The sequence below is a fragment of the Pezoporus flaviventris genome, unplaced genomic scaffold (assembly GCF_033815535.1).
Source record: "Pezoporus flaviventris isolate CSIRO_AGI_PZ_B2104156 unplaced genomic scaffold, CSIRO_AGI_Pfla_v1 ptg000007l, whole genome shotgun sequence".
NCBI lineage: Eukaryota > Metazoa > Chordata > Aves > Psittaciformes > Psittacidae > Pezoporus > Pezoporus flaviventris.
Window position 1 is genome coordinate 36,381,452 of NW_026892555.1, and position 55,351 is coordinate 36,436,802.

Here is a 55,351-nt window from a genome sequence, read left to right on the forward strand (position 1 = left end):
TGTGACAGTTAAGCAGCTGAATTAGTGTATGCTGTCTTTAAAAAAGAGATTGCGGATCATGATTTCATCTCCCAGATACTTTGATTTTATTTCCTTTGTTATCCAGTGCGTTATTTTTAGTGGGCTCCGTTATCTGGGAGCATGAGGTAAGACAGAAGCTTTCCACACTGGCAAGCTCTTCTCCAGATATATACTAATGTGAAGTATTAGTCTATTTCATAACTGTGTGTTAAGTATTTGGCTTAAACAAGCATGTAGTCACATATCACAGTAGGCCGGGTCCACAACAATGATTAGCTGTTGATAGATCTTCTCTCATTAGTTCTTGTGAAAGACAGTCTTAAAAAAACAACCCCCACCTTTATTCCTTACACTAGCTGTGTGAAACCATCTTTGTCCATGAGCCTGTTTTTTAAATCTGAATTTTGCTTGTATTTTGTGTAAAATGAATGGCTTTGCTGTCTTTCCTCCTAATCACATTGAGCAGCGTTGCTTGTCATACCTGCATGTTTGAAACTCAGCTCTGCCATCATCTTGACTGCAGCCTGGAGGTTAGGGTAACACCCAAATGCTGTGCTAGACAAGACTCCCACTGGCTATAGTTTATATAGCTGGGGTGCTTCATACCCACATCATAGTACTTTTAAGACCATATTTTTCACAGTTCATCAGCAAACTATATAACATATAGGAAAATGAACAAGTTTCTAATTTAAAAAAAGCAATTTCTGTATGCAGCTTTAGAGCATACATTCCTTCAGATGCAACCCTCTTACAGTACGTTGTAGAAAACAGTGGCCTGTTAGCACTCCATTTCAAGCAACTTCATGTGCCAGACCAGACAAAGCATGGAACTTTTGTACAGACAGTGCTGATACCATACTGTTTGTCCAGATATTCTTAGGTGTAGCTTATGCGACTTGTACTCTAGCAGACCTGCTTACATGTTTCATTTCTGTTTCAAGATATGGCTTTGATGAGCTGTAGGTAAATACGCAGAAAGCTAGCATTTAGGCTGCTAAGTCTCACATAGTAACCTGCTTGCCTGAGAATATGCACTAAATGCTATTCTTTATAATTTTGCTGGTGTTTAAGAAAAATTTTCATGAACTGGATTCCGTAATTATTTTGAAGACAAACTATGTGATTCCCACTTGACATCAGATTTAAGAGTATCTTTAGTTAAAATGAAGTTTACTATATAGAATCATATAATCAACAACGTTGGAAAAGACCTTTAAGTTCATCAAGTCCAGCTGTTACCCCAGCACTGAGGCCACCACTAACCCATGTCACTGAGGGCCTCTTCTACACGGTGTATCAAAGAGACATTGATGTGCATTTGCTGAGAAAGTCACCTATTCCATAAATTTCCTTTGACACTTATTCTGGAAAAAAAGGATTAAATAGATTATGGAAAGGATACACGATTCTACCACCTTATTAATATTTTCTGTTCACCCTGGTGGAGAATACCTGTAAATCTTTCTGAGTTCATGTTCTGCTTGTGACTGCAGCATTTTGACTCCTATGCTTATTAATTATTTCATTAGATAAATATTTTTATATATATAAGACATTACTGGGGGATCTATTACGGATCACCTGATCAAAGAGAACTCTGTGGATGAAGCGCTCTATAGACAGATAGGAGCAGCCTCATGTGCGCAGGCCCTTGTCCTCATGAGGGACTTCAATCGTCCTGATATCTGTTGGAGCGATAGTACAGCCCGGCACAGGCAATCCAGGAGGTTCCTTGATTGTGTGGAAGACAACTTCCTCCTGCAAGTAACAGAGGAGCTGACAAGGAGAGGTGCCATGCTTGACCTCGTGCTCACCAACAGGGAAGGGCTCATTGGAAATGTGATGCTCCCGGGCAGCCTTGGATGCAGCAATCACGAGATGCTCGAATTTGAGATCCTCAGGACAGTGAGAAGAGTGTGCAGAAGCTCACTGCCCTGGACTTTAAGAGAGCAGACTTGGGCTTCTTCAGGAACCTGCTTAGTAAGGTCCCATGGGATATAGCCCTAGAGGACAGGGGGGGCCAAGACTGTTGGTTGATATTCAAGGATCACCTGCTACAAGCTCAGGACTGTTGCATCCCAACTAGAAGGAAGTGCAGCAGGAGGGCCAGGAGACCTCTTTGGATGGATAAGGAGTTGCTGAGGGAACTTCGAGGGAAAAAAGAGGCTTATAAAAGGTGGAAGCAAGGACAGGTGGCCTTGGAAGAATACAGGGATGTGGCCTGGGAAGCTAGGGACCAGGTTAGGAGAGCTAAGGCCCAGTTAGAATTAAACTTGGCTAGGGATGTAGAAGGTAACAGGAAGGGATTCTCTAAGTATGTTGTGAAGAAAAGACAGACTAGGGACAACATAGGCCCCCTCTGGAAGCTATCAGGAGAACTGGCTACCCTGGATTTGGAGAAGGCTGAGGTTCTTAATGACTTCTTTGCCTCGGTCTTTGCTGGCAAAGGCTCTGACCACACCACCCAAGTCTTGGAAGGTAGATGCAGGGACTGTGAGAATAAAGACCTTGGGCCCACTGTAGGAGAGGATCTGGTTCGAGACCATCTTAAGAACCTGAACGTGCACAAGTCCGTGGGACCTGATGAAATCCATCCGCGGGTCCTGAAGGAGCTGGCAAATGAAGTTCCTAAGCCACTGGCCATTGTATTTGAAAAACCATGGCAGTCAGGTGAAGTTTCTGACAACTGGAAAAAGGGAAATATAACCCCCATTTTCAAGAAGGAGAAAATGGATGACCCGGGGAACTACAGACCAGCCAGTCTCACCTCTGTGCCTGGCAAAATCTTGGAGCAGATTCTCCTGGAAGGCATGCTAAGGCACATGAAAAACAACAAGGTGCTTGGTGACAGCCAGCATGGCTTCACTAAGGGGAAATCCTGCCTGACCAATTTGGTGGCCTTCTATGATGGGGCTACAGAACTGATGGACAGGGGTAGAGCAGCTGATGTCATCTACCTGGACTTGTGCAAAATGTTTGACACTGTCCCACACGACATCCTTGTCTCTAAATTGGAGAGACATCAATTTGATGGATGGAGCACTCGGTGGATAAAGAACTGGCTGGATGGCAACACGCAAAGAGTTGTGGTCAATGGCTCAATGTCCAGCTGGAGACCAGTAATGAGTGGTGTCCCTCAGGGATCGGTGTTGGGACCGGTCTTGTTTAACATCTTAGTTGCTGACATGGACAGTGGGATTGAGTGCGCCCTCAGCAAGTTTGCTGATGACACCAAGCTGTGTGGTTTGGTTGATACGCTGGAGGGAAGGAATGCCATCCAGAGGGACCTTGACAAGCTTGTGAGGTGGGCTGATGCCAACCTCATGATGTTTAATCATGGCAAGTGCAAGGTCAGAGCAATCCCAGGCACAGCTACTGGTTTGGGCAAAGAAGAGATTCAGAGCAGCCCTGTGGAGAAGGACTTGGGGGTGCTGGTTGATGAGAAAATGAACATGAGCCTGCTTTAGTGTGCACTTGCAGCCCAGAAGGCCAACCGTATCCTGGGCTGCATCTAAAGGAGCGTGACCAGCAGGTCGAAGGAGGTGATCCTGCCCCTCTACTCTGCCCTCGTGAGACCTCACTTGGAGTATCGTGTGCAATTCTGGTGTCCTCAACATAAAAAGGACATGGAACTGTTGGAACAAGTCCAGAGGAGGGCCATGAGGATGATCAGGGGACTGGAGCACCTCCTGTATGAAGACAGGCTGAGAAAGTTGGGGCTTTTCAGCCTGGAGAAGAGAAGGCTGCGTGGAGACCTCATAGCAGCCTTCCAGTATCTGAAGGGGGGCCTACAAGGATGCTGGGGAGGGACTTTTCATTAGTACTGTAGTGATAGGACAAGGGGTAATGGGTTCAACCTTAAACAGGGAAAGTTTAGGTTGGATATAAGGAGGAAATTCTTTCCTGTTAGGGTGGTGAGGCACTGGAATGGGTTTGCCCAGGGTGGTTGTGAATGCTCCATCCCTGGCAGTGTTCAAGGCTGGGTTGAGCGGAGCCTTGGGTGAGATGGTTTAGTGTGAGGTGTCCCTGCCCATGGCAGGGGGGTTGGAACTTGATGATCTTAAGGTCCTTTCCAACCCTAACTATTCTATGATTATTAAATACATGACATCTCAGTCTTTCACTGGTTTTCATTTAAAAGCAGAAATGGAATTTTTCTTTACTTTGGGGAATTCTGATCATTAAAGGACATCTCTCTTCTAATGTTTTGGGCTTTATCAGTTGGGAAGAGAATGTTCTATGCCGATGTTCAATAAGAGCCAAATTTTGTAAATGGAACAGCTTGGCAGACTAGTATTTTTTCACCTTTATTAATTAAGCATTTTTCAGAGCTGTTGTGACTTGGTATTAACAAGCAATCAAATAGCAGCATCTAAAGAGGAGACACTGACAGCTGCTATTCCTACCTTTCAAAAGCTAAAATATTTTGCTAATTATTTATTTATTTGTGTGTGTGGCTCTTTTAAATAGAACCACTAGGTGGTGCTTGAAATAAGCTACCCCGGTGTGACTCGCTCTGGGTTGCCAGGCCCATCTCAGAAATCTAGGGACAACTGGAAATTATCGTGGCTGTGAAATATTAAGCCATAATTTATAGTCAAACCTCCAGCAGGAATATTCTTGGTAACAGGAGTAAGACTGCTATCGAAGTGCTTGGTTTCCTCCTTTTCCAAAATTAATTTTTCTGTTTCGGAAGCAAAAGTAGGTGTTCACCATTATGGAGATACATTGCTCTCCATTATAAATTTCAATGTTTCTGAGCTCTGATAATCACAAAATAGATCATTTTCCACTAGCATTTTTGGCATTTGAAGAAAAAGCTTATGTCCAGACTCACAGTATTTTGGATACATAGTTCTTTAAACATATTAAATATGAAGGTTGGCATTACCTGGATGCTTCTGCACTCCTGAGAGAAGTTGAACTCCCAATAAGAAATGAAGAAGGGCTTGAGATGTTACTGCACATGACTGGGGGAATGGGCAGGAAGGCACATGTGGCCAGTTATGCAGGTATAAATTATGGACACTGTGCTAAAATCCTCATGGCAGCTTGTTTTCTCATGTTATTCTTTAGACATTTGCTGTGCTATTACTCTTCCTAATGTAAACTAACTTCTTCAGAGCTTTAAAAAGTACAGCCGCTATAAGACTTCTTGATCAGCTATGCACTGGTACGTTGCCTGGTAATTGCCTTGCCTTTCAGTCTGATGGTAAAAGCTTCTGGTGTAATTACTTGTTCCTAACATTATTTCTCTGTCAAAGAGGACGTGAGTCCTGCCAAACACCTGCCCAGTGCCCCGGTTAGGAGCTCCAGAGCCCCTCTGGTGCCAGGAGAAGCTGTGACCCTTTCAGCCCTTGAGCCACTCCAATTTCCTCTCTGTCTTCTTCTCTTGAAGGTGAAATTCTGCTCATCCTGGCTTTACTCAGCATGTAGCTTTAAGGGAAGTGCCCCTCAGAAGGCATTTCTCTGTTCTTTGCAGACCTGAGGAGGACAAAATCGGGTCCAACACATATGGCGAGCAGGGGATAGATGGAAAGGAAGGAGAAAATATAACGAAGTTGTTCCTATCCTTTTTGCTTGCTTACAACAGCAGGGAGGTGGCTGAGGACAGCTGCCTGGGCTGTGGTGGCGCAGTGCTAACACACAGCCCGTGCAAGTCTTGCCTGAGAAGAAGGGTAATACTGGGTAATAATAAGAGGTAATACTCAGGGCTGGGCAGGTATCAGAGGTGCTACACTAGCAGCTATTGAGGATTAGGAAATTGAAAGTAACCACAGCCGGAACAGTTTAAGAGCTACAAGACAAATTTAGAGTAAGATAGGCTTCTGTTATTCATAGAAAAAATGTTTAAAATTACTGTTGAGGCAGGATATATAGGAAAAGCATGTGTGAACTGCTAGTGGAAAAAACTCTAGATAATTAGTCTGTTATAAAAGTCTCTAAAGGGTGCGTATGTGAACCCAGAGAATTCAGACCTAGTTATTGATAAATTCACTACCATCAATGTAATATGTCATTTAGGTGTAATGAAAAGTCTGGTTTGATCATGGCCAAAGCACAAAGGGCGGGAAGCAGAAGGAAGTATATAAACTAAGGTGATGTACATGAGAAGCTAATCCGTCACCCCTAGTATGCCTACAACGCGTCAGGTATTTTTCATGTTTAAAATGTAGTCTATGAAGAAACAGCTTATGGATATTGATCTCACAGAATAAAAGAAGGATTTGGGTCACTGGAAAGCTATAGAGAAGAAATTAATCATAAACTCAGCATTTTGTACAAAGAGGATTTATAGGACATGGAAAAAATAAGCTTAATTATCTGCAATGCATCTTGGAATAATGCTCTTACCAGTAATCTGAAATATGCAGATTAGAAAATGTTAGTCCAACCTGTATATAATATGAAGTTAATAGTTCAGAGGCTTCCTCCTTTGCTTTTTCTTTGTTATTGTAGTTCTGAAACGGATTCACAAGATTTATATATATAATATTTTCTTTCTTCAGTTTGTTGTTGCTGGTAAAGTTTAACACCAGTTTTAGTTCTGTATCCAAGTATCCTCATTTTTCACTATGTATCCTGCCAAAAATTAAATTCTTCTAAACCACAGTTATGTTTGGATTGATCAGGTTACTTGATTTTATTGTTTAATTGGCACATTATTTATTAAGTTTGCAGAGTTTTTTAACAACCTAATTCTTATCTTACCACTTCTGATTCATTTTCCTGAGAGGAGACTGATGAAATCTTTGTTCATGGCAACGTGAGTCTGCCCCATAGGCAGGGCCAGAACTGTATGCGGTCATCTCAGAAGAGAGCCAAGAAAGAAGCCCTTAGCATCCTGAGTCCTCAGAGTAAGGCAGAGAGCTGCTCCTTGTACAGGCTCAGGTTAGAGCAGATCCAGATGCAGAATGAACATACTCTGATCTCTGTGCTTTAACATCACAGTGTTATCAGCTGTAATGTAATTTGAAGAGAGAGATTCACGTTCAAGAGCTAAAAAAGCACCAAATAGATCTTACTTCCCTTGATAGGACCCAAGATAGGAAAAGGAAAGAGTTAATTTCTATTTCACCAGCTTAAGGTTATGTAAATTTTCACTTGTTTAAACAAGTGGTTTAGTTAAATTTCTTGTAAAAAGAACTAAAAGCAGTAATTAAGTTTCAGGTTCAAAAGAAGAAAATACATCTTTTTAACTATTTAATGCTAAGGTAGGACAAGTGATGTTTTCTTCAGTTAATTTGTAAATTTTCCAGTGCAAGCTAACTAGAAAAATGCTTAGGTTAAGTAAGGAATTTTTTCCTTGCCATATTCTGAAATTGCTGTTGGTTTTATTCAGGGCAGATTCATTCTTGGTGTAACCCCACACAACTGAGCGATGTCAGTATTTTAGAAACATTTTCTGGGTCGATATGTAAAACAGATAAAGGAAAGTTTAGAGAGAAGTTAGTCTGAGGACAGAACTGCAGAAATATACCTTGACTGAAAGCCAGGCTGACACAGCCTTTGCAAAAGGCAAGAAAAGCGCTGTGCTTTGCAGGCTTTTTGAAAGCTAGTGAAATAGCTTTTAAAAAGGTGAAGATGTGCTAAAAGTTTACTTTCTGTAGTTTCTCAACAGGTCTTCTCACAGAATGAAGATAATTAAAGAGGACGAATAATCACAGAGTTGGCTATGAATTAAACATTGAATATGTAAGAAAACAAACGAGCAAACAGAAAGCTGGAGAGAATGTCGTTTTCTCCAAATAGGAGGAGGTTAGTAACAGGCTATCCCAGGGATCTGTTTTAAGAAGAAATTATTTTTGTTTGGAAGCAAAACCTTTTCCCCACTTAGTCTAAAAATAGGCTAATATGAGATAGAAATAACTCTTAGAAATCAAAGATGAGATACCTTGGCCCTTTGCAGCAAAACGGAGTTGACTAACAACTATTCTGAGATACAGTATGTGGTCTGTTTTGTGGTTGTATTTTCTTCTCAGGTACATATCAGGTACCTTTTATTTCTACGCAATCGGTCATACTTTTTTTTCAGGATTGTCACATCCACTTCTCACCTCCAAAACATTTATCACTGGCAACTAAAATATTAGTATGTCTTACTGGCTTCCTCTCATTGATGATTAGCCAAAGGTCTCCCCCTTGTAGCCCAACTTTTCTTTGCCTCCTCTTTGGTGCTGTGGTGGGTGTCATCTCTCTGCCTGTCATTTTGGCTATACTTGGCCATCTCTCAGGCCCCTCTCTATCTTCATCCCAAGATCATACCTCTTTTTTTACTAATTCCCTCTGCGTAATGTGTCAAGGATAGAATTCTCTTTGTCTACTCACAAAACTGAAGTTCTCGTTCCTGTTATGGTTTTCTCATTGAGCCCGTTCTCTGGTCTTGTCAAATTCAGTCTTGCCTTGCTCACGCCTACCCATGAGGCTACTATAAATATGTATTTTTATGCACATCTGAAAATATTAGCTCTCTGTGTGCATCCTTATACTCTATTTCTCTTGTCACATCAAACCTTCAATGCTTATCCTGAAATCAAAGCCCTTTTTACTGTTGCCATCTAACCTATGGCACCAGCTTTTCGTTAGCAGTGAGCTCAGTTAGGTGCAGCCCCCCTTTTGCCCTCGGTGGTAGGAAAAGCTCCACAAAAGGAGTCTTCTTCCAATCCCTCATTGAAGCTCTTTTGTGGGACATTTACAGGCTTCACAAGACCCAGGTTGCAGATATGCAATAATTTAGGCTGACTGTTTTGGCCAGTATGGTGTCACTGTTCTTTTATCATCTAACTCTTGCCTTTTTGTGTCTTTTTTTATATGTAGATGCAGGCTGCCTGAGGCCAGGGACCAACTTGATTGGTGTCTGCAAAGACCTTAGGAGAATAGGGTAATGCAGTAACATCAACCATAGCACTAATACCATCAATGCATACATTATACTATTTATTTTACATATTTTTTAAGGAATCACGGACATCTTTTGGGGTTAACCACACATGAAAACTACCTTCTCAGTCCTTCTGTGCTCATGACTTTCATTTAATTTCACTGATACAATAACAAGTTCCCTTGCCTGGAGAGCTGCAAGGACATTGCAGGGAAGGACTATTTAATTGTCTAAGGATGGCTCTGTCCCCTGCTTCACCTTCATGCACTAAATCAAAGGAAAATGTTGACAGAAGATAGAAATGTCTCTAATATCCTTCATTCCAGGGTGCTATTATAGACACTCCAAATGTGAGTAGTATAGGATTAGTATAGGCGATATTGACACCATCATCATTCTTTTTAGCTGAATTAACTTTAAAAAATAGTCAAGAAAATCCAGAATAAAATTACCTAATTCATTTATTAACTCAGCTGAGTCAGTGAGTATCCAGTGATTGCCAACATGGATTAAAGTTTATATGTCATTCAAGAACTCAAATATTGTTTCACTTGGAAGGCAGTGGTCTAAGTAAACAGGATTTCCCTGAAGGTAGCAAGGAATGATGATGCAATGTGGTTATTTATTAGCTTTGGTTTTACTGTCAGGGAGATGGGCAAATATATAATGCTTAGAATTTAAATGGGTCAAACTATTTGCACTGCTTAGTCTTTGCCCAACTTTATAAGTTCCTAGTGATAAGCTTCTCAATAAACATAATTTTCAGAGGTCCTTTATCCTCCTTTGGTATTGTGCCAGTTTAAGCACTTCTGAAAATCAAGCCATTCATTTAGGTTTTGCAGTAAAACTACTCAGAACCATTTCTTTGCGGAAGATAGTACTCATTTAAACTCAAGGCTTTCACAGAAATCTACCAATTTGGATTGATTTTTTTTTTCCTGAATATCCCATGTTGACTGTCTAATCACTGCAAGAGCGATATCTAAATATACACCTGACATTTTAAATCCAAATCCAAATATTTTGACATGGTATGTTCTCACAGGTTTTGGTTTTTACAGTATAAAATGAAAGCAAATTTTGTAATCTTGAAATGCAGTAAATGGATGGTTGTCTCTGGACAGATTTATTTACATCCCTAGTTTAAATTGGTTATTTGAAAAACATATAAAAAAGCTCTTGTTCTCGGTTTTGGGCTTTTTTTTTGTTTTTTTTTTTTTGGTAAAAATTTAATTTAATTAGTTGTCTTCTTAAAAAGCAACTTTACCCATTAAAAAAAATACTGGGTGAGCTGTTGGACCCACTGATGGAATCTACTTTCCGTTTGACTAGGACACACATCTATACCTGCAGTCACTCTGCCCACGTTCCTCTACAATACTCCTTGCAAATAATTATTAGCAAGAATTTGCTCACAGGTCTTGACAGCATCAGTATACCTTATCAACCATGGCATATGGCTTTCTGATACACACCCTGCGTGTAGAAGTAATGTAAGCCAAATGAAGACTTGCCTTGATTGTGTCTTTTCAATATTTCACTGGTCTTCTCTAACATGTATATGTTTTAACTGGCCATAGAAAGCGGGAGAGATCTCATCATTTTATTTTTTTTTTCCTGAATCAATGTAAAAACCTGTTAGAATATTGCTTGACTGTTTGATATCAATCTAAGGCTTTGTTTTCCTGATGATATTTTACCATTAAGACAATGCATGTGAATAAGGCATCTGATGTTGTAATTTTAAATTTTTCAAGGTTTTCAGGCATTATCATTGCTTTAAATAAATCATTACAATTGTTTTATAAAATAATTGACTAAATCAGTGCCAAAACTACTACCATCTATCACTTTAAGTACAGCAAATGGGATTAAGGCTACTCAAATTATACAGAAAATCCTATTAAAGTCATTTAGGTTAGACTTCTAATGTTACTTAGGTACCTAATTCTCCTTTTATCCAACTTAAGATGAGGTGCATAAATAAATTTGCCACTCTGGGTCTTAGGAGCTTTTGAAAATCCTACTCACCCATGTATGATATACAGCTCTGCAGAAACTTTTGCAGAAAGTGTTGCAGGAATCAGACTTACAGATCTGATTTCCCAAGGAAATAAATGTGATCACATTGCCTGCCCATCTGTCTGTCCATCAGTCAGTCTCTGACCTCAATGTCTCTCCTCTTCATAACTTTTAACCTGACAGCTAATGTTGGCTACATTTGACAGAAAGGAAAAGGCCCAAAGGTATTAAGTCATTACAAAGTATAATGATTGGAGAAAGGGCAGAGCTGACCTTCTGCCTCCCCTTGAGAACTACAGCATGAGCCCAGCTGTCCTCACTTCCCTCTTGTCCAGTCAGGATCATGGGTTGACACATGTGCTGGCCAGAGCCAGCACAGCACCACCGTCTGCCAGAGGGTCTCCCTCATCTTCAGGAACAAACCACTCAAGGCAGTTGGCACTGCTCTGCTGAGGATGGTGAGGATGGAGCTGGAAACACAGGTCCACTGGAAACTAGGCTGCATTGGTCTCATCATCTAAAAACAGTCACTTGCTAACTTCCAATAGCCAACAGTGAAATAGTAGCTTCAAAAATGCTCGTGAAAAACATGTTTCCTATGAAATGGCATCAAAAGAGTTTATTTAGAACTAGTTCTCTGGATCGCCACAATTTTGCTACCTTGCAAAGGGCAAAAAATTTTGATGTGTCCCAGTGGCAGCAGCTGTACTGAACACTGGTGCTTACCCTGTAGAAGGTTCTTCAGTCTAGATTGGCTCTGTGACATGCCACCAGCAGGAGATGCACTGTTATCTAGTCTTGGTCATACTGGATAGTATTTGTCACCCCCAAGGTTTATCTCATCTTGATCCAGCAGGACAGGTACCATGTCAGGAGGAAGGAATGGAAATCTCTCCATAGGCTGTGGCTCTAACTTGACTTCTCACACTCAGGCTCCTTTTTAAATAAAATACTGATGACCAGGCCCATGAAGCTTTATGTCATCAAGGCAATGGACAACATTATTACATGCTCAATAGAAGTACATTATGACTGTGTTGTGTATCTCTTACTGTTTTACAATATAATATATTGGATTCTCTCCTATTTAGAAGCAGAATGACAGCTGCATAAATTCATCAGGAGAGATGATTTATATAAAGCACAGACCAAATAAAAACCTAAACCCTAATAAAATACAAGACCCAAGAAAAAGTTTGCATTTAGCTAGCCAAGGTATTTTCCTGTCCTTCTTTTTGTTTTGTGACTATTTTATATATATATATATTAGAACATATATATTAGATTATACATAGAATATATATTGAATATATATTATATATATATATTAGAAGGACAGGAAAACGTGTCAGATTATCTGGCATGGAATCAAAAGGTAACCATGCATGCTTAGTTTGTATATTTCTGCATGCTCAAATGTGTTCATGGTCCACCTGGGTAATTTTTTACAGTAGTTGCAGTTGCCCTTTTCAGTGTTTTTATTTACAGGCTTCAGCTTGCAAATGTTTTTACCTGTGTCTCAGAGAATCTACGCTATACATTTTCCTGTATGCAGTAGGTCTGACTCTGCTTTACTCAGAATCTTTAAACTTCACAGATTTCTGAGGGAGGTGAAAGTCTTTAAAGCTTCACAACCTCCATTGAACAAAGTTTACCATGTACTAATTAATTCCCTGGAAATTGCTTTTAGTAGTCTCTGCAGTGCTATCTTATTTGCCAAATATGTTGTTTATTTTTGGTGCTTTTTTTCTTTTTGACATATTTTAGTACAGAATTCCAGTCCAGGGCTTTGAGATGGACACATCCTGAGATCACAAAGTCATCACTTAACTCTCTGGCTAGTGCAACTTCAATTAAGGTCATCTTCCCAGGTAAAATTTAAGTCAGGGCACTGGATACTGCTTCTGTGCCAGGGCTTGCATTTATTACCCTGCATACCATAAACAGGACTAAAAAAAAAGTCAACAGGATGAAGTACACTCAGAGTGCAATCAAGTTCAGTACAAGCCAGCAGAGAACCACACCTTGAAACAACACAGCTTTGGTGGAATACTTGGCATCAAAGACAAAGGAAAGGGGAACTTGCTACAGCAAATCATAACCCATAGATCACTGCTGCCGCAGCTACCCTGCAAGCAGTAACCATATGCTGGAACGCACACATGCAGGAGAGAGAAGGCATTTGAATGCACAAATATTCACCCTGTTGATTCTGCTTGTTGGTTTTGCTCACAGCTTTTCAGTGGCTGTCAGCCCAAGCAACCTGAGTTAGTATCTTTTATCATTTCTGTGCTTATACAGTGGAAATGTTGACAAGCTGCAAAAGCAGCAAAAAATTGTGAGCAGAGGTCCCAGGGAGGGACACTGCAGCCAGCCAGACCAAACACACGGTCACAGACAGATGTTGTGAAACACACAGATGCAAGGAATAATGAGAAATTTGCTATAGAGCTGTTGTATTTGCTGGTTGTTTTGAGGGTTTTTTTGCTCCCTCTCATCACCAGTTTACAGAAGCTTTTCAATGAAAACCCAGTGAAATTAGTTAAATTTCAACTAAAAGTTATAGGTGATAGGTGGAAAACTGTTAAAGGTGAAATTAAAGCCTGAAGTGTTTAATTAAACATATAGCCGATGCGTAAATTCTGCTCCCTGTGTATGGGCATAGATTTATTTGAAGGAGGAAAACAAGGAGAGAGGGTTAAGGAACTTACTTCAGAAGTCCTTCCTCTCTTTAAACACATACAGTGTGATGCATGTTCTCCCAGACATGTGACAGGGCTGGGTCTTGCTAGCCCTTATATTGCTTCTATAACATGCCCAGACATTGAGGGGATGCCCATAAATCTGGCAGTAAATAAACCAACACTTCTGCAGATGGTTTTTTGCAGATGATTCATACTCTTACTACAGCAAGACAGCAGGATCAAAGTATTTCCCCTTCATCACTCAGTCCTTGAGTTACCCTTCCAGTTCCTGACCATGAATGTTTTTCATCATCTCTTCACACACCAAGGACTGCAGTGTCTTACAGAGCAGAATAAGCTAATTTTAAATAGAAGCTTGGGCTGTGCTTAAATTACACTTAACTGAAATTTAGGTTTTTTACACTAAAATGGTTTTGCAAATCATCTATTGTGCTGTAAAATGAAAAACAAGCTCCCTGCCATGTGCCTAGCAGCAACTGTCTGCTGACACTGCTGAATTATACTATAGAGGAAGACATTTAAAGGCTATCGCTAAGATGCTGAGTCACCAGCCAACCCTGCCAGAGAGTATATTACAAACTTCTAGGTCTAGTACAATAGAAAGAGGTTTGCCAAAGATTTGAGCAATGCTTTCAGCACCAGTAAGAAGACAGACAAGAAAGACGGTTCATGAGAAATTCAGACAAAAATCAGCAAGAATTTACTGCAAAAAACAGTCCTGTTACACCTTGGGGTTTCAGTTACATTGAAAAGTTGACCTCTTCAGCACTCCTATTCTAAGGCATGCCTACATTATGATTCAGAGAAGGATGGCAACTACTACTCTAGTAACAAGGGGTGTCTCTCAGGGACCGGTGTTGGAACTGGTCTTGTTCAACATCTTTGTCAGTGACACGGACAGTGGGATTGAGTGCGCCCTCAGCAAGTTTGCCGATGACACCAAGCTGTGTGGTTTGGTTGATGCCCTGGAGGGAAGGAATGCCATCCAGAGGGACCTTGACACACTTGTGAGGTGGGCTGATGCCAGCCTCATGAAGTTTAACCATGACAAGTGCAAGGTCCTACACCTGGGTCGGAGCAATCCCAGGCACAGCTACAGGTTGGGCAGAGAAGAGATTCAGAGCAGCCCTGTGGAGAAGGACTTGGGGGTGCTGGTTGATGAGAAAAGGAACATGAGCCAGCTTCAGTGTGTGCTCACAGCCCAGAAAGCCAACCGTATCCTGGGCTGCATCAAAAGGAGCATGACCGGCAGGTCGAAGGAGGTGATCCTGCCCCTCTACTCTGCTCTTGTGAGACCTCACTTGGAGTGTTGTGTACAGTTCTGGTGTCCTCAACATAAAAAGGACATGGAACTGTTGGAACAAGTACAGAGGAGGACCATGAGGATGATCAGGGGACTGGAGCACCTCCCATATGAAGACAGGCTGAGAAAGTTGGGGCTGTTCAGCCTGGAGAAGAGAAGGCTGCGTGGAGACCTCATAGCAGCCTTCCAGTATCTGAAGAGGGCCTACAAGGATGGTGGGGAGGGACTCTTCATTAGGGACTGTAGTGATAGGACAAGGGGTAACAGGTTCAACCTTAAACAGGGGAAGTTTAGATTGTATATAAGGAAGAAGTTCTTTCCTGTAAGGGTGGTGAGGCACTGGAATGGGTTGCCCAAGGGAGTTCTGAATGCTCCATCCCTGGCAGTGTTCAAGGCCAGGTTGGACAGATCCTTGGGTGACATGGTTTAGTGTGAGGTGTCCCTGCCCATGGCAGGGGGGTTGGAACTAGATAATCTTAAGGTCCTTTCCAAGCCTAACTATTCTATGATTCTATGATTCTATTATACACCTTTTTTTTTCTGTACAAAATGAACAGCCGACAAATACAGTAATAGGTTCTCAATTCAGTTCTGCTTAGCTTGAAAGATTTCTCTTATCCAGAGTAATATTCCAAAGTACTTTAAGAGAGCAGACTTCCATGACAAACTGGGAGTCCTACTGATTTGAATGTCTGCTCTAGACTTCACTGGAACCTTGCATTTGTTCAGGAGTTTCCTTATATAGGAATGTTTGTTGGGGTTTTTTGGGGGGAGGTTACATAAACATAAATAATACAGTGAGAAATAATATTTTTTTAAATTGCATTTCTCTCTATTTAATAAATGGTAACATAATTCTTCCCAAATGCCTGCCCACCCAGAAGTATGTGATAATCTTGAAGAATTAAATAGTTGAACATTTTGGGTTTAGTTTTTTGGTTTTGTTTTTTGTTTTGTTTTTTGTTGGTTTTTTTTTAGAGTAGGGTTATTTTGGTTTAGCTGGTGTGTGCTTTGAGGAGAAAGGCAAGAGGGTAGAGCAAGCCATCTGGCACCCTATAATAAACTGTCCCCATTATTGCCTTGATTTCCCAAAACCTCTGCATTAACACTTTTAAATATGTGAATTCTTAGAAACAATTAAACATTCCATGATGGCCTTTTTGCACAAGCTTAAGCAAGTTAACTAGAACTTAATTTATAGAGATGCTGACTACCCGCTGCCCTCAGTGACTGAAATTAAGCTCAACACCTGTGAAAGTTTAACGCTTAATCTTGATCCTAGCTAGCTTAAATGTGTGTGTGTGAAATACAAGGTCCTTCTATTTATCTGTATCCTTCAGAGAAAGAACAAACAACTACTACTGTAGGGTTGAAACTCAAAAAACTTTTCTGATTTTGATAATATCCTGTAAAAGAAAGGAGCACAGGCACATATATATTTTGCAGTCAATCTAGACTGTAGAATCTAGTGTAGGCAAAGATAGTTGCTTACACAACTCTTGAACACTTGCCACAGAAGACCTGTTGAAGTATGATGTGGGTTTTACACAGATGTAAAGCTTCTGCTGAAGGAGGGCAAATTCCAGCTATCTGGAAAAAGTCTGATTGTCACCAGAATACACCAAAAAGGAACATCTAAGAGAGACTGCCACAATTTCTAGTCTTCATTGCAGCAATAATCATCATGGTCCAAGGACACAAACAGAGCAAAGTTTGCATACAGGAATGTTTTATTTAGACAGAGCTTTCAGGCACTTGAGCTCTTTTCCAGCTGTAATTAAACAAAACAAAAACTTTACCTACAAGCCTCATCTTGCAACAGGTCTTAACTGCTCTGGTAAAGGCTCAAGTATTCAACATGTTGGCTCCTCTGTATGAAGCCTTGATGATATCATAGAATCATAGAATAGTTAGAGTTGGAAAGGACCTTAAGATCATCTAGTTCCAACCCCCTTGCCATGGGCAGGGACACCTCACACTAAACCATATCACCCAAGGATCTGTCCAACCTGGCCTTGAACACTGCCAGAGATGGAGCATTCACAACCTCCCTGGGCAACCTATTCCAGTGCCTCACCACCCTAACAGGAAAGAATTTCCTCCTTATATCCAATCCAAACTTCCCCTGTTTAAGTTTTAGCCCATTACCCCTTGTCCTATCACTACAGTCCCTAATGAAGAGTCCCTCCCCAGCATCCCTATAGGCCCCCTTCAGATACTGGAAGGCTGCTATGAGGTCTCCACGCAGCCTTCTCTTCTCCAGGCTGAACAGCCCCAACTTCCTCAGCCTGTCTTCATACAGGAGGTGCTCCAGTGCCCTGATCATCCTCGTGGCCCTCCTCTGGACTTGTTCCAACAGTTCCATGTCCTTTTTATGTTGAGGACACCAGAACTGTACACAATACTCCAGGTGAGGTCTCACAAGAGCAGAGTAGAGGGGCAGGATCACCTCCTTCGACCTGCTGGTCACGCTCCTTTTGATACAGCTCAGGATACATTTGGCTTTCTGGGCTGCAAGCGCACACTGCCTTGCTCATGTTCCTTTTCTCATCAACCAGCACCCCCAAGTTTTTCTTCACTGTCAGAGACAGGAGCTCTCCTTAGTGTTACTACTATAGGATCACTTGCAGAATTTTTAATAGAAACTTCACAGATATTTTTGTAACTCAGTCTTGAGAAAAATCACTGAAACCACCTTTAAAACTAATTATGGTCAAATTTGAAGCCAAAATAATCTGAGTTTTGTAGAAAAGCTATTTAAAACCTGTGAGTTGCTCAGCTGAAAGGTGAAATAAAAAGTTATCTGTATTTTCTCACCCTTTTTGTTTTCACAGTAAGTTGTTACAATACTGAGATGGCAAAACTAAGTGCTCAAAAGTTAGGAAGTGGTGTTTAAAAGCACTGTCTGACCTTGCTGCGGTATCCCTTTGTGTTTGTCCTGCCACCTGTGGCTGGGTTACATGTTTGCGTGCCATTTTTCCCACTGAAGCTCTGTTCAGAAAGGTTTAGCACAGCTTGCTGTTTGCTGCCCTCTCCACGTTCTGTTCTCTTTTGTGTCTTCTTATATTTCCAGCTTGCTTTCTTTTCTTGATATAGGGCAGGTCTATACTTCCTCACACCTCCCTAATATCCACCTCTACATACCCTTGACAGCTATACCCACTGGTTTCCCAGTTCTTGTCCTTTGCTGCAACACTTTGTCCCTCTAAGCCTGTATTTCCTGTTCAGTCAGTCCCTTGAGTTCCTGCTTTAATCTCTTTCTTTGGTAAGATTATTCCTACTCCTCCCACTTTTACTATCTGCATTTACTTAGGCAGATCTTTTTTGACATCTGTAATACTGAATGGGATACCCGCAGACAGTTTGTAAGAGTCCAGGACATTACTAGATACAACCAAAATACCAACTGAAAAGTATTAAGTAAGATAAAAGTAAGAAAATATTAAGTGTACATGTAGAAAGCCAGAGAAGGGCAAGATAATCTTGAACAAAGTTTTGTCAACCTTTTATTAGGCCCAAGTATGCTTTATACATTGTATGTTAAATGAAGTAAGGCTTTTAAGCCTTAAGTAGGGCAGAGAGATCACAAAGGAAACCTGATCAATGGAAATGCTTATCATAAAAATACTAATAGCAGCAACGCACTCTTCACCTTCGATAACTGAACTCACTGCCGGGCAGCAAAGTTGGACTGAAGCTGACTTCAGTTTCAGCATCTTTTCTCCACACAGAGAGATGTCTCTCTGTTACTGCAGGCACAGCTTCTTTTTGGAGCTGCAAGCTAAGAACAAAAGAGATGTTCTTAAGGCATAAAATGCTAAAAACTGGTCAAGTCCATAAAAGTGGGGAAAAAAACAAACAAAACCCAAACCAAAGATCAAAGTATCACCCCAAAAGGTGACCTCCGCAGCGGGGCTGGACGGACGGACACACACACACACACACCTGCCTCCGCCCCTTCCCGCTCCTACCGGGGAGGGTGCTCAGGGTTAAGCCCAAACGGGCTGCCTCCGCCCCCCGGCGGGCTCCGCTGCCACTCGGTTGCCGATGGGACCAGCGGGGGTGAGCGCGGTCGCCTCGGAGCCGGCCAGCGGCGGGATGTCGCAGGGGCCGCCGGGCGCGGGGCGCCTCAACGACTTGCCCGACCACTCGCCGCGGGTGCGCAGCGCCGTCTCCGAGCTGCGGCGGCGGGCGGAGGCAGAGCCCGGCCAGCGCTGGCCGCAGCCCCTCAGCGACACTTTCCTGGTGCGGTTCCTGCGCGCCCGGGACTTCCACTTTGACCAGGCCTGGAGGGTAAGGAGAGGAGCGAGGAACGGACTGGTGGCCGTCCGAGCGTCTGTGGGGGAGTCCCGCCAGACTCTGAGGGTGTCGAGGGGGCGGCCGCATCACCGTTCGCTTGCGGAGTCCCCGCGGCGGCTGTCAGCCATTCAGCCGGGCACGGGCACGGGCACGGGCACGGGCACGGGCACACCGCGGACCCAGCCCACGGGGTCCCATCCGCCAGCCCGCTGCCGGGGCTGGGACCCGCAGGCCCCCCGGGCCTGGAAGCCCGCTGCCTCCGGGGGCCTCGCCTTTGTCCCGGGGGTACGGCGAGGCAGCAGGGCGGTGGTGGGGGGCCGGGGGATCGAGAAGTAGGAGTGTGTTATTGCTGCTAAGGGGAGAGTAGGGTGGATGAGCTGTGCTGCTTGGGTCGGGCAAGGCCAAGCAGGTAGTTCCAGGGTGTAACTAATTGCTTGTCACATTCAGCATGGCACCACCATGTAAATGTGTGGTGCCGTGGCTGGCTTTGTGCAGCCTTGATGAGGTAGCATAAAGGTTACGGTAAGTGGGGTACAGTTATATAAGGCAGAGGTTACAGTAAGTGTGGTGAGGTTACAGTAAGTGTGGTAAGGTCAGGAAAACGATAACCGTTAGAGGACACCCTTACTGTGCTTACCAGGCTCCAGTTACTTGTTACTAGTAATGGTACTAGTCTCACTGCTTTTTATAATTGATCCAGTGTAAAGCTATGAGGAAAACCCACTCTTTTTCTCCTGGAGTTTAGTCATTTGCAGAACTCCTTTCAGGCTTTGGTAAGTTTTCATTCTTCCCTGGCTGCTTGCTTGTACAGCTTTTTGCTGTACGGACAGTGCGTGCCTATTTTTAATATCCAAAGGTACAAATTGTTACTATTACTTTTTTTTTACAGGAAGACTGACAACCACTAACGCTTCTGAGCAGAAAGTATTTTGAAATCTTCCCCAGGGCAAAAGCACTTACTCACTTATGCCACCTGGAAGCTGTGTTTCAGTGATATTCAGTGATGTTGATGACATAGCATTGCCCAACAGACCTCACCTTTTAGTTTATGACTTCTCTGTATTGTAAATTTTTTGAGTTTAGTACTCTAAGGATATATTGGAGAATCAGGGTAGCTATAAAAAAAAAAAGTGAGAAACTGAATTAAGCTCTTAATCATAAATAGCTTTGAAACTATATTTTGTGTTCTTTTCGCTTGGCTCATGCAATTTGCATCATAGCTTTAAACCTCTCCTCAGTAGAAGAACTAGCAAGTCAATTGGGATTCCTTAGGATATTTATGGATTTTTTGCTTGAAGTTCATAATGTTGTTTCTGTTGGAGCTGTGCATTAGTACTTGTAGAACCATGTCTTTTTTTTCTTTCCCAACAAAAGATGTGTTGTTTTCCTATATTCCTTAGTTCCAAAAATAATAGGTCTTAAGGAAGACAACATGCACTCCTAAATCCCACAACCCACATTGCAGTTGGTTGTTAGTGATAATGCTGTACACAGGACAGTAGCACTTTAGAATTTGGCCCATACTTTTCTGCACTTTCTTGTGATTAATTCTGAGATGTGTTGTAGGTAGGACTAATCTTTAAGAGCATGGAATCCAGGGTAAGTTTAGAGATGAAGTCTATGAAACAGCGAATTTCCTGTACTCTTCTGGAGAATAAGCCTTCTAGGACTGGGGACCTGGTCAGAAAAAAATGAAATCTTATTTAGAATCTCTTTAGTATTTCTGGGTCTCCACAGGCTGCTAAGTTTCTACATTTCTTGTTTTGCCCCTTCTATGAATTAAGAGATTCTGATGTTCAAAGCCCATCCATGTTCAGTCTTCCCATCTAGAATTTCAGATCTCTAAATGCTGTAGCTACCTGTGCATGATCTTCCACATACCAGCTGAAACTGACTTCTAGGGTTCTTCTCTTATAGTATGGGACGAAGAAAAGAAGCCCATTTTGTTTTGCTTTGGTTTGTTTTTTTTTGGCGGGTGGAGGAGTTAAAGGAATGTGTTTATCTGCAATTGGTATATTAAGGCAAATTTGTGCAAAAATCTGTGGTGATCATAAGATGTATATTAATCTAACCGAAGTCTGACCGCATGCAGAGGTTCTGTTAATACTCCATCCCAGACAGGGCCCTCAGTGGCTGCTCCCTCCCATCTTGGTTTGATGTTACCTCTCAGTTTGGAGTTCAGGGTGATAGTCTCTTTTTGGCCACTGGGCTCATGAGTACTGCTGCATAGTGCTTGTAGAGCAGGCTAAAGGGATAAACGAGTTTCCGGCTCTCTCAGTGCTTATAAGCAAAGGTTGTCAAGCATCTTTCTTAATGCGGGTTTAGACATAGCTGTAAGTAGGAATCAAGAATCTGCCAACTGACCAGACTTTATACATGCATTCCTGGTAAATATTTGACATAGATTTATCTGATTTTAGTTAACTGATATTTGGAAATGCTTCAGAAGAGAATGATTGGTAGACTGTGGCAAGACAGGCAATTTTTGAATCTTTTATGTTTAGTTGTTTGAACAGCAGTCGTTTACATCTTTCCAGTGGCAATTCCAGACTTGCTTTCAAATACTGATATACTTAACACATGTCATGCTAGAAGCAAATTCACTACTGAAACAGGTAGCTGGAACTGAAGAACTTGAGCTGAAACTGTCTGTATTTTTTAAAGCCAATGATTATTAAATTAAATTCAGTAACAGACTGTTCTCAAGTTAGAAGAGAATTATTTTTCTTCAGTTTGAATCACAGGGAAGATTAAACTTCTGCCCACTGCCTTATCTTAGAAAGTGGCTGGAAATAGCATTCATCAACCCAAACCACTTAAGTACAGGCTCCAGAAGAAGAGGTGAAATTAAGCAGAGAGCTTCTATGAAAGGATTTCAAGTGTATGAATGTTATTGTTAAAAAAGTATTAGGTCAGTCTACATGAAATACTGGCAGAGCAATTCATCTGTAGAAAGTCCTTTGACAGACTATCACTAACTGTCAAACAACACAACAAACCTCTAGTAGGTAAAAATGATTTTTTTTTTGTCCTGTGAGATTTCTGGGCAATACTTACCTCCCTACCAAAATTAACACTCTGAAGGAATTAGTCATATTATTGCAGCATCTTCTGTGCCTTTGTAATCTCTGTTAGAGGTGTGGATGAGATGCTAGTGCTGAAGAAGTCTGCAGTCTGGATATAAATTCATATCTGAGCTGAAGCATGTTGTTTGCTCATTAATTTGTGCAGATATACCTAAGTATTCCATATGCTATAAACTGAGAAGCAGGGCCACGAGTCTCCATTAATTACACTAAAGCAATGGCTTTATACGCCCCTTTTTTAATGTATGAGCTGTGTGTGTGTTTGACTTCACTGTTATGATCAAAACCAGTCACTTGGATTCAGTAGTTATGTGAAATCTGGAGGCCTAGCGTCTTCTTTCCTCCATAAATCTTTTTGCCCAGTGTATTTTATTACGTCCTTGCATTATGTCTTACATGCAACTTTTGCATAAGAGTGTGATTTTCAGTGACTTGGGGATACTGTAGTTTTGTACTTGAAATAGATTATACTCTGGGGAAAAGAATGAAACTTTTTAAATTCAGTAAAAATGCAACTTGGAAACTCTGTGCCAGGAGGTGTTTTCGTATACCACTTAAGACTTTTGTAAGCATCATTTTTATGGCACTCAAAACTATCTCAATATCTAGGATCCTTTTAAGAGTTCTGGTTGATATGAAGGTACTTTGTCTTTGCTCTGCATTTGACTTTTGTAGGAATCAAGACTTTCTAGTGTGTTGTACGGCAAATAAATTGCTTAGAATAACTATGCTGTACAAGAAGGATTGTTTTCCATAGTGCCGAACTTACAGCTGAGTCTCGGGCACTACCCCTGAGGATCATCATTCAAATATAAATACGAAGTTTGAATCAGTTATTTGGCTGGTCTTTGTCCATCAGTGCAGAGGGATTTCTCAAAAAGGACGTCTCTGGGCTGAGTGTTGAGGAAACAAATCAGTCAACAAGTCTTCCCTTTGTGCTAAACCAAATGTCTTACCTTACACGTCTTCTCCCAGCTGGCAAAGAGGTGATGTGTGTGGAGTTGGTAAAGTTCTGTGTCTCAATAAAAATATTTTAAATTCTTTATCTGTGTATACCAGATAGTTAAATTCTGTGTGTAGCTCTATACACATATGTAAAGCATATGCACAAAGGTGTGTGTTCATGTGTGTGCATATATATGTTTATATTCTAAACTTGGAGCTGTTGTTTTCTCCTCCAAAGATTACCAATATAAAACATACTTTTCCTAAATGTTGTGTGCATTGGTACAACTGCTGACAAGAGTAGAGGCCTAATTCTGTCTAGCATCCTTGTTAATATGAATAGTTATTAATCAATAAAAAAGTAGTTAATTTACATATAAAAAATACATTGGTTTCTGTAACAAGCACATTGTTTTCTCTTAAGTACTAAGTTCACTTTGTTTTGTAGCACATGAATCTTGAGTTAATTAGAAACTTATCATCTGTGATGTTCAGAAGTCTGGAACTGTCTCTTGCAAACCTCAGGAAAAAAATCCTAATTAATGCTTAACTCCAGACACTGGAGTTTTTCATCCAGCTTTCCCCATTAATCGAGTTACTGTGCATCTATTTTCAGATGCTGAGCAGATGCTAAGTAGGTTATTCAGTCTGTAAACACAGATAATTATACATTGAGATGTTTTCCCTGTGTTCAAGTACATAAGCCACTTTTTATACTATGTAATGAATGCTCCTGTTTTTTCTGATATTAGTTTGCTGATCTCTATATCCAGACTGCTATAATTAATATTTGTTTTTCCTTGCTGTCTTTACTAAGAAAAAAACAAACCCATATCTTTTAAACATTTCACATGAATTTTAGTGTTTAAACAATGTTAAATTAGAATATTTCAAAATAAAGTAAAACTGTAAGTACCCACTGCTAGTTTTTTAATTCCATTATATGTTTAAGGATTACTCATGTGAGTAGCTGTGTGACATGAATATGTCCAGCTGCTGAGAAAGGGATTGTTTACATAAGTAAAAGTTTATAGAGTATGTCCCCAGATTAGCTGTAGATGCTGTGGAAGATTATCTAATGCCAACCTTTACTTCAGCTCTAATTGTTTCAGGTAGTTAGAATCGGTTTTCAAAATCTGGTAACTTGTTAGCACTTTGTGCCTTTCTGTCCAAGGGAAGGGTGTTTGGAGCTTAGTCATGTCATGTACCTAAAAGATGGGCCACTTGCCCACGTTATGGAAGGCATCAGTAGTATTCCAACGATGTATTTACTCCTTAATGGACTTGCCAGTTAGATAAATTATGTCTTCTGTAAGGATCGCGTGTCACAAGCTGCGATCACTGTCTCCCAAGGTCCAGAACTTAAGTCCTTGTTCTTTCCAACTTGGAAAATGTAAATACTAATGAAAATAACTGCATTGGCAAAAAAAGGATTATTTAGGGTATTGAATGAATGTATTATATTTATTCTCATCTTAGTATTGGCAGGCAGCATTTCAAAGAGTTGTTTACAATATTTATGTGATTGTAAATTAGGTTCATTAAGTTGTGGTACAAGAGATTTTGGAAAAAAAAGTGAGAAATTACAAAGCTACAGATGTTTGTGTAGTGTTGAGTGTGAGTTTGTATTTTGCTGTGGTTAAAGTGTTTGTATTGGAAAGACCAAGGAAAAAAATATGTTGACAGTGCTGTCTGGTTGGCACAAAGTGGTTGTAATTGCTCAAACAGTGCCCTTTGTAGAGAGTAAAGCACTAACAGAGTGAGATAATCAGAGTACCTCTTCAGGGCTATCTTGCAATCATGGTGAATTTCTATTCCACAAATTAATCTACTTTCCCTACTTCACCCTCCTCCCTCCCATCCCACCCCAACCTTTTTTGTTCATTTGTTTGAAGTTAGCCTAGACTAGAGCTGGTTTAATCCATTCAAAAGGCTTCTTGTAAAATTTTCCTAAAGGTTAAATGTTGCTTTCTACAGTATGGTTTATGATGAGGCTTTTATCAACTTTCTCATTGCCAAATCAGGTGGAATTGTAGCATGGGGGATGAACTTTCTAATTTTTGTACATAAATATGCATTTATAGGTGCTATTCCGTGAAAATACAGGTAATTTCTGATCAGTACACCATTTATTTGTAAGTAAATTCTACTGACAACTGTAATACCTTATAAATAATTTCCTCATGATAATTCATTTGAGACACCTTCAGAAGAATTTAAGACCTTCAGCTGAGCTGAAGAGCCTTACAATGAAGAAAAAGTATATGGTTTATGTAAAATTATATGAGAAACTACAAAGTAGAGGGAAGGTTAAGGAATGCAATTAATTGTCTCATATAAGCATGCTATGTGGTACAGGATGGTGAGTCTCAGGTCTCCCTGTAAGAGACTGTAGCTATGCATCAGTTTAGATGGTGCAGTGATGTTCCAAGGGGATGGATTCAGTATTCACAGAAGTTCGTTCTGACCTTTCTTTCTATCAAAATGATGAAGAAAATGATACTTGCATGGATACAAGAAATGTTTAATTTAAGGTTGTGTTCTATTAGTTGGAGCTGATAGTTCTTTTAATGTTTCTTTTGTGAAATACTGAAAAATGAATAAAAAATAATTTCTGTTAATATAAATTAACAGAAATAAAAGACTGTTGGCTGATGTTTTTATACTGTTGGTTGATGGTTTTATTGTGAAGACATTTAATTTGTGAAACTGTGATGAGGATCAGATTATGTTTCGCTGTTTATGAAATACAGAAACAATTACAAAGGCTAACCTGTGCATGCTACCTTTAAGATTTAAACCTATGTTTCAGTTTGTTGTGAAAAAAAGGTACTGAAAAATTCTGATTCCCTTGGCTCCTTTGACGGCCTTGGTTAAAAGTCTAAACTGTCGCTATTTAGGAAATTGTAATATAAAATCTAAATTACTTGCAATAACTACCCCTTTACCCTCCAAATTCCATTCCAGAGATCTTAGCATGGGTGATAGAGCAGAGGCAGAATTTAGTTGGTGAATCGAGAGGAAGCCTTTCAGAAAAAAATTTTGTATAGCTTCCCACTTACCTATGCAAAATATCTTCAACAAATTTTTGTTGCAGGGCATAGCAGTTACTTTCCTTCACCGCCACTTAATAATAAGAAACAGTAATTAGACTTGGGAATTAAAACTACTGCTTCACCAACTTAATTTTTTATGATCCATCTTTAGGATGACTTTTCACAGTATCACCTGTAATTCTTCTACACAGATGTTACCTCAGAAAGTAACGCCTATGGTGGACTCTTCCTTAGAGTTAGGCCATTGGCCTTCAACACACAGCTCTTCCTGTGCCTTAGGCGTACTGTTGCTGCCTTCCAGTCTTAGAAGCCAGGGTGATCATGTCCTCTATAAAGGGCAGGATCTCTGCTTTAGCAAAACAGATTCTTGTATTTCTACTCTGCGGGAGGCAAATTTCTTAATGGGTAATGGACCTACTACATTGTTATATTCTGCCAGTTCAGGGGGCTAAGAGAGACCTTGAAAAAATTCTTTGGATATGCTGATGATCATACCTGTTTTAATAGTAAACTAAAATTATTTATGACTCTCTGTGTGTGTACAAAATGGGCCCATACTTTATGGGAGGGGAGGAATGGGTGAGTGAAAGAGAATATTCCTGTGTAAAATTTTACATGTCTAAATTAAAAACTGGCAAATGAATCTGATGCAGTATCAAACTGCATAACTCTAAAGGTAACCTGAGTAAGAAAACTGTTTTTCATGTGTATTTTACATGGAAACTACAGGCTTTTTCTATATTTTCCAGTTTTCTGACACAAAATGACAACTGCTGTACATTAGCAGTTTGACAGGGTTCTATATTCATCATAAGGACTTAACTCATTTGATCCAGTACAGCAACCTTAGTAATTTGCTTAAAATATACAATGAAATTACAGCTAATTTAATGAATTAAACCTGAATGCAACCACGTGTAGAAAGCGTTTTTTAACTGTGCTGTTCATATAACACCTGATGCTTTTTTGACATCTACATTTATTTTTTCTAGTTACTGAAGAATTACCAGAAGTGGAGAATTGAATGCCCAGAAATAAGTGCAGATTTACGACCATCTTCTGTTCTTGGACTCTTACTTGCTGGCTATCACGGAGTCCTGAGATCAAGGGACCCACATGGAAGCAAAGTTGTAATATACAGAATTGGTGAGTGACAAAATTGTTTGAACCTGTTCCACCTGTTTCACACCTGGCTCTGGCACTGATGTTTTTGGTTTATTTCATGGTTTGGGGATTTTGGGGTTGATTTTTTTGTGTTGTTTTTTTTTGTTTGTTTGTTTTGTTTTTTTTTATTGTCACAATTTCAGCAGTACAATCTTGGTAGAGTTACTGTACTGAAGAAAAATTGCCTGAATTGATTGGATTGATGATCTGTTGTTTCTGCTAGCATAACTCTTACTGAATTAAGCTGTTCTTGTCAAAGCTTTGTACTGGAGGCTACAGCCATAGGTAGAACATAACTGCATTAGGTGGCATCTACAAGCATCTTCCATTAGGTAGTACCATCTACAGAAAGCGTGTAGAAGACGAATGACAGAGCAGGCACAGAAAATAACTTCTGCACTGGCAAATTGTTTTATTTCAGGAGCTTTGATATTACTAGTTACTTTTTGTTACTGAGAAGCACATTAGAAGTAGTAGCAAGGGAAAGTACAGGTGTATGCAGTATTCTTGTGGTAATGCAAAATCTATCTACTCTTCAGGACAATGGGATCCCAAGTTATTTACAGCATACGATGTGTTTCGTGTAAGTCTCATCACATCTGAACTCATTGTAAAGGAGACTGAGACTCAGCGGAATGGAGTCAAGGCTATATTTGATCTTCAAGGGTGGAAATTTGCTCATGCATTTCAGATCAGTCCAGCAGTGGCCAAGAAAATTGCTGCTGTTCTCACAGTAAGTATAACATACTGCTTTACACTGCTTCATTGCTGTAACTCCCAGTTTTTCATCGGTTTTAAGCTATAGTAAATTTTCCTTCTGTAGACTTTTTTAGAGTCTATGCAGCTTAAAAGAACAAAATCTTAAATCCATTAAAAGTCATAGGTTGTGCTTGATTTGACATAAAGTATGTTCTTGCATAGCAGTAAATGCCCTTTAACCTCTGATGTTTTGTAAGAACTCCACCTACCTGTTAACAAGACAAGAATTTAATGAGTGTAAGAGCAGATGAAGCCCAGTTTTGGAAGGGCCTGTATTTTTCATTTTTTTTCCCCTGAGACTCAGAGCATATACTGAGTTAAAAACAGATAGTACTAACCTGTTACCAGTATGGATGATGCTATGTGATCTTCATCTGCTACCAACAGAATGTATGTTTATGTTCTGTTTGCTTTTTGCCTCCCCCCCCACCCCCGAGCATTTTTTTTGTCCAACTCACTGCTAATTCATCTGTTTTTCACAAAACTTGCAGGGACTTTACTGCCTTTAAGACTTGTTCTTTTCTGACAAATTTGTTAGAACTTTGCCAATGGATATGAGAGGAAATAAAAAAGGAATGCAGGAAAAAAAGAAGGGAACAGAGAAGTGACAGACAAGCTACAATATAGTCCTATTTTCCTTCTGAATTTAGGTTGAAAGTCAGTGATAAAAATTCTGTTAGCCTGCAACATGAAAATGAGCCAGGGAAATAATCTCTTGCTCTGATTTGGAACAGTTCATATCTGAGATTCAGTTAAAGCTTAGTCATTGACCTAGTATCATTGTAACTTCAACTGTTTGTTCTTTTTGTTACCTTCTGTGAAACTTCTGTGAAACTAGCATATATTCCCAACTTTCCACATCTGGAATAAGAACTCTTGATGTTCATACTGTCCTGGGCCAGATCTCATGAGAACTGGACTAGTAAAAGTGTTTCAGTTGATTTCTGAGGTAGTAAAAAAATTGCTAGTAACTTTTTAAACCTTGTAATATAGCAGAAAGGAGGTAGAACAGGATTTGCAATTACATCTAAAGGCTTCAATCCATTACCTCAAAGCAGGAAATTCTTCGAATGTCATGTTTCCATCATGACCTATTTCAGATCTGTTGCATGTTTTTTAAGCTTCTAAATTTTTATTATAGGCATTCAAAAAACAGGTGGAAAACATTTGTGTGTTTCCAGTGTTCTTTTCTAAGAAGAGAAACAAGTTTAACTTACTTGTTTTCAGGTTCCTTTCATCACTTTAACTGGGTTCATATATTTCACCCAGAGATTTTCATAGTGTTGTTCAATATAATTATAAGTAAAAATTAAGTAATCTTAGTTTCGACCCATTTTTTTACTTTAGAAATGTGTCTTGCAAATTACTACCCTGTAGGAAGAAACAGAAGTTAATAGAAAGGAAATACATACTAAGAAATGGGAAGTGTAGTCAGATTAGTAAGTGACATCATCTTGAAAAATCTGTTACCCCAGGCAAAACCAAGTTGTTTTGTGAAAAACATGACAGTAGACTTTAAGTAAATGATAGCACATAATTGCATGCAGTAAACCTATAATCCGATAGTTTTAAGGTCTTTATCATACATTAAATTGTAAAAGGATTTGCACTTAAGAAAGGTGTGGGGTTTGGTTTGGTTTTTTTTTATCCATAAAAGAGTGAATGAAATAATTCTAGAAGAGCAGCTGTACTAATAGGGAGAAAATGTTTGTGAGAAGTACTATTTTTAAAAGCAGAAAACTTATGGTTGCAGGGGTAGTAGCAGGTGAGGTATGAATGGAAGCTATACATTCCCTATTGCATAATTCTGTCTTTCAGCACTGCTGTATTTTCTTTTAAATTTCAAAGGTATGGAACTTCTAAATGAATTGTGAATGCAAATAGAAAGCTGAACTACTGGCTTGCGCAAATACCCAGTAATTTCAAAGCTTGTCTCTAAATTATAATTTATTTAACTTAACTTAGTAGCTTTAATACTTACATACTATCCTTCAGGCTGTAAATTGCCAATGAAAGCACATGGTATGATAGGGTTTTTTTTGTAAATTAGCAGCAGAATCTCTTGTGAAGAATTGTACCTCTGAGGAAAGGCTGAGCACAAGCTTTATGTACATTACTTATGTATAATTTGGTGAGGGTTTTCTTGTTTATTTTTCTGGTTTGTTAGTTGTTTTTTTTTAATAGTCAGTCTCTCTGTTTTCTTTGGGTTTCCCTCCCTTTTCCCTCTTCTAATGGGAAGAACATATTGATGTGATTGATGTGATTTTTCTAAGTGTTATTGAGGCATTGTAAATTAAGAACACTCCAAAGTGCAGGAAATGGTAAGGTCAGGAGGAATGTTCTAACTTATGGACTACGTAGTTTTCAAAGACCGTCCTTAACAATAGAATCTTTTCAAAATTTTCTTTTTTCTTATACCATTTTTCATGTATGTTGACAGGATTCCTTTCCACTAAAAGTTCGGGGTATCCACTTGATAAATGAGCCTTTATTCTTCCACCCGGTCTTCGCTCTAATTAAGCCTTTTCTCACTGAAAAAATAAAGGAACGGGTGAGTGCACACAAATATTTTTTTCTGCCACAAAACCCTTACGTGACGATCTGTAGCACTTCCCTTAGGATCTGGTACTCCTGAGCACTGAAAAGCATAAATTATTTTTGTGTGGTAGTGCCATGCAGAACTCCAGAATTTAATTGTTAAAGCATTTGCAGTTATCAGTGATGTGAGAGTTGCAAGCAGTTGCTGTTGTCACCACTCTGAAGAGAAAAACTGCTGTGGCACAGAGAGGTTAAATAATTTGCTTAAGGCCACACAGCAGTTCTTCTGCAGAACTAGGAAGAAATAGGTCCTGGATTTCCCAGCACTGTGCCTATAAATGACAGTGAGAAATTGTCATTAAAGAGTGATGTTATGCTCCAAGTAGTGCAGGATTTGTAGAAGACAATTTTTGAGTTCTGAAAGACCTGCAGAGGCATTTATGCATCAAAAATAAGTCAGGCTTAATTAAGTTCAGGGTTTTTTCCAAATAGCTCCTTAGTTGTTTTAAGTGTTTTTTCAATTTTAAATCTGAAAACCTGTTTGTATGTGGATGCAAAAGCATGTCAAGAACTCTGGTTTATTGTAGCATAGGAAGAATATTGGAGACTTCAGCTGACACAAAAGTACTGTGAAATGTTAACAGCAGACTAAGGTACAAAGTAAGCAGCCAAAACCTATTGCTGTTCCCACTCTGAAGCCTCCTTATCTCAGCACAAGGATTTTGTGCATTTGCAGTAGCTATGACACTCGGGGACAGTAGAGCCATGTTTTTTCTTGTCACTGTTAGCATTTGTTTGCCAGCCCCCTTTTCCTAGCACAAGTGTTTTGTTATGGGAGCCTTGTGCAGTCCCTCACTCGCAAAAGAGGATAAGAAAATGAAGTATGTTGCAGTAGCCTGAAGCCATGGCCCTTCATCTCTTACATTACTACCTGTGAAAAAAGCCCATGTCATTTGATCCAGCTCAGAATATCTCAGGATAGAACTCAAAAAGCAGAAGGGAGGGCAGATGGACAGTAAAGGTATAAAAGAAAACAAACCAGATATCCTAGTTCATCGAATGGAACAGAAGCAGATTGGCTTGTCTCCAGGCTGAGTTACAGGTAGGATCTCAAAACAAACCTCTAAGGGCCAGATCCCCATACCTTAATAGGAGTAATTACTATTCACTCTATCTTAATTCCTGATGGGCAAGTGTTAGATAAAAGACAGACAGCTACCTTTTGAGTATTTTGCAGTTTTCTTGTAAAAATAATTGCAGAGAATTCTTGTCATGTATTAATAAGAGGCCTATAAAAGTGTCTGATTGAAAGTAAGCAATAAGGCTTCAAAGTAGCTGCAATAAAGCAAGAACCAAAACTATGGTGTTAGAAGGGTTAAAAAAGAGGCGTAGTCCAGTATCTAATTGCAGTTGGACCTGAAATGTAAGAACCAAGGTATCCATTCTTTTGAATCTCCTCCTTGGCTGTGTGAACCTACATACATACTGCATAATGCTGTTTTTAAATACATGTGGCAGAAACAGATAGTAATGGCCAGGAGCCAAGCTGTTTTTTCTTGGAAATGACAGAAAACCAAATGCATGATAGCTATAATGATAAGACCAAGTACCGGTCTTCCCATGGTTTAGCTCACTTTAGCTGTTCAATGTTGCTGAACCAGTCTGGAACAAGTGTGTAGTTTGTTTCAGCTCCTGTGCTTGCAGTTGCATAAAATGCAGTTCTTGGGTTGCAGTCCATGCTTCACCAAGCTGCAGATACTGAGCACACAGTTTGAGCACCCATGGGAAACTTGCTTACATGGTACTTTCTCCTTCATTTAAGGAGCTCATTATGAAGAAGTCGACTTGTCTAGTCAAACTGAGCTTCAGCTCTTGGACTGAGTTTCTTTGCTGCCTGTTTTCACTCTGTAATCTAGCATTCATACCCAAGTAAATGCTTTTTGTATTTTTTTGTAGGTGTATATGCATGGAAATAACTACATGCAGAGTCTGACCGAACACTTCCCCGTCAGCATTCTCCCACAGGAGTATGGTGGGGAGGAAGTCTCCTTTGAAGAGCTGGCCAAGGAATGGACTGACTTTATAGTGGCATCTGCAGATTATCTTCAGAGCATTTCTCTGTTTGCCCACGAATAACCTTACTACAGTATTATTTCAATTACTGAACACTGGAAATAAGTTTAGTACAAAATCTTTCATGTAAACTTGAAATTAATGTAAATGAAACCAGAATGTCTTTGCAGGGCACTGAGTACTATACTGACTGCACTTTTTATACTAACTGGAGTCTATCAGTATGTACATCTGAAGGAATTAATGGATTCTACATATTTACAGTACTGTTTGTGATTATTAACTTGTGTGCCAAAAAGCTCAATAGTGTGTTGGATATCAGAAATTGATAACTGCTCCTGTTAAGTCTTTGGAGACAACTGATCTGTAATAATGCAATCAAGAACCTTATGCTTAGCTCTTCTGTCTTGCCTTGTCAAGACAACAGGTTACAAGAAAGAACAGAATGTGAATGGGGTAGATAAGCTTGTTGGGAAAGTATGACTGTGGGGCTAATTTACAATAACTGAAACGAGGCTGCTTTTTGATTGATTCTCAGGGAAAAGGACTATTTTGTTATTGTCAAATTAACAATTACTCAGCAATAGTGAGACATTTGCTTTAATCTTTGCTGCTTGTGCAGCTTCCCTTAATTAATCTTCCAGTTTTATAGAGGAAGAAAGGGAAAACACTGTGTACCTATTCTTCAAAGAACAGTATGAATCAGGAGGAGGAACTGGTAAGAGAGTCAAAACAACCTTGAAAATTCTGATTTTCTTTCTTCAAAGAGATAATGTCTGTGGAAAAACTATAAAGAACTCAGATTATGATCACCTTTAATTCCTACTGTAAAGCACAGCAGAGGTCAAGGGTTTTTAGCTGTTTGCAGTAGCTGTTTGTTCTGCAGGGTAAAGTAGGTTATCCTTTGTGGATATGAACTTTAGAAGTATCTGTTTTATGGTTTAAGAGTACTGTTAGGTCACTTTGGACTTCAGCGCCAGAGATGCTGGGTACCTTAATTTTGTTTTCAGAAAAGTAATTGGCAACTCAACATTTAATGTCTTCTGTTAGGCACTGGAAGAAATTATTTTTAATTTCTTTATTTCTGTAGGGGTAAAGAAAAAAATCTGTCTATACTTACTGAAAACATTTTTTAAGAGCTGTTATTCAGATATGAACCATATCTGTATAAAAGCTATCGCTCACATTATATAGCAGTATCATCCTGCAACCCCCAGTATTTAATAATCTAAAAAATTATTTTTCTTTTCATTCAGCATTTTGTTAAAATCTCTGTCAGTGTACCTAGAGTTTGTTTACAGTTTTTAACTCTGTTTTGAAATAAGCTAGGGGTTCTTTGCAGGAGCACTGTGTATTTAAACATTCCATACAAATCTTCATGTAAATGAATCTAGAACAAATCTCTGGTTTGTAGATAGCTCGAAATGCTAACTTCAGTTATTTTGGAATCTTCATGATACATTGGGATGCTGTATTAATATATGCTTGGGGAAAGAAATTAGGGGAAATTGTATTAAATCAGAAATGTTGTCTATTAGATTATCAGTAATACTTCAAAGCTATTGGAAGCTGTTCTTTCTTAGCAAGAGGAACATCTGTGAAAGGCCCACAGAATACTTGTTGGTTCTGTTTTCTTTTGCTGTGGTAGGGTCAATGCCAGACGCAAAACTATTCCAAAACTGAGGAAGACTTTTTAATAATTTTTTTCTTCCAGATCCCTCATTTACTCAAATGCATTTTTCATTCTCTTTCAGGAAATATTTGGTATGGAGCCTAAATTTAAAGAAACATTTTTCAGATATGTTTTTATATTACCATATACTTCATATATCTTTTTCTCAGATGGAATTATTTTGTGATAAAAAAGCTCCTTAAATAGAGGAGTTCAGTGAAGTGCTAATTCTTCTTTATAAGAAAATAAGCTAAGTAGTCAGGCATCTGGCAGTTCTTAAGGTGTGTAAGTCAAGTCTGAAGGCATTTACAAACTAGGAAACTGAAGCTATTGCCTTAATTTTATGTTCCTGCAATTTTAATCTTTGAATGGAAACCACATAAAGGAACAAACCGTGTTTCAGTGAACAGGAAGATTTAAACTTTCCCTATGCAACCAGTCTCTAATCGTTTTGCTGGTTTATGTAGCAGAGATTCATTTGATTGCATATGTATATTCACATGTACAAAATGTAGCTGGGTTTTTAAAATCTTCCTTTGGACTGCACCAGTTCTGTGAATATAAAGTCCTGAATATCTTCAGATAACACCTTGAATCTGTTACTAAATGGTAAGACATTTGCATAACACAACAGTTAGAGCATGGAGTGCAGTTACTTTTTCATGCACGGTTAATTATTTGTTAATGTTTACATGTTACATGGACTGTAGGAACTCTAGATTGCGGTTGCTGTTAATAGTAAGGACACAATAAAATGAGAACATTTGCGTGATGACTGGAAGAGGTGTCTGTATGATGGGGGGTGTCTGGCAGCTTTGAGCTGCAGAGTCAACAAAAGAAAGAAATAAAAATCTCTAGGTGCATTATTATTTAAGAATATAAGGGGTGCCTCTAAAAACAGACATTTGCTGTTAGATGATGCAAATAATTCACTACTGACCATAAGCACAATGTAAGGCTCAATGTTTTTATAATTTTTAACGTATTAGCACCATTATATTAATAAACCTCTTCTAGTTGAACCATACTGGTCTGTCACTGGTTAATGATGCAGCAACTACTTCGTCGCAGCACTGAGGGGGGACCTCAGCAAAGCCAAGCCCTCCGCCTCTCTCCGCAGGCGGCCCTCAGCTCCCCGCCGCCGGAACTACATGTCCCGGCGTGCCCCGCGGCGCAGGCGGGCAGGGTGCTGAGCGGCGCAGGACTGAGGTGGTGGCGGAGCGGTTGGTGCTGGCAGGCAGCGGGCGACGTGGTTATGGGGCGCCTCGCAGGGCTTTCTGCCGGCCCGGCAGCCCCCCTGCTCCTGCTACTGCTCTTGCTCTGGCTCCGCTGCGCCGCCGCAGCCTCCGTCGTGCTGTACGGCCGCCTGGCGAGGGGCAATGAGAGGCCCATCATTGGTAAGGGGCGGGTGGGGGGCTACCGGTCGGCCCGAGGGTTGCCTTCGCTGTCCTGGCGAGGGAACCCAAACCGGCGTTTACTGTGAGGGTGGTGAGGCCCTGGCACAGGTTATCCTGAGAAGCTGTGACTGCCCCATCCCTGGCAGTGTTCAAGGCCAGGTGGGACAGGGCTTTGAGCAACCTGGTCTAGTAGAAGGTGTCCGTGCTCATGGTAGGGGGTTGGAACTGGATGAGCTTTCTACCCAAACCATTCTATGAAACCCTGTCAGTTTCTGTGTGGAGTGAGTATGGGTTTGGTTAAAGCTTTTATCAATAATGTTACACTATATATACCTTTTTAAAAAATCTTAACTATAGCTTATCCAAAAGGAGCTGTAGTACTGAATAATTAAAGTAGAGAAGGTGAGTCTTAGGTAATATGTTTATTTGGTGCCTTGTGACTAGGCATCGTAATTGATACCCCAGTGTCTCAGTGTTTGGAATTCCTTCAGGTGGTAAATGTTACGCATGTAGGAAACTGGAGTTTAATTCTGTTTTAAGTGTGTAGCATTTCCTGTTTGTATAGCCCTAATTTTCTGTCTTGGATCCTTCAGGAATATTGGCACAGGAGTGTCACTTTGATAAATTCCACAGATTTGGAAGTTCCTATATTGCAGCTTCATACGTGAAGTTTTTGGAATCTGCTGGTGCCCGAGTTGTGCCAATAAGGTAGATTTTTATATCCTTACAAGTGGGTAATAATTGTTTAACTTAACGGTATTATCTTAGAGCCCAGAAAGCAGTTGTGCTGCTTTTGAGAGTGTTTAAAGCTCCTTGAAGACTATTTGAAGATACCACAATCTGCAGGGAGCTTTAGAAGCAAACAGAATAAAAGCAGGCTGAAACATGCTATTATTGAAACATGTTATATGTAAGAAGAAATATTAAAAATTACATTTATTTGAAATGACTAGGTTTTTACCTGTAAAATTGCCCTCCAGAGTTTGCATCCCTAGTTTTTTGAAGTTAGGTATATTCAGTTTAATGTGTAGTACCCCACAAACACACATAGGTATCTAGATACATACATATTGTCTGTCACATTGTGTAGTCCTAGAATTCAAGTAATGGAGAAAGGCTGTCAGTACTCCTTGAAGAAACCAAAGTCCAGTTCTGCTCAGACTGTGGGTTGCTACGTCCATGTGGTGTTTTATGTTGGTTGTTGGTTAAAATTAGCAAAGTAACAGAACTGGCAATACTTGATAGCCAACAGCTATAAAATAGTAAACCTACTGAAATAAAATGTTAAAATTGTAATTGTCAGAACTTAATACTAATGAGCTGCAGAAAATTACAGTAGCATGTATATACATAGTCAAATAAGAGCACCAGTTAAGTGTCAGAATTAGAAGCAATGTTCCTCACGCGGCTGGTAGAGCTTTTATAATGTTTGCAGACCAGAAGCTTCATCCATGAATGGAGGCTTCTAAATCTAGCAACAAAGTTAGATCTAGCAAAGCTGAACTCTTTGAATATACCCAGTGTATCAGTTCTGCAAGGAGTGTTTCCACCTTGCTGGTTTGCTGACATTTTGCCGATGCTGAGGACTTTCTCATCTTCGCACCTCTTAACTACATCTTTGCTGAAGAATGGGTGTGACCTACTGTTTGCAGCTCTGCCCTACTGGGAATCAATTGGAAACCGGAGTTGCCAGTCTGCAGGAAATAATAACCATACCATTCATATAAATGTCAAATTTAACAAGTGCCTTCAAAGGGGTCTCTTAGTATCTAATCTTGAACTGTACCTGACAGGGCCCTATTGTCAATTCTGTGGGTTGCACTCTTTCAAGCTGAATGTTTTGTTTGATTTGGGTCTGTTTTATTCTGTTGAAAGCATGCTTTCTAAATGTTTTCTGTGTCCCACGTTTCTGATCAATAATGATGACATTTTTGTGGTTAAGTATACATTTTTCATATGTATTCTGTAACTATTTTCTTGGTGTTTCAGATTAAATCTTTCAGATGAAGAATATGATAAAATATTCCACTCTATTAATGGGTAAGTTTTGAGCACTGTTTTTTTTGTTGAAAGATGTGATAGTTCTGGTATTGAGCTTTGCTGTATTCCCAAGAACACTTCCTGCTCTCTTGAGAGGTTGTGCCGAGTGCTTCAGACACATAAATACTTTCAAAGACAGAGCACTATTTCGTCCGATGTCAATCTACTGCCTTTCCTTCCTTGACGGGCACATGTTAGATAATCTGCAACAGTGCCAAGGCTCATCCTGACATTTGCCTGTGCTTATCTGCAGGCAGAGCGAAGTGGCATTATAGTGGTTAACAAGTTTATGAGTGAAAACCCCACTTCTTTGTTAATTCTTTCCTCTTCCTCATTTGAGTGGTCATGTTAATGTTAATATTTAATAGCACTTGCTAGGTGTTTCATCCCTGTTCCTACCTTTGCTTGCTTCTTCTGCTCCTTCCCTTATCTCCGCTATCACAGAAGTTTCTCTTTTACAGTCTCTTCTACCCTTTTCTGTATGGGTGCTTTCTCTTGTTGCTTGAATGGCCTGTCTTTGCCTGTCATGGTTCTGCGGCTTAGGTCTTTGTTGGACAAATATTCTAACTTTCCAGCTGCCCTATGGCATGTGTTCTTCCTGTATTTCAAGTGTGAGATAATGTGATCTAATTTAACACAGTTTAATTGTGGACTAAACAAAGCCAAAACCTTTTATGTTTTCCTGGTGCTAAAGTGGACTTCGGGAGAGTTAAATCAGCTGATGCTACATTCACAGGCTTGATTGTATGTAAGCCTGTAGCATGTGGTTGAGCTACTTGTAGTCTTGAGATCAGCATCTTAAACCATGAATGTTTTTGTTAAGTTTACGCATATACTAGAATGTTAATCAACATGTATAAAACTTTTAGATTTAGCCCCATGGCTGGCTGGGGCGAGTGTTGTCCTCTTATGCTCCACATCATGACCTGTACACTAAGACATGGGTCTTTACAGTCTTGTGGCATAAGCAGATGTAAGACAGTGACATTTTCTCCCCATGTGGCCTCTCATGTTGGAGACAAAATGAATAATTTCATCCCTTTCTTATGGCTGCCAGCCTCTCTTTGGTTGCTGGAAGGACTTGTACCAATGGGGTCTCCCATTCTTTCTACCTCACCACCTACCTTGATGCAGAAGAGGGTGTTAGGCAGTTAGATCCAGTTCCTCTATACTTCTGTCTTTGCAATGGCTGGCGTTTTGATTTGTGCTGTGTAGGTGGGTAAGGCCACTCTAGATTTCCTCTTATTGCCCTCCTCTGTCAGCTAGTGACTTCCACAGCACAGCTGTGTGTAAATAACAAAAAAGATCCTTTGAGGGAAGGACTTTCCACTCTGTGGAAACTTAATAAAGGCGATACCTTGATATTTCATGTTGCAGGAGCTGAGCTCCAGGTTCTTTGCAGTTGAAAATTATTTACTTACATCACCACTTTCTTAAAATCATGAAATTTACAGTCTTAGAGACAGAATATTGTGAATATAGCAAGGTACTCCTGGGATAGACTTTGAAATGCAGTGTATGTCATCAGCTTTAGCCAGTTAGAGATACGGGAATACAGGTAGTTGCATTTCAATCTGCTTATGGCAATGTCAAGCCATTATCATTGCTATTTAATGGGTTACTTCCTTTTAGCATTAGCAGAAATGACAGTTGTTTTTCCTAATTAGTATTGACCAGTTTTTGGTTTGAACAAAAGGAACAGGTGAAGTAAGTTTTCCACTACTTCCAGGTAAGGATCACGTTATTTGTCTAATTTACAGAGATTATAGATCTCTCTGGAAATCTATAATCTGATCTGTTCTGAAAATATCTTCAGCTGTATTAATTTTCTGTATTGGCACTGGAGAGTAATCTGATGGCAGGGGGGTTGGATCTTAAAAGTCCTTTCCAACCCTAACTATTCTGTGATTCTATGAATACTGCTCTACTTTTTCGCCAAGTATTTGGTGGCTTTTGTGTGATTTTGTGCATCATTTACCTTAAAATAAACTGAGTCACAATGGTATAAATGCGCACTCAAATGCTGAGGATCATTTGAGGTGTTAGTTGTTTCTAGGTGCATGTGTCTCACTGATACAGGTTGCCATTTCCAGAGCACAGAAGTGTAGAGAAAATCCTTCAGCCATTTTGGTGAAAAATCAGCAACTGGTGGATGTGGCTTGAGTAAATCTACTTGAGGTTCTTCCCCAGTGGGTTAGGGAGTGCTCATACATTCAGTTCTGTTGGTTCTGTGGCTGCTGTTTCAGTTACAGCCGGAAGAGACTTCCCTTATTACACATTACTGCCTCTGATAGTACTTGATTACTTTCCATGTCATCATGCATACACGTGAAAAAGACTGCACTGTGTCTTTTTCTTTTGTGGTGTTTGGGTCTGGGGAGTGACACAGAGAATAGCTGTTGCTGATTATTTACTGTAGTGGAAAAAGCTTGTGCACTGTTTCTTTGAAATTGTCCCTGAGATTGTTTTATTGTCTTCAGCTACATCAGCTTCTGTGTAGCCAAACATACTTTTTCTTCCTTTTTAATAGGAACTTTTGAACTGTGTTGTCTGCAACAGGAAGATTACTCTGTCAGGGCCACAGCTCTTCAGTTCTTCACTGAAATGGAACAGGATGAATCAAGTTCAGGGTCAGGATTTTAAAGTGGTAGGCAGAGCCAGCTAAGAGTCAGGACAGGATCTGATGGAGTCATGGGGTGCAACCCTTTTACACGCCAGCTGAAATCTGTATGCTTTGTGTATTTTCTATTTACTCTCCTCTTCCTTACATTGCAATAGGCTTGGTCACTGCTTTGTAATAGTTACTATTCTTCAGTAGAAGAACACTAAGATTTAGGATATGAATAAGTTAAAGACTAAGACACCTAAACTTTGCTGTCTATGTGTGTGACAGCTGTCTAAACTCCTGTAATTAATGTCATGCTAGTCTGTAGAGCCAGTGGAGCCTAATTGGCTGACCAGCCTACTGACTTAGGTTTCTGCTGTAGAAAAGATGTTTGACTTTTCTGACTAGATCCCTGGAAGCTTAGATGACTATCTGAAGATTTCTGAAGTGTAGGTGTCTAAATCTAGACCTGAATCCTACCCTTAAAACCACTGTCAGACCTTTCTCTGTGTACATTGTCCAGCTTTTAGTTTAATCGCCATTGCTAATCAGACTCTTGAATGTTGCCTTTCAGGGTACTTTTTCCAGGAGGCGGTGTGGATCTTAAGACTTCAGAATATTCCAGGGTTGCTAAGATATTTTACCACAAGGCGTTAGAGGTAATTACTAAGGAACAGTCTGTTCTTGTATTGTCACTGTTCAGAGATCAAAGTGACAGGGAGGCTCATATTTTCGTAACTCTGCATTGGCATCAGTGTGTTAACTGTAGGCCCAATAATAAGTAGCTCGTAGCTGGCTTCTACATAAAAAAAAAAATCATTTAATAGCTTAAGATTCAGACTTCTGGAGCCCTCTCCTGTTATATCTTGCATCATGGTCTTACACTCTCAATTTCTTCAGGTGAAAACAGTATTGTTTATTCATTGTACCTGAGGCTTATGGCTATGTGGAACTTGCAATAGAGTAGCAGTAATGCCTTCAGAAAGTGCAAAGTATCCTTTGACATTAAATGTTGAACAAAGATATACATAAATGTTATAATTTGTATAAGTTTCATGACTAAAGTTTGAACTCGGAATTCTAGACAGATTCTCAAACCAATTTACAATAATAGAACATTAAGACCTCCCTTCGCCAGTATGTTGCAGCTAGTGAAACACCTTTATTCTTACTTACCTATAAGTAGATTTAAATATATCTTCAGATGTGCAGATATGGGGTCTACCCTTTTAGCTATTTCTTTGCATTGGTAACTGTAAATATAGCACATTTTTAAAGCAAACACTAGCTTCATTTACAGCATGAAGTAAGGTAGGAAGAGCACTTGAGAGGTTATCTGAATTGTAAATATTCATATGATCATTAGCTTCATTAAGAAAAAGATTGAATATCTAGGAAAGCTGTTTATTTCAAAGAACATGAGGAAGGCTTTGAATCCTACCGGACATTTAATTCTCTTAGAGCATAAAAGGTGAAGTTTTTTTCAGTTACTAATAAAGACATTTTGAAGTAAAATTTGCCTTGTGGAAAGGCATGGAGATTTGCTGAGCTTTATATACAATCCCTATGATTTGTTAAGGATCTTCTGTATTGAAATAGCATAAAAATGTAATTTTTCTTCCTTTTTTTCCTCTGTACTGGCTTTATTTTATTTTCAGTTAACATTGATTAAAATAGTCACAGAAGTCATATTTTGGAAAAATTTGCCCAATTCTAAAGGCAATTATGAGCAGCGTTTAAGCAGTTACTGTGGTAGAAGCGTTCATCAGCAGGAAAGAATTCCTCTTCTACCCTTGCTGCTGACTTCCCAACAGCAGACAAGGAAAGCACAGGCAGTGGTATTTGCAGGACCAGTCAGCTGCTGCAGTTCAGTGATTAAGTTTCCTGCTGTTCACTTCCTGTGACCCGAATAGTGTTCTTTTATCTGTTTTCATTCGTGGTGATTGTTTGTCTGTTGCCTTAAACCTGAATCTTGCAAAGGCTGTCTCGCTTCTACGTGGGACAGTCTCATTTGTCTTTTTGAAACTGCTCATTGTGTGAAGTGCGGCCTGTGTCTTGGTATGCAGTACTGGGGCAAGGGGTTCTTGTGGTTTGCAGTCCTATTATGAAATTTTATTGACATTGCACAATGATTAACTCAATTGTATATGTCGTAATTTTATGATCAGAGTGGCAGGTTTGTTAGATGGTAGGTGTACTTCAGGTGAGTGAAAGGCAGAAAGTAATTTTCAGTTCATCATAGGTAACCCTTACTAATAAGTCAGGGTTGTTTTTTTTTTCCTGTGTTTTTTGTGCTAATTGTGTGTTTTGATTTTCATCTTTTGAGACTTAATCGGGGTTATAAAATACTGGCAGCTTTATTGATATAAGGTAAGCTACACTAGGCAACAGTATATTGTCAGGTATGGAATTGATTGAATTTTATGGTTTTTAAAAATGTATGAGGGTTTGTTTTTTATTTGTTTGCACATGTTCACAATGAGAAATGATGTGGTCTGGCTTTGCCTCAACATGAACAGAGCATGTGAAATGCTAATCCCCATTCAAGTCAATAGAATTTTACTAGCTAGGCAAAACCCCAAATGAAATACTGCTTTCCAGCTTTTAAATTAGTTCTTAAAATGTGATGTCTTGGGTGTTGTTTAATACATGCTTAGCCTACAGGCTAATGTTTATTGAAAAAAAAAAAAGGAGGGGAGCAGGGGAGCACGAAGTGTTATGGTTCAGTTGTAGTAGTTACTAAACTGTAGTGTATTTTTTGTCTTTAGTGGCTTTGTTCCTCACTTACATGAAAGACAGGCGGTATTGCAAGTCCTGTGTCTAGCTATGCATGATGGGTAGTCATGAAGACTGCAGTACTATTGGCCTTCTTTCTGTAAACCTTCCATGTTTTGCTCTGAGAAGTAGTTATATGGGCTTTTATTACCATGCTACCAGTAATGCAGTAGGGTAACATTTTTATTCTAAGCCTATAGTTTCGGCTCTCTCAAAAAAGGCTTTTGAGCTATAGCTCATAGGGATGTGTGGTGTGATGCGTTATGCATAACCTAAAAATGTTTAGAAACAAATTAAGAAAAACTACTGATATTTCACAAAGCCAGGAGTTCTGAAACGTCTCAGCCTCTAACATGCGATTACTACCAGGAATAAACCATACAATAATGGAGATTTTCATTGTGTGTATGCACTGTCCTTAGTGAAGTGACAGGAAGCTAGTTGTGTTCTCTTTTTGCTTTCCTTTTCTCCTTTTTTACTTTCTTCTCTTGTTTTTGCACTTGCCTATCAATTCTTATTCTTTTGAAAGTGATTATCACTTTTTTATGCCGTTTAAACTCACAATTTATCTTTTTGGAGCACAGCTCCAAACCTGCTAGTTAAACAAGCATACAAGCATGTTACTTAAACTGTAGCCGTGCTAGTAATAGGATTTATGTTTTCTTAATTCAAATGGGTGGGCACAGGCATTCATTGCAAATGGCCCTTGAATGTGATCATAACATGTTTCATATAAAAGTATGAATTGAGTAAGCTTTCCCTCAAGATGGTGACAGGCTGGTTTGTGTCTCGTCTGATTGCCTTCTTTGCTGCTCTCAGTATTACTTACTGGTAGAAAGAACAGTCAAACTACTATCATTGGGCTCAGTTTACTGCTTCAACAGACATGTATAATCCCGTAGTCTTCATATTTCAGGAGAAAAGCTAAGAGAGTCTGTTCGTTTCAGTTCTAATTGAACTGTTAACAGCTAATTTAGTAGCAGTTGTACTACTGCAGTAGTTTTATCTGTCACCTACACAAGAAAAAGCAAAAAGAGTAGGAAGTTCTCTTCAGTCTTCTTTCTATAAATCTTCAGTGCTTTTTCCTTATGTTGTTGTTTTTTATTTTGAAGGCTAATGATAAAGGAGATTATTTCCCAGTATGGGGAACATGTCTTGGACACGAAGAGCTTACGTATCTCACAAGTGGCAAAGTTTTGCTTGTTAATACCAAGACAAATGGTTTTGCACTCCCTCTGAACTTTACCTCAGGTGAAAAATCTGTTACATCTCCTGTCTGAGTTTTGCTAAGAGGTCTTGTGTTTTGTTTGTAATAAATATGCAGTGGTGAATGTTTGGGAATTTTCTAATTATAATCTTGTTAAATTGTTTCTTAATAAATTGCCATAACTGTTTTCATAATGTCAGTGCAAATCTATCACTTGTAAAGCAGAGATGTGAGCACAAACCATTTGAAACCAACAGCAGTCAGCGAAAACCACACTTGTAGCTCTTTGAGTCATTTGATAATTTGGACCTACAAAAATAATGTGGGTTTAAGTTCCTTTTTTGTTACAGAGTTGAATAAAATTCATTGGTCCAAAACCTGTCAAACTCTGAGAGCAGGTGATTATAAATTTTTCAAATTGCATCTTTCCTAATGATGAATATTAGCATTGTTGTTCCACTTCTACAGTATTGAAATCGGTGAGAACCTGTAAGACAGAGCTGTGCCACTCAGCAACACTGGTAAAATATGGGATCTCTGTTGCTACTTTATCCTTTAATTTGTGAGTAATACATCTGTGGACCATGTAGCATTCACAAATTCTGTCATTTGTGCTCATTGTGAATGGAAAGGTCACGAAAATGAGTGGCAAAGAATGATACTTGTTTTAATGGGAACTTTAGGTAGCATTAATGTTGGGTCCTCTCTGGGGCAGAACTGGAGGACAGTGGTAACAGCATATTGGAAATCTGTTGTAGTTATTTAACTGATTTTCCTTGCAGCATATTCTAAAATCATAAAGTTATACTACAAATAAAAGTTTACTTTAATGCAGTGTTTCATTAAATTTGTCTCCTGCTCAGTATTAATCCATGCAACAGACTGCTGGCAGCTTGGGTAATGGATAATACCCTTTTTTTCATTTTTATTTCTAACAGCTGCAAAAACCAGTAGATTATTCAAGAATTTCCCCGATGATGTATTACATGCACTTGCTACTGAGCCATTGACATCAAACTTTCATATGTGGAGCCTTTCCCTGGAGGTATGTGGTCATTTTATTTCCTGAACAAAAATGCTTTTGCTTTGTTAAAACTAGAAATAAATGAGCAAATAACACATCTTTCTCCTGATTCCTTATCACAGAATTTTACAAAGAATGAAGAGCTTCATAATTTCTATAATGTTTTGACCACTAACATGAATGATCAAGTGGAGTTTATATCTACCATGGAAGGTAGGGAAATGAATTTTCTTTGTAAACTGACTGTGACAAACTAGTTCTTCAGAGGTGTTGCGGCATTGATGTTAGCTTGTACTACAAGCTTGCTGTTAGAACAGCAGGGTGAGTGTCAGGCCTGTCAGTGCTCTAGCTATGAGCAGCATACTCTGTGTGCAGGGATATTTTATCTTTTGAGTTCATATCTGTGAGACTAATTAATTACTTCTCTTACCTGCTGTTCCCCTTTCAGATGTGCTGGTACACTTTAGCACTAGAATATGAGTCCTGTGATGTTAAGTGTACAGCACTCATCCTGAAGTAGTTTAATCCCTCTGCAGTGCAACATGCCTCTGTTGAACCTTGCTTTCTGTCTGTCTGCTTTTGCTTGCATTCTTGTGATGCTCTGTATCTGTTTGTTGTACTGCAAGAACAGTTCAGAGTACTGAGGTAATAGCAACCTTCCTCACTGCTTTAGCAGCAATGCTGATAATTGCCTCCACTAAAAGCCTTTTTTGTTACTTACCTTGTGTTGCCTGCATTTTGCACAAGGTTTGCTGAGATCAAGAGGCAAGTTAGCTCTTTAGGGAGTGGTTTATCTTGATCAGTGCGCTACTAGCAGCTCTACAGTAAGGCTCAGCTGTCCACCCGTGGGATTCTTCTGTATGGCCTACTGGCTGTTTCCCAGAAGTAAAGAATAGCAATTTGATCAGAAAACCTGATTAGGCTAATGACAGGCATCTCATGTGCCTGCAAGCCGTTTATCACAGAGCAGTCATTAGCTGCTGTGCTGCTCTTCTCTGTAAGAGTTAAGGACTGGCTTCCGCAGTATGTCAGCCCTGGCACAGAGCAGATGGGAGCTGCCCCTGGATTGACTGGGCCTTTGAAGAGATCCTAAGACTTGGATCTGTCCCATGGAACTGCCAGCAATATCCTGTGTGGCAGTGAATATTGTATGTTGAGTGATGCTGGCAGTAGATGGGAAGTTTTGAGGCTGATACACTTGTAACACTATTTTTTCTAAAGCAGTGTATGTATATGTTTAATTTTGAAATGAATAATCAAAAAAAGTGGTGTACAAAAATCTTGCAAGGAATGAGACCTTTCTATTAGAATATCTGTTTTTTTTCTTTCAGTTGTACTGTGACTTAAACAGAGCTTCACCTTGCTGCTTAAGCTTTTGTTAAACTGTTGATGTGAGTTATTCGTAGCTTATTCTTTGGGTTCTTTTGCAGTAAGACTAAGTGTATAATTCTTTAGGTATAGACCTTGCTTACGTACTTTGTGTTTCTTACAGCATACAAATATCCAATTTATGGCGTCCAGTGGCATCCAGAGAAAAATCCTTTTGAGTGGAAGAGTTCACCAGGCATTCCCCATTCCCCGTCAGCTGTAAGAGCATCATATTATATAGCTGACTTCTTCATTAATGAAGGTAAAAAGTTTATCATCTATAAATGTCATTTTTTAGGGTGAAGCATTATTAAAAATCTTTGAAGATGACAGGCCTCTTTTTCAACTCTGAGAATTCAGTACCTCTCACTGCTTTCTGAGAAGATTACTCTGCAAGCTTTATAGGCTTATAAAAAAACATGGGATACTAGAAATAGAATGGCTTAGTAAAAGTGACATTAAAAGTCCAGGTATTCCACAAATTCTTCAGTGGACTAGCTGAAAAGCATTGTTTGTGCTTGACTTTCTACCATTTCAAATGATAACTTGTACATTTTAGCCTTCCTTGAGCAAAGACAATGAAATTAAAAAAATACTTTGTTCATACTTACAGCAGTTTCTCGAGTTCCAAACCGAGTTATAGTCATTCATTGTATTCTTAGTTTTGCTTGCAAAATATAAGCACCAATATTATAAATACTGCTTGGGCAGTATACAGCTGTATCAAAGGGGAGCAGTGTGGTGCCCAACAGGTATGTACTATAGACAGCACAAGAAGTTTTTTTAATTTTATAGAGCTTTTAATTTGTTTATACCCTAAGAAGCTGGGAGTGACTAATGTATAAAATATTGATAATTTATGAAACTTCTGTTCTATTTAAATAAGCAGGATATAAATACAGGAATATTCAAAGTGATAAAGCTTTCTTTATTCCTTTGTTTATACTTACTGAACCATTCTGCTAAAATAAATTTTCGTGTTTTAAATTGACTATTTATGAAATTGTCTTACCTGATTGACTGGCACTATGAAGAACATAATCAATAACCTAATTGAATTTGGTCTCTAAATTTGTTCTCTAATCAGAAGAGTCACCTAAAAAGCAAACAGTGATTTAAAAAAATGCAACTTCTGCTGACCTAGTCAGTGAGAATGGTGTGGAAATAAAAGTTTTGCTTTGTACAAGTTCAGGGCCCTTTTTCTGCATAATGTTGTCCTACTTCCCTTTGTGAAAAGGTAGCAAAATCACACAAAATGCCTTGGCAGTATCCAAGAAGTATCCAGAAGCTTCCTGTATTTTAAGAATTTTGATAAGGTACTTACAGGAGACTAAGACAAAAATAAAGGGAAAACCAGGAGAAAGTGTAGTGTGAGTCTGCCTTTTCTTTTGTAGTCTACTACTAGAACGCAGCATGTTTTCAGGTTTTGTTTGCTATGTTCACTAGTATCTGCACTCTGTATTACAGGCACAAGTAAGCTTGCTCAGGCCATTATCCAAGTAAATGTGGCAAAAAAAAAAAGTGCCAGCTCTGCTTGTAAATCCCGCTGAGCCATGGTGCCTGTGGGTTCTTTTATATATGTACACACATGTAATGAGCTCACGCGTGGTACCACACAGATGTGTCACTAGCTTTTGGAGCTGTTGACCTTCAATTCTAGTAAACTTGTGCCAGCCAGCTCTGTGTCTGCTGCCATCTCATATACCATATCATGAGCTATTATCCTTCATCACCTCTCCAGTAGGTGTACAACTGCTCCTACTGAGTGCTTCATATCTTAACGTTGCAATGAGTGATTGATGGTTTTAGCTGATGTAAAAAAGCAGAGTGTCTTCCTTAACTTTGAAAATAAATTATGGGGTGAAAAACTGTTTTCAGCTGACAAAAATATACTCATCTATGATCACTTAATAACTAAACCATTCTGTTGAAATACCATTTTCATATCCATCTGTTCTTAATTTTAACTTGCATAGAATTGCCGATGGGATAAATCAGGCAAGGATTCAGGTTTTATTTTGTTTAATTATCTCATGGATAAATATGTTTGTACAGGCTTGGCTTTTAAATTAATAATTAAATTTCTCCCTCCCCAGTAATAAAATATGCTATAACCAGCTTTATGAAGATGCATCTTCACAGTTCTTCACGTACAAGTTACTGTAATTTCATTTGCTGTTATACTACACAGAACAACTTGCTTTGCCAGGAAAGATACTGTCAAGTAGGATAACAGTAAAGTGATCTGTATTTTTACAATGTTTTACAGCCCGGAAGAGCTTGCACCATTTTCCCAGTGAAGCTGAGGAAACAAAAGAATTGATTTATAATTATACTCCAGTTTATACAGGAACATTTTCTTCATTTCAGCAAATCTATTTTTTTGATTGAATATTGTGTCAAAGGTGCAGTGTTGCTATTTATAAATGGAATTATTTGCCAGCATTGAGTAATTAAGCTGATGTAGTGCACTGCACATGACAGAAAGCCAGCACAGTTCTTTCTTTATAATGATTTATTCTGTGTTTCTTCTGCACTTGTGGACCATTAATATAAAGTCTATATTTAATAACATAATAATTGTCTTGGAGCACACTTTAAGGGAAGCTGCAGAAAAATAGCTTTTTCTTCAAGGGAAAAGGTCTTGATTATGCTTATTAACTTGGAAGTAGTCATATTTAGTACAAGGAAAAACACTGTATTCATGTATTTTAAAATATGAGAGTTATCTTTGTAAATGTTGTGGGCTATGATAGCATGAAAGGCTTAGATGCATTGCTTAGGAAAATCCTATCCTTTTCACGTGATTTAACAAATGAGACTCTTGGGTTTGACATAAATATGTATATGTAAACAAGTTCTTGACAGGGGCTATTTTGTCATTTGAAAAATTGACCAAAGTAGTAAGGAGGCATGACAGCAAAGAGACTTTTCCCACCCCCCCCCAGCCCCTGACATGCACATTATATCCCATTTGTGAAACTGTTTCTCTTGTACATTCAGCTTTGTTTTGAGTGGTTATACCTTGTGAGGCCTATATAAATAGGATGCAGTGTAAACTAGGCATTGCAAGTCTCAGGTAATATGGGTACATTTGGAGGGCATAGTTAAGTGCTGATTCCACTTTCTGTTCGTTTCAAATTCAGTTTTACATAACTGGAGCCAGCAGACAGATGAAAGATGTAGATGCCTTTTTTTTAATTATTATTTGAAAGAATATAAACCTATTTTTTTTTTCTTTATGTAATCTGACTTTTCCTGTAGCTAATAGAAATCTGTCTTTGAGTCAAGAAGTAGTTTGCCATTAACTTAAAGAGTGTGGTTTCTTTCTGCCTTGTTGGTTAGTTTAATGCAGCTAGAATTCAAACAGCAGATGAATGTATATGAGAAACTTGTTAATGTTGACATAATGTGACAATAGCAGTTGCATTTGATACCCTGTGATACGTTTTTTTTTTTATATCTTTGCTTTGTTGCACACTTAGTGAAAATTTTGCTCAGTGATTTTGTGTGGTGTCCAAAAAGGAACTAAGACGAGACAATCAAATCTAACTTTTCCTCTGTTGCACAACTTCCAAACCCTGTTAACATCTGCAGAGATTTGAAGTTTTATGAAATTCAGGTTTATACCACAGCTCTGTTTTGTAGTATGTTATACTCTCAAGTACCATATCTGAATAAAGCTGGTACGTTTCTCAGGTTTTTCAAGTGGAAGACTTTCCTCTTGTTCTTTATCATGAAACAACTGTGTAAGAGAATGTGAAATGCATTTGTTAAAAAACTAAGGAGACGCTGTGACTTACCAGAAGGATGCTTGCCAGGTAATTACTAGCTTAAACATGTGATATTGCAGGTTATTTCTGCATTTGTCAGATCAGTCAAGTTGAGTAAATGGAACTTGTTTTAATATAGGTGACTTTATTAATTTTATTAGCTGACTCCTGAGTAGAATCAAGTGTAAAAAGAGGATTACACTCTACAGTTGCATACAAATGTGGCAGCTAAGCTACTTACAAACCCAGTCCAGTCTTCTTGTTCAGGCTGAGTTCTTTGGAATATCTCTAAGAATTTGCCCAAGTAAGGAGGGCGGGATTTAGCATTATAAACAGGGATCAAACTTGTAAGTGAAGTGTCTACTAACTGCAGTGGTAGTAATTAGTTCCTAAGTCTGTAACTGTAACAATATTGTATGTAATGTGATGAGAAAGCATTGTATTTATTATGAATTTGTATGTGTTTTTTCTTAATATCTTTTATCATATAAAGCCTTATTAGATTTTTCTATGATACATGGATTAAACTTTTATTCAAGCGGATGTGTATTTTTGTTCTCATTTTAGGTACCATGGATAAAGTATTAATGGTCATTTTATAGTCTTTTATTTCTATCTGTGACAGTCAGAAGTCAGGACGCTTATGTAACCTGTGTCCACTTGGTATAGTCATGTCAGCATGGTTTTTAGGATTAACGCTGGAGAGAGAAGGAAAGGAGCCTGTGGCCACGCTCTCATCTTATTCAGAGTATGGCTGTGGGCGCAGTCATCTTGCTTGCTGCTGTGTGGGAAAAACACCCATCAGCAAAGAAACCCTGTGTGTCTTGCAGGTTATATGAAATGATCTTTAAGAAGGAAAAGCTTGAAATGGTTTTCTCATTGTACTGTACTGCTTTTATCACTAGATGGCCTACAAGAATCAGTGTTTTGTGCTATTTTGTGATCTGGTGGTGTGGTGTCTCAGAAGTTTAAAGTGACTTGTTGAGTAGAATATTTACTGTACTGTGCTATTTAATTATGTACCAGGATATCTGGGAAGTGAGAGAAGAAGGGAGGAGGCAGAATAATATTAGAATGTTTTGGTATAACTGGACATATTGGCAGCATTGCAGTGGAGAAACAAGAGTATACGAGCACAGAATTATTTCATCTGTGGTTACATCTTGTTTCCACTGAATATTTAACAGGTTTAAGCATTAGCTGGAGGTGACTGGAAAGTCATCCCTATTTTCAGGTGTTTTTTCCTCCCCTATAGCTACAGAACCTGTCTTGGTTCCCTTTTCTATATATGTGAAACTAACTCATGCAAAACAGCACAACTTACTTGAGAGGAACTGAGAATCTGAGTTTAGAAAACTTTTGCCTAGGAGGTAAGAAAGACCAGTTTGAATTCCTTCAAGTGAAGAAGAAATTACAAGGAAGAAACTTCTTTAGTGCTCTAGGTACTGAGTTAAAGAGTAAGAGTCTAATCCACAGGCTGCATTGTGGTGGTGAAAACCTGAAACAATGCACCCAAAAAAACACCACTTCCGGGGCAACAAGCTGTGCAAAATTCCCTAGCAAGGTGGTGAATCCAAAGCAGAGATTCATGTCTGAGCAAGCCATGACCCTATTCCCACTTTAATGCTGACTAGCTTATTTTTAGGCTAATTTTTAACTTCTTTCCCTTTGATATTTTTGTTACCTTATTCATTGCTGTGGGTGCCATTCAGCAAGACAGTATTGAAAGCTAGGCTGTGCTTGTACCAGTTCTGGGCAGATTTCCATAGAAATTAGTCGCCGGTTAAGGACATGGTGGTTCCTTTCCTGCAACAGGGAAGAAAGTATGGGGACCATTTGAACAACCAGGAAGAACAATAATGAATGGTTTTGCTATTGTGTTTTGTCCCTGCATTGCCTTTGTGAGGCAGGAGTCCTGAGGGGAGAGAAACAGCTCTGTGTGTGTGTGAACAGGCATCTGAAGGCTGCCTGCCAATGCGCACTCAAGAATGTTTGAGTTTGAGGGAGGAGGGTGTACACAGAAGATTTCACAGTCACTTTTATCATGGTAATTAATATTTTATTTGGGGTTGGTTTCCTTCTGTGGAGTTCACTCATGTATCTGATGGTGGTGTTATCAGAAAAGCTGTTGGAATTGGCTGGTGTTCAAGTGCCATTAAAGTTTCTAAATGCCTGTTCAAATTATTTTGGTTTGAGTACTTACATGGAAGACAGATAGATGGATACTGGGAGGTGATTGATCACCTAACCTTGTTAGCCTTGTGTCTTTTCCCAAGGCAGGGCTTTTCTCAAATCCAGTCTTTATTTATAGGGTAAATAGCAAAGAATATCCTGCCCGGGGCCACCTGTTGATAAGGCTACTATTCCAGCTTTCATCACTTCCTCATAATGCTTATATCTGTTTCACAAAGTAAGCAGTGTGTTTTAAGAGCCAACTTTCTCTGTGAGTTCTTATACAGCAAAATATTTCCAAGACCCTTTCATCCAAAAATTGTCCAGACCATCTAAAAATAGCTGTCACTATTTGAAAGAGCACTTGACCAAGGCATTTGCTCCAAACTTCAGCGAAACCCCTCAAATTATCTTCTTTGTGATTCTTAGAATGAGCAAACATCCCTTACAACCAAGCTTCTGTAACTGAAAAGCAGAAAGCAAACAAAGCAAAAGGCCGATAGGCGTAAATTCTAGCAATTGTTGCTTCCAGTCATCAAAGCAATTGGTTTGAGTACTCCACAGGCTTCCTCTGATGATCTGGACTGGAAGGTATTTCGCTGTGGTTTTGCAGTTATACGAGTCCAAGACCTGGTTTTATATGTGTAGTTTCACTTGTAAAAAAGTATTTCACATATTTCAAAGCAGTAATTTTCCTGAAGAGTACATCAGCAAAACCAGAAATCCTAAAATAGCCATTTTCTAGCTAGGGGTTTATTAGGAAATGAGTTTCTCTCTGTGACTTTCTCGAGGCACCAGGTTGTTATCAGGTTATTATCACCTGAATTCAACTTCAGACCAGGAAGTTTAAACTTCACATACCTGTACTTCACTGAGATTTACTCAGCAGCTCTCATGCTAGGCTAGCTCTTAAAGCCTGCTTTTCTCAAAAGACAGTGAGACTTATAAGAATGTGACTCATTACCCAATTGCTATAATTACATGAATTACTAATTGTTAATGCTATTATTAATAAAATTTAATAATAATATTACAGAGGAAAAATAAAGTGCAATGAATAGTTTATAGACAATTTGTGGGGTTTTTCCAAAGACTCCCTGGCAAAATGGAAGTACTCCAGAGCTTTCACCCAGACCCATTGTCACCCTGGATGGAGTTAGTTCTCGCAATCGTTCTAGGCTTCCAGATTCATCAGTAGCATTCATACTGTCGTGTCACTGGTGGAGTCTGAGGAAGCCTATTTGCAGCTTCTCAAAGCAGATCTAACCATGTCTTGTATTTCTGAGGAAAACAGAGAGTCCTAAAGAGGTTTATTACCTGCTTTGCTTTAATTTGAGAGATTTGAACTGAATGTTTCTCATTAATATTTGCAAGAAGTGTCTCAGTCCACCCTTTCAACCAAAAGTGCCAGGAAACCTTCTGTCTCTGAACAAGTTTAGTTTGCTCTTTCTGCCAATAAACTGAAAAAGCCTAATTTTTCCCTGACTAGAGACAGAAGCTAGTTCACCCATCATCCCTAGGCTCGTAAGCTTTAATTCAGGTTTCTCAACTCCCAAGAATGAGTTTGAACACATCTCTGTAGCTTTCCCGCTTTAGTTCTTGCAGCCCACACTATTTTAGAGCTCCTTATGGAGCTTAGTTACTGTGCCATAACTTCCAGGCAGCAGTCACTACTTATTCCAGCAACAGCTGCCATAGTCTTCTGAATTTACGCCCATTCCACTTCAGATGCTTGCAAATGAGGGAACAGGCTTAATGAACACACTGAATGCTTAAGCAAACCCAGAAGTAAAATGGCCAGTGAACATGCTGGCTGGCGCCCAGCCACCTGCACTTGCCTATAAGGGAGATGCTGGAAAGGCCATGGCAGCAGCTTTGCCATCTGAAGCTGCAGCTTTGACTGTCCCAGCCGGAGCTATGGTTAGACAACCAGTACATTAATATAGATGTCTTCCATGGCCTTTTATTCTTGACTATCAGCATTCTTGCCCTCCCTTCACTGCATTTGCAACAGTTCCTTAAGAAAGCTGTTCAGAATCAGTCAGCAGTTTCCTCTCTTTTCCTCCGCTTTTAGCTTCACCTTAGTGCTATAAGTAGAGAAAAGTTATGGTACAAATGAAAATGTATCCTTATACATAAATTTTATTTTAAGAGAAGCTGATTCATGTTACATCAGCATGGGGAATACCAATCCAGGCAGTAACCCCGGTTTGAACAGCAGCGCTTGCTGAGCATCTTTTGTTCCCCCCCAGATTCCTCACTTGAGCATTTTGATGGTGGAGTCCAGGCTATTTTACAATAAACTGTTCTTTTGGCAACTGTTTTCTGCAAAGGCTCAGCGTAGGTGGTTATAGTCACACTAGGGTTTTGGTGCTAAACCACAGCGTTTAGCCTCCTTCTGTGGCTGGGCTGTCTGTGGCAATGAGGCCACCGAACTGCATGGGGGAAGAATACAAGTCATGT

General features: G+C 39.3%; 2 protein-coding genes across 2 annotated transcripts; both read left to right on the forward strand.

The window, feature by feature from the left end:
* The first annotated feature begins 18,869 nt into the window (after positions 1-18,869).
* On the forward strand, positions 18,870-35,552 carry TTPA (alpha tocopherol transfer protein). Its single transcript, XM_061448393.1, has 5 exons — positions 18,870-19,228; positions 27,314-27,467; positions 28,025-28,218; positions 30,685-30,795; positions 32,739-35,552. Exons 1-5 carry the CDS (start codon positions 18,983-18,985, stop codon positions 32,916-32,918), a joined length of 885 nt encoding a protein of 294 aa, XP_061304377.1. The 5' UTR covers positions 18,870-18,982; the 3' UTR covers positions 32,919-35,552.
* An 8-nt stretch (positions 35,553-35,560) lies between these two features.
* Positions 35,561-51,255, forward strand: GGH (gamma-glutamyl hydrolase). The gene is made up of 9 exons (XM_061448392.1): positions 35,561-35,924; positions 36,518-36,632; positions 37,914-37,964; positions 41,144-41,228; positions 44,457-44,595; positions 45,490-45,596; positions 45,698-45,788; positions 47,068-47,205; positions 49,213-51,255. The coding sequence occupies exons 1-9, from the start codon at positions 35,573-35,575 to the stop codon at positions 49,332-49,334; spliced, it is 1,200 nt and encodes a 399-aa protein (XP_061304376.1). The 5' UTR covers positions 35,561-35,572; the 3' UTR covers positions 49,335-51,255.
* Positions 51,256-55,351: the final 4,096 nt, after the last annotated feature.

Excerpts from the sequence above, each read along its gene's own strand:
- TTPA (XM_061448393.1), top strand. The coding sequence starts at position 18,983 with ATGGGACCAGCGGGGGTGAGCGCGGTCGCCTCGGAGCCGGCCAGCGGC. Across the intron at positions 28,219-30,684 it reads AAATTGCTGCTGTTCTCACA|GATTCCTTTCCACTAAAAGT; the intron begins GTAAGTATAACA and ends GTATGTTGACAG. Across the intron at positions 30,796-32,738 it reads CTGAAAAAATAAAGGAACGG|GTGTATATGCATGGAAATAA; the intron begins GTGAGTGCACAC and ends ATTTTTTTGTAG.
- GGH (XM_061448392.1), top strand. The coding sequence starts at position 35,573 with ATGATGCAGCAACTACTTCGTCGCAGCACTGAGGGGGGACCTCAGCAA. Across the intron at positions 45,789-47,067 it reads GTTTATATCTACCATGGAAG|CATACAAATATCCAATTTAT; the intron begins GTAGGGAAATGA and ends TGTTTCTTACAG. Across the intron at positions 47,206-49,212 it reads TGACTTCTTCATTAATGAAG|CCCGGAAGAGCTTGCACCAT; the intron begins GTAAAAAGTTTA and ends AATGTTTTACAG.